The sequence below is a fragment of the Papio anubis genome, chromosome 7, assembly GCF_008728515.1.
Source record: "Papio anubis isolate 15944 chromosome 7, Panubis1.0, whole genome shotgun sequence".
NCBI classification, from domain to species: domain Eukaryota; kingdom Metazoa; phylum Chordata; class Mammalia; order Primates; family Cercopithecidae; genus Papio; species Papio anubis.
The window spans coordinates 135,149,322-135,221,410 of record NC_044982.1 but is presented as its reverse complement, the minus strand read 5'-3'; the positions used below and the strand labels follow the sequence as shown (position 1 = coordinate 135,221,410).

Here is a 72,089-nt window from a genome sequence, read left to right as displayed (position 1 = left end):
TGAGATATGCGCCTGTTCTCTCTGGAGAATGGGCGTCCAGCGGGAATGACAGGCCTGGGCGACTCGTGCACTCACACTAGCCCAAGCGAAAAGGAAGTCTGGGCCTAGAGAAGGCCTGACCTTTGACCCTTGGCCCGACAGCTCCGGGGCGCTAGAGTCTGCAGAGGGAGGCGGGTTGGGAGACAAGGCTAGAGAGGGTCCCGCAGGGCAATAGGAAAGGCTGGGTTTCTTCCCCGGGAAGCTAGTGGAGGAATCTACCTTGACACAGAAAGGAGCTGGAGCTGCCCCACAGCAGGGGCCACCCGACGCCCGACCCTCGGGCTGCCTTCACCATCCTAGAGGCGGCCAGGTCAGGCCTGTCTGTTGGAACCCACGCTCCCTTGCCGCCTCCCTTCCAGCATCTGGGGAAAAGGCGCCCTGACTCAAGGGCGTTCTGTCCCGCACGACAAGGGCGAAGAGAGACAAAAGTCGAACCCAACAGCAGGCGGCGGCTGAGCTGGCGGGTCTTGGGCCACTGCTAGTCCAGCGTTGGCGTGCAGCGGGGCCTGTCACATTTACAAGTAACAAGGGACCATGTCCGCTTCTCCTTAAGCCCTGGACCCCAAGAAGAGGCCAGGACGACCTTGCAGGAGCCATGCCCCCTGGGGATTCTATGGAGGAGATGGTTCGGTTGGGTTTCATTTGCACCAATACCAGGAGATGAACCCTCTCGGTTTGGTTTCAGAACAAATGGAGGACCAATTAACGCCTGTACAAATTAGTCCCTGGCGTGTGCAACCCGCCGAACAACACCAGTTCCAAATCCGAAGGCTCATTTAGGGGCTCTCAGGGACCCGGCTTGGTGGTTATTTTTCCAGTGGTGCTGTTAAGTGTGAGTGAAGCTATTTGCACTCTCGCGGGCCTCGCTCCGAGACCCCTGGCGCAATGGGGAGCCACTTTGTTCCGGAGGAAGGCAGCGGATGAATGGGAGCCCTGGCTGCGCACGCTGTACCGTAATCCAAGAGCAGCAGCAGCAGCGTCGGAAAGACGCGGGTAGTCTGATCCGGCCTGGGGAGGGGAAGGGGAGTGTAAAATGAGATACACACTGGATTTTTTTAGTTTTTCCTTTTTTGTTTTTAACGTAGATAAATAACCCCATCGTCCGTGTAATCAGCCCGTTCCCAATGAAGTCGTTTTCCTCGAATGCACTCTCTGCTTGCCACACTGGAGGAATCCAACCCACAGAGGTTTCGGAAACCCAGTTTGAGTGATTCCAGCCTAGACTGAAACCCTGCGAACCTCCCAGGAAAGAGAGCCCGGCCCGGGCCAAGCAGTCGGACACACACACACACACACACACACACACACACACACACACGGACGGCGTAGCTCTTCGCAGGATGGAAGGCTGGATGCGGATCTGGGAGGCTGTGGCTAAGCGAACCAGGAAGACTGTGAGGGAAACCAATACAGCAGTGTCATCTTGAAAGTTATTTGGAAGAACAGGACCTGGAGTCTGGGTTTGAATCAAAAAACTATGAGCAAGGGACAGATTACCCAGTATTTCTTTGGAGCCAGACAGAACTGAGACCTGCCCAGCTGAACCAGCTTGGTTTGGATTAGGAAATTATTCTCAGACACAGTAGCACACACATCCTCTGACAGCGAGCTCACTCCTGGGCAGTGGGCTTCTGGCTCTGCCACTGCTCTCCACAACCACCCTACAGGCCTCCTCCAGGTTTTGCCAGGCAAATGAAAGGAGCGGAACTCGATAGTAAATTATTTTGTTCAGCTTTCTCTCTTTTTATGAAAATAAAAGGCAACACTTTGTCATTTTTAATCACATAAGCAGACAATAAATCTAATTTTGATATTGATTATTTTCCAGAATCCAGTGATTTTTTGTAGTGGCTGTTGTGTTTCCTTTCTGAAGAACGGCTGTTTTCTTGTAGACAGTGTGGCAATGGGGCTGCCTCTATGCAGGCTGGTGCTTATCTGAAACACGTTGTGGACTTTGAAGCCAGATAGCTGACAAGGGATTCTTCCTGAGTGGCAGGAAGTTTGGATTTTGTCTGAGACAGTGATTTGAATGGGCCGCCCCGGTGCCCTAGACTAGATGTAAGGCTTTGACGGTGCCTTTAGGGGTTACAGCATTTGAGATTGACAGGTTTAAGTTTTTCTCGAAATAAAATCAAGTAAATAAAAATAAAAACAACCCCCAAATCTTGCTGATGTCAGGGGCCCAGATGGCACCACGGGAATATTACTTAGCAAGAGGAATGCATCCTCCACGGATGTCAGAAATGTACCAGGCTCAGGAAAGGGACAGGACCCTGCACGGGGTAAGGACTAAAGCCTAGCTGAGAAACATTAGGAAAGGCCAGTTACTGCCAGAAGGTCCCAGGAGCTTAGGTACCGCCTCTGCATCCTGAGGCTTACCTGGCACTCTCCTTTCTTTCTCCTTTTCTTCAGAAACAGGATTAGTTTGTTGTGTCAAATGGACTGGCACCTTTCATATGAAAGTCTGGAGGTGCAGAGACCTGCACGAGGCTCCCCGGTAGAGAAGGAGGGAGGGGATGAGAGAAGAAAGCTAGGGAGAAGGAAAGAATAAGATAGGGGTGGAGAAAAAGAAAGAAAAAAGGAGGGAGAGGGGAAAGGGAGAAGAAAATAAGAAAGGAGTGGTAGAGAAGGAAGAAAGGAATGGAGGGAGGGAACCAAGGAGAGAGAAAGGAAGGGAGGTAGGAAAAGGAAGAGAGAAAGGAAGACTGGAGGGAGAGAAGGAAGAAAAACAGATCTTAAAAGACCTAATAAAAAAACACAAAATTATCCGGTCTTTTCTAGGAAATTGTAATTGCCCTGGTGGACCACCTGGGCCTTTGCGTGCAGTACTAGAGGGCCTCTCCTCCCTTCTGAGGCACAGAACAAATGACAGTCCGGGCGTAAATTAAAAGCCCCTCAACTTCCCACACCAATCCGAAAGACTGAACTCAGGGTACCCCGGACCGTACCGCCAGGCCGGGACACCACCGGCTACCCTAGCATTGCCGCACCGCCCCCATCCCACCGCGGCCAAGAGTCGCCCCGCTCCCTCACCCAGCTTCACCTCCAAGGACCCAGGACCCTAGCTCGGGGGAGGGGACCTGGCGGCTCTACCCCCAGCAGTGGGGGATGGGACCTCGGGCCTGAGATTGACCCTCGGGCTCGACCTTTCCCGCGGTCCTCCGGATTTAACCTTTCTCTCCCCCACCCCCTCCGTTTCTCCTCCTCCCTCTCAGTGGCCCTCAACTAGGGGAAAACGGAGAGTGGGTCGATATTTGGGGCCAGCGTGTAAGTGGGGGCGGCGCCTGTGCGGAATTACAGGAGAACTGGGCCCAGACCTGAGCGCTCACTCTCCTCTAGCCCGGGAACAGCTAGCCTGGAATGTCCTGCGCTTGCTGGGAGCCTTATGCCAAGGCCCAATTAAATCCTGGGCCTGGTAAAGAACCCACGGAGGCACGGGGGACGGGGGAGGAGGGTGAGCGCCTTTTCCAGTTTTCCTACCGTGTTTAGAACGGTTTCTCTTCATATAAAGCCTTTCCTCTCCTGCTCAGGCACCAGGCACCTTTTGCATTTGGGGGATCCCGAAAGCCTTGGCCAGATGGGCAGGAGGCCACAGTGCAGAGTCCGACCTGGGCCCCCGACGAGGCCACAGCATTCGAGCAGGTGCCAAGAGAACCCGTGAAGAAAACGAACCCAAATCCCAGACCGCTGGTCACCACTAACCAGGCTTTCTGTCCCCGCCTGGACAGCAGGGACCAACCCTGTCCCTACCCCATTCCACCAACTTCCCAAAGCTTCTGCGACCAGCGCCCCAGAGGGCTCTTCCGGCGGGGACGGAGGAAGAGGGGCGGCAAGCCGGAGGCTGCATAGGCAAGCGGAGCGCCCCCCGCCCCCCAGCTGTCCATGGCTTGGGGTTTTCGCGGTCTCCCCAGCTGGAGCCGGGGCCGCCAGGAGCCGAGAGCGTTAGGTTCAAATGCATCAAGGCTCTGAAGTCATTTATCCGGTTTCATAAATAATTTTCTTATTACACTTAAGCCCGATTCCTGCCCCCTTCCCGTTTTTATTGCGGGGTTTCAGCGGCTAAAAAGTTTCTAAGTCGGGTAGGCCGTTGTTTTCCTTTTTCCATCATTAACATCATTAATATAAGCTATCAATAACCCTGTCGTTGGGAGCCGAGTTTCACGGTATTGATCCACGCAGCTATTCATCTCTGCCATGCAAGACACGGAATAATTTTCGCATTACAGTAGCTTGGATTTGCTTTTAATTCATATTTAAAGCTGCAACCGGCTCAGTGGAGCGCTCTGCGAAAGACTAGAGGCGCCTAATTAATAATAAGTTAGAAACGAAGGAAGGCACCAGCGAATAAATAATTAATACAGACATCTATGTCTCTTTGAATATTGCTCCTTTAAAAATTTAGACTTACCAGGACCATACTATAAGTCTGCAATTTATATTGTGGGGATGATTTAAGAAAGCTATATTTTTTTCCTTGAAATACAATACTAAATTATTCACAGTGTTTTGCAAACCTAAGTTCCTTCATTAGCCAGCCCTTCCGGTCTGTTCCTTCCAGGTGGAAAACACCAATTTTTTAAAATAATCAAAATCAGAATCATAAACTTTCAACAATAACTGCCAGCTGAGATTAGCTGCAGGTGGCAGCTACGTGAGAGCAGAGTGTGGGGTCTCCTGCCCTAGGGAGGTGCTGGTGGCTGTCACACAGGGGAGATTGTTAGGGAAGGAAAACAAAAGCCTAAGTCATTGGCCAGTGACTTTGGGCATTCGCTGGTGCTGGAAGGGACGAAGTTTGAGGTAAACTCGAGGTCTTCAAATGGCCCAAGAGAAAGGAGGATGGCATTTTGAATGTCCCAGATTCCACTCATGGCTGAAAAAAAATAAAATGAAAGAAAGAAAGAAAAAGAAAAAAAAAAATCGGGAGTTTTAGAGAAGGGCTGTTGACAGCCAGCCAGGATTGGATTCCAGACTAGCCAGGGGCTGCCAGTAGACTAAAGGTGAATAACAAAATTCAAGGGGGTAGGAGTGACTGAAAATCGGAGGAGGTTTTTGTGTGAGGATTTGTTTGCAATGTTGTTAGCAATATTGATTTTTTTTGTTACTCAGATTAATGTATGTTAAACAGGAAAATACAGGCATTAGTCAAATACATTATAATCATCTATTGTTGAGAGCGAAGTTTCTCAGGTGGGTGATGGAGACCAGGGACTGTGAGGCAGTTCTGGGGGTGCATAAACATTCCAGGCTCAATTTGGGGCAACCAGAGCCCCAAATGTGGAAAGGAAGATGTAGTTTTACCTCCAGCACACTCCCCCTCACCCCCTTTTAGAATTACAGCCTCTTATTTAACCAAGGCACTACCCAGGTGCATCAGCCTCCAACCTCGTTCTCCCTGCTGAGCTAAATGATTACCGGAATTAAGGAGTGGAGATGTTCTTGGCCACTGGGGTGGCCCAAACTTCCGCAGTCCACCTCCAGGTCTCTTGGCCCTGGTAAACATCCTTCCAACCCTGTGGAGCCTCGATTCAGGGCTGGGGGGCTCCTGCAGCCCAGTCGTGGTGGCCTGAGGACCAGGCATGGCGCACAACCAGACTGTCTACACATACGCAGGCGTCCACACCTGTTAGGCCTGAAAAAGACACCGGGTGAGGAGGGAGGCGCAGGAGCAGCTATTCAGAAGCACCTGGAGAACCTCCTAGCTGCAACCCCTGGACCTTGGAAGCTAACCTGGCCCAGAGAAGCATGCATCAGCGAGTGCAGTCACCACAAAACAGTCAGCTGGGAAGCCCCCCAAGAATTCTCCCCCACAACGTCCTCCCTCCCGCCCTTAGACCCAATTCCCTCGCGCCCCACAAACGGGTTTTAGGGACCAAGGCTATACTCTCAGCTTTTCCTCTCAACCCCCATCCTGCACCCTGGGTCACTGCATTTACGGGGAGAGACTCAGGCAGACCCCGCCGGCAGGTAAAGGTATTTTCCAAGCTCCACAGAAGCTGAAGAGCTCGCATAGGATCCCCTCGGGTCTTGGGCTGGTTCAGGAAGGGGTAAGAGAGTGAGAGTCCAGGGAAAAGACAACTGGGCGCTTGGCGACTCCCTAATTCTACGCCCAGATGGCTCTTAGTCCAAAAGGCAGGTGCGCTCGCCCAGAGTCCTGGGTGTCCGACAATCAGAAGCCGGTTCTCGTGCCAGCCACGGGGGTAAAGAACTGGGGGATGAGGAGACCGAGACTCGGAAGGCCGACAGGGCCCGAAGGGCGAGAAAACAAGGTAAAGTGTGGAAAAGTATGAAGGGGAAGGAGGACTGAAGAGGGAGGCAAAGAGGAGGTTAGGCCTGGAGAAAGCAAGAGCCCCGACCCGGCCTAGCAGGCCCCGGAGGGAGTCTAAGGCAAGGGGTTGGGAGCCCGGAACACCGGCGTTTCATTTTTAAATCTTCTGGGTGTCTGCGGGTCAAATAAAGACAAGGGCAGTAACGATTATTCTGTTAAATCTACGGTACTTGACTGCGCAAACACTAATTGATTAGACACCAAAATGATTTGTTTAAAGAGTTTTCCTTCCCAAGTGCAGCTGCTGCTCTTGGGCCGGGGCCGGCATTACCCGGCATTAGCTAAGTGGGCGGCAAGTTCGGCCTCCCAGTCCTCAGTCGCCGTAGGGTGGGGTGGCTGATCCAAGTCCCGTGGATCTGAGGCTCCCGGATGGCCAGCGACCCTCGGCTTCCGCCCTTCCCTGGAGCCAGCTCCAGGACTAGAGAATGCTGCGCCTGAAGATCGTCCTGGGCCGACTTTGCCCTCCGTCCCCCCGTTTTCGGGTCGCTTGGAACGACATCAGTCAGTGCAAGAGTCCTCTCGTCCTTCCCCTTGTCCTCTCCAGCCCCTAAACTTGGCACTCTCTACCCTAGCGCGTGGCTAATGGAACTCAGAGCCCCAGCGGGGAAGGCACCAGAAGAGGAGCATGAACCGCCACCCCAAATCCGGACAATTCAACGCCCTCGTGGCCTGAGCTGGTGTCCTTGGTAGACTGTTTCAATTATATGAAGCTATGACCAAGAAAGAAAACCTACTGCACTGTTGGCTGGACGAGGCCAGCTCCTCCGGAACTGGGCTGGCCGCGGCCAGCGCGGGGTCCTGCTGCGGGAGAACACCCCAGGAGCCTGGAACCCCTCCCTCAGCCCTACGGCGTCAGTATATCCTTTCTCCCTTCAGCGCCCTTGGCTTGAAGCCGTGAAAAAGCCCTCGCAGAAGTAGGCGACCGCCAAAACGGATTCCAACCCAGAAGAAGCCGCCTCTAGTTTACCGGAGGACCCAGGAGAGCAAGCGTTTTTTTCCCTCAGCGCAGGAAGTAAGCAGAGATACGAGCGGAGTGGTCTGGTGTCCTTGGACGGCCGCCCAGGCAGCCCTCGGCAACTTCCAGAACCTGGAGTCGGTTGCGGATGGCATGAGCTGACAGCCCTTTGCCAGAGCATCTTCTCTTTGGGATATGGAAGGGCAAGAAGTAGATAAAACAGAGTAAAGTGCAAAAAAAAAAAAAAAAAATACCCAATTTAAAATATTTTCTTGGACAAAAACTATAACTTGAGAAAGAAAAATGGTACCGAACGTATGAATAAAATAAGCTAAACAGAGTATCAAACATTGAAGCAAGGGGCCAGCATAATTAGTTACCACTTCCGTGGTCTCCAGAGAGTGGAGAGAAGACATTGAGTGATTTTTTAAAATGGTTTTCAATAGTGAATCACCAGGCCACCCCATTCTGAATTTCTTGGTTTTCTACTCTAAGCCTACAGCAATTTTCTGAATAACATTTCTGTAGAAGTGGAACCGGAGAGCTTGCCAGGAAGCACCCAGGACCAAATCCTTCACTTTCCAGTTATCTAGTGCTCTACTGTAGCCAGACACCAAAGAAATGGTTCCTTCCCAAGAGTTTAAAGTTAGACTAGCTACAGGCATCAGAAATGCTAGTGAGCATGTCCTGGGGTTCTAGCCAAGGAGTCAGCCTCCCCCTGGATCCCTGGGTAGAAGAATTTGCCCTGACACCCAGGATCTCGCTCTTTGTGGGTCCAAAAAATGGGAAGTAGACATTTCATGGTTCGGAGGAGCTAGAAACATTTCTTTGGAATGGTCCTGAGAACTGGGACTGGGCCATATGTTACATCTCTACTACTCACAAAAATAATTAAAGCATTAATTCTGAAACCGATGGAAGGTTTTCAGAGAAGCTCATGTGGCCAGCATTTGGAGGAATGGTTTTATTCTCTTTGCACTTTTTCTTTGCTAAACCTGATAGGGCTGCCTGGTAAGCTCTAGCCTACCCAGCATAAGAAGGATTGCCCCTGTCCATCCCATATCCCAGGTTCTCCTCCTGACGTTTACAAAATAAACATCCTCAATTCCTTGTTTTCACGCTGAAAATATTGTCAGCAACAAGCATCCAGTCATAGTCTTATTTCCTTTTTTCTTACATATATACATGTATGTAATTTTCTGCTAGTGGTTGACACTATTTTTTCTTTAAATTTCCTGCAGCTACTCAAAATCTAAGCAGCTAAAAACAAGTTCCCCCCCTCAATCACACACATTGACCTACACCTACCAAGTTTCCAGGGACTCCTCTGTGGGCTCTAATTCCTTCAATCCCCGTGGTGTACCTAATGGGTGCCAGGCTTTGTTCTGGTCACCGGAAGGGGGAAAGAAGGAAAGGGACAAAATGACAAAAGGAAGTCCCAGCCTTCCAGCAGTTAACAATCTCTCTGGTGCCCCTCCTCCCTCCATACATACAAACTCACCTTAACTAGGCCTAAGAAGAGCATTCTTCCTACCCATCACATTCTTGGTAAGAAGAAAACTTTTGAGAGGTCAAATAAGAATACAGTAATGTGTTGTTTCTGACTGAGAAACCACTGTAACTCAGTCAATTAGGGAAGAACAATGGTTAGATAAACGGTGTGAATAGCCAAGAAAGATTAGGGAGATTTGCAAACCAAAGCAAATCCTGCACATACAATTTTTTTAATGTTTTAGAAAAAAATCAAAAATTACTGAGCAAGCCCAACACATATGGTGCTTCTTCAGGTCTTTTCCTTGGCTCCTTCTTTAGGGACCAACACAGAGCCAGCCCCCCTTTCATAAATGCCCTTGGGGGAGGGGGAAAGTTGAGCTCACCTGATGCCAGCCTTCTTCAGGTGGACTCCAGAGGCTCAGCTGAGTGCCTCATGTAAAGGAGGGTTTCCAAGATCAAGTTCCTAATTAGCTACACAAAGAGAAAACCATGAACAATTTGTGCACTTGGTGGTATTTACTTCTTTCTTTCTTTTAACAAACTGCCTTTTGGGAAGAGAGTTGTCATAAGGGCAAATCAATCATTTCAGTGGGATTAAAATATTGGGGGGCGGGAGACAACTGTTTAGGTGAAAGACTGCCTGCTACTTTAACCCATTGTTTGGTCTCTTATGCTGTGGGAAATGAGAATAGAAACAATTAAAAACCAAAGATGCAGCTTTCCACCAACATAATGTAATCTACTAGGCAGGAAATATATGTTTTGTGCTTGTGTGTACGCATGTATGAATAGGTAGATATAGATACAAGTTTAAAGAGTTAATTGTGTTTTCTGAGTTTCTTTACATCGGTGTATTTTACCCAAAATATATTTTCTTCTGTGGGAGTTCCTAAATTCCAAAATGTTCTTTATGCAAGTAGACATGAAATCCATTGAGTTGAATTATTTGCAGGGCCTCCATATGCAGTTTGGACAGGATGGGAGTGTCTCTGGTGATAAAACTAGCCAGATTAACCAGTCCCAAGACATGGCGCTTTCAAGGAAGTCATGTTGACTGTATCCACTGAACTTGACCTACCTGGATTAGGATGTTGCCCTAGTGGTAGCAAGGACCTGGGCAAAGAGATAGGCCTACTCATTCCTGAGCCGGTGAGGACTTTTCCCAAAGGGTTGGCCAGTCCAAACTTTTGCCTTGGGAACCCAACTACCACCACTGCCACAGCCTTGGCCTCTCTGAGGGCTTAGGAGCATTTGCAGTGGAAACACCACGGGTGGGCTGCAATTTGGAGCCCCAGCAAGCAAACCTACAGTCTGAGTCTGGCCCAGCACAGGCTACACACACTTTATTCCATATCTGAGTCCAGATACTCCGGCTCTGAGAGGCTATTCTCATTGTAACCACCGCTTGCCTGGGGCTGAGGCTCGGCGCTGACCCGGCCATAACTGCCACGGGCTGGACAATGGGCACATCTGTCCTTTCTCCGAGGGATGAAAGCACCTAAGCGGACACGGCTCTGCCTTTTGTTGCGGATTTTTTTTTTCTTTCTTTTGTAAATGAAAGAAAGCCGCGGCATGTGGCGGCCGGGTGTACGTCTCAAACTGGAGGCCTACGCAAGCGTCCCCACCAGGCCCAAAGACCAGGTTCGATTCCGGATTGGAGTGTGACTGTGGGAAGGGCGAAATTACTCCCGAAGCTGAATTGATTTTCAAATCTGGAGGCTTCTCTCGGGGACGCCGGGAAAAGGGCGTCCCTACGAGCCAAGCGGAGACCCGCGCGCCGGCGTCCACCCTGCCTGCGTCAGTACTTCTGGAAAGCAACCGCCTCTGGGTGCTTTAGGAGGAGGGCCTTGGGAGTAACCGGAGGAACCGCCTGAGCCTCCACTGCCCCACCAGCACCCGGAAGTTAACACGAGTACCCACCAGGGCACTCCCTCAGCTCTCCCTCGCCCCCCTCCACAGGCCGAGTCATTGGCGAAGCGGACGCACAGCCTTAATTATGAGCTGAGCTGGAGAAGGAGCCAGGCGGCGGGGGACAGTGAGGTATGGTCCTAACTGGGACTCTAGGCACTGAGTGCTCCTCTCCCCAGGGCATGGATGAGAAAGGGTGGGCAAATATGTATCTGGGAGAACGAAGGGTGCTGGGTCAACGGCCGCCAAACGTACCCAGCTCTTTAAGCAATTTGCACCCCACCCCACCCCAAGCCCCACCCCTCCCAATAGGCCGTGTATTCAGGGGTGGGAAAACGCACTCCCAGCAGCCCCCCGGGAAATAAAGCTTAGTGGGCCAGAGCCGACGGGGTGATAACACAGTCCCCAGCTCCCAGGGCGACCTGCACCGGGAAGCAGCAACTGGAGAGAGAGGGGCGATGTCTCCCCAAGCATAGCACACCAGCCGCTAGGAGCCGGACAGGAGCGTCCCGGGGCTGGGAGGAGAGAGCCCACCCAAGCAAGGGAGGCGAGCCAGCCAGGCGCGAGTCTCCTGGGATTGCAGCGGCGGCCCCAGGTCGCGCTCTGCGCCAATCTTTCGAACGTGCGCGCAGCTCCCTGGCCATCCGGCGCCGCTGGGAAGGCGCTGCGCCCCCCTCCTTCATTTGTACGGGATGTCAAGGGCTGGGCTTGCGGGGACTGAGGGGGCGGGGCCTGGCCTTGCGCATGCGCGCTGCGCCTGGCGGGCGTGAGGGCGGGCCGCGGCGGCGGCTGCAGCGGCGGCTACCGAACCGCGGCCACAGAGTCTGCAACAGTAACAGAGCCATGGCTCAAGCTGGCCAGCGGCGCTGGCAGGCAGCAGCCGCGGCAGGCGCGCGGGCCGCGGCAGGGGAGCCGGGGGCCTCAGAATTTTAAGAAAGAGAGGGGCGAGAGGTGGCCGGGGCGGGCGGGCTGGAGCACTGCGCTCTCCCAACGGCGCGGATCCTTTTTGGAAATTAATATTAAAAAAAAAAAAAAAAAAGCCGAGGACGCAGAGGGGAAGGTGGGGGGTAAGAGGGAAGGAGACACACACACACGCGCGCGCACACACAGACACACACACACGGAGAGAGAGAGACAGAGACAGAGCCCCACAGTGAGAGGAAGGAAGGCAACAGTCGCCAGCAGCCGATGTGAAGACCGGACTCCGTGCGCCCCTCGCCGCCTCTGCCTGGCCACATCGATGTTGTGTCCGCCGCCTGCTCGCCCGGATCACGATGAACGCGCAGCTGACCATGGAAGCGATCGGCGAGCTGCACGGGGTGAGCCATGAGCCGGTGCCCGCCCCTGCTGACCTGCTGGGCGGCAGCCCCCACGCGCGCAGCTCCGTGGCGCACCGCGGCAGCCACCTGCCCCCCGCGCACCCGCGCTCCATGGGCATGGCGTCCCTGCTGGACGGCGGCAGCGGCGGCAGCGATTACCACCACCACCACCGGGCCCCCGAGCACAGCCTGGCCGGTCCCCTGCACCCCACCATGACCATGGCCTGCGAGACTCCCCCAGGTATGAGCATGCCCACCACCTACACCACCTTGACCCCTCTGCAACCGCTGCCGCCCATCTCCACAGTATCGGACAAGTTCCCCCACCATCACCACCACCACCATCACCACCACCACCCGCACCACCACCAGCGCCTGGCGGGCAACGTGAGCGGTAGCTTCACGCTCATGAGGGATGAGCGCGGGCTGGCCTCCATGAATAACCTCTATACCCCCTACCACAAGGACGTGGCCGGCATGGGCCAGAGCCTCTCGCCCCTCTCCAGCTCCGGTCTGGGCGGCATCCACAACTCCCAGCAAGGGCTCCCCCACTATGCCCACCCGGGGGCCGCCATGCCCACCGACAAGATGCTCACCCCCAACGGCTTCGAAGCCCACCACCCGGCCATGCTCGGCCGCCACGGGGAGCAGCACCTCACGCCCACCTCGGCCGGCATGGTGCCCATCAACGGCCTTCCTCCGCACCATCCCCACGCCCACCTGAACACCCAGGGCCACGGGCAGCTCCTGGGCACAGCCCGGGAGCCCAACCCTTCGGTGACCGGCGCGCAGGTCAGCAATGGAAGTAATTCAGGGCAGATGGAAGAGATCAATACCAAAGAGGTGGCGCAGCGTATCACCACCGAGCTCAAGCGCTACAGCATCCCACAGGCCATCTTCGCGCAGAGGGTGCTCTGCCGCTCCCAGGGGACCCTCTCGGACCTGCTGCGCAACCCCAAACCCTGGAGCAAACTCAAATCCGGCCGGGAGACCTTCCGGAGGATGTGGAAGTGGCTGCAGGAGCCGGAGTTCCAGCGCATGTCCGCGCTCCGCTTAGCAGGTGAGCCGGCTGAGGAGCTGGGCGCGCGGGAGATAAGGTACACGAAAGCCGAAGGGACCAAAGGAGGGAGGGTAGGAGAGAGGGCTGGGTGCGCTTCATTCCTCCCACCCCTACCCCCAGAAGGGGTACTCCCTGTGCCTGGAAGGGCCAGCACAGGGCTGTGGGAGCAAATTTCCTACTCTAGGGCTCAGTGTGTTGGGCTGTGGAAGGCTCCGAGAGCTAAGCGGCGGGCCCTCGGCGACTGAAGAGGCGCATTTGCGCTCAGGTACAGCGAGGGAAGCTCGTACGGCCTGAGGCGGAGAGAAATCCCCGCACCTGGTGAGACACTCTGCGCCACCTCTCAGTTCAGCGATCCGGGTTTGGGAAGAGGGAGGCAACGCGTGCGTGGAATCGCACGCAAATGTTCCTCGCAGGTACCTCTGACACATCCCAGGCGCTGGGCTGGAGCGTGCCGGAGCTGCGTTGAGGTTTAGCTGAACTGGCTGCTGTGATCCCCTCCCGCGCTCATTCTTTTGGCGCTGGCTGGAGTGATCTCAATCTAAGAGTATGGGCAAAAAGTTTCAAAGCCACTGGGCGATGGGTATGTAGCACAGACGAGGTGTAAGGGTTAGGACGCTCTCTGCGCATGGAATTGGCTGTGGAAAGGAGAGGGAGGCTGACCGTCCCAAGGTCCCAGTGAGAGTTGCAAAGCAATAGCCAAGTCCGGGGACCGCCTTCGCTGCCGACTCCCTGAGGACTTTGCATTTTGTTTTTTGATTCCTCTTCGCGATTTTAGTCTGAATCCCCGTGCGGGAGGGGGATTTGGGGGTGGGAGTGTGTAAATGACCCCCAAGTCTGCGAGCAGAGGTCTCCTGCCCAAAACCCCAAACCCCGGGTGTTTCTGAGTTCAGCGGGAAGGTCTCCTTGGCGCCGCGCAGACACCGCGCCTGGCTCCCCTAGACCGCGGATAGGCGGAGAAGACGGCTGAGCCCAGCCCGAACCCCACCGGGGATTTCAGGAGGATTCGGCGACCCTTGAGGGCGGAGAACATGAGGGGAGGTAGAGCTAAGGACAGCGGAGGGTGGCTAGGGTTTGATGAGATCCGGGCGGCGGTTGCCAAGTTGATTGACTCCTGGTTCATGCCCCCTTCCCCCCGCCCCAACTCCCTAACCCCCACCTCCTTCTCAGCCCGGCGCCGGGGCCTGAGCCTTGGCGAAGAGAAAAGGTAAAAGCCGGAATGAGGGTTTGTTAATTAACTGATCGTTCTCCATTAATTCGTCCCTGGAGAACGAGAGACAGTCAATCCGCTCTGAGCCGGGGGCACTGAGCCGTTTCACAGTCTAAAATCAAAGCGTGAGGCCAAAGCCCCCTCCCCCAACTCGTGCCTGCCAATGAGAAGCTAGGGGGTGGCAGGTGCCGACCGGCCTGTGATTCGTGCCCCGAAGCGACCCAAAGCGTTCTTTGGGTTTGGGCCCTCCAGGCCTCCGGTCCCAAAGCGCCGCGCTGGCTGAGACTCTGCCCTGCCAGGTTTTCCAGCCCAGCCCTGCCTTCGTTCGCCCCAGGCAAAGTCCTCATGCAGGTTCCTGCTGGGCGCCCCAGCGAATCGCAGGCTCCTGGGTTTCCACTCTCTAGCCCTTGTGCTAGAGAGTGAAATATCTCCATATATCCACCCGTGGGCTGTCCGCAAGCAGCTGAGGTTCCGGAGGGAGTGGGCGAAGGGGCTGCTCCTCGCCTTGACAGCTTCGTCTCTCCAGAGCCCAAGGTAGTGCCTTTTCACACACCCACACCACCCCAGAGCCGGGCTTCAGGGCCTCTTACCCAGGCAGTGCCCGCTGAAGCCAACGAGTGGGGCAAGGGAATGTGAGAAGAAGATAGAAATGGAGAAGGCTACCCCTCCAGGAAAACTCGGTCCCCATCCCCCACCCCCGCCCCCTGGAGGCTCTTGCTCTGGACTTCAATGTCCCTCCTCCCCCCACTGCCTGCTGTCGCCCCCTGGAAGGACAGACGGACACGTTCTGTTCAGAGACGACCTCTGAGCCATGGAAACCTGGCCGCAGGAGCGCCCTCTGACCTCCAAGCGTGGAGAGCTACAGAGCCGAGCTCAGGGGACGGCACTGTGGAGGGGGAGTGAGCCTGAGGGCTGGGACCCGCACGCTGGAGGCGCAAACCTAGTGCCTGGCAGGTGTTGCTGGCATCCAGGAGGCTATCGAAGGAGCGCCTGCCTGGGCACCCAGCAACCTGTGGAGAACCATGCAGCCCTCGGCCCCAGACCCATGACCTTTTCCTCGAAAAAGTGAAACATTGGAGACTCCAGCAGGGCAGACATTTGGCACCAAACACCCAGCCCACTGTGTCCTGAGACCCTGAGGAAGCATGTCTATTACATTTTTGTTTCCTTAACTTAAAAGTGATGGTGGAAAGGGCTAGGATTGAGGGCGCTGTGTTGGTCCAGGAGGGCCTCCTGCAAGGAACCAGGAACAGTCTCTTCACAATCTATTTTTAAGTTACTGAAGAACGAGCCTTCTCATTAACATTTCCATATTGTAAAAAGAGTGGGGTTATTTTCTGAACTTTCCAAATGATCTCTAGCGGGCCGAGTGCAAGAACCTTAAAACGAATTGCAGAGCGCCTTGGCCGTTCCTACAGGACATTAGTGCGTGCCCCCCACTACCAGCTCCCATGTGGGGAGGAGCCCCTGGCAGCTTTCCTTGCTGTTGCGCTCAGAGACCCTCCCCCAGTCTCTTTCCAACCACCTTGCGAGGTCAGGGCTCACTGAGCCAGGTTCCTTCGCTCCGCAGCGGGAGAGCAGTGGCTTCTCCACGCCCCTCTGGCCTCCAGGTGCCAGCCGCCTGTTGCAGAGGGTCAAAACCCTCTGCTCGTGGCGCTGTGTTTGAGAAGGCGCCTTCCGGTCACGAAATAACAGCGGCTGGTAGAAGAAGGGCGACAGGAGAAAATTCCCACCAAATTAACTACCTTTTAAAAATCAATATATGTTCCCTCCATGTACTACTTGCTGCTGCCCCATTAAAGAGCAGAGCGACAGGGTTCTCGCCGCGTCTCCTCCTGGATGAGGCGGGCGGGTGGGTGGGTGGCGCGCCTCTGACGTGGGCGCCTATCAAGACGCAAGATTAGTTTCCAATTAAAGATTCCAGAGAGCTTCGGCCACACGGCGGGGGCTGCCGGCTCAGAAAGAGACTGCGACACACAACCACCAGCAAGCGCAGCACCGCGGACCCAGAAGAAGGCCGGGCGCAGGCCCGAGGTTCGGGCGGGGGTGGGTGTTGGGCACTCCGATCCTGTCCGACTTGGAGGGGAGGAAACCTCCAAACCCCGCGGGGGCGTTGGCGGGGCCTCCAGCACCCGGACTGCGCCCCCTTCCCGTCCGGTGTTTGCCCCAGAAAGACCTGAAGGAGGACCTGAGCCAGGGGGGAGGGGTTCGGTCGGGAGGCGGCCATGAGAAAGTCTCGCCCAGCCCAACCTGGGCTGTGTTTGCCCTGAGTGGCCTTGCGGCCTGGTTGATTGATAACTGGCCCCCGCACAAGTCCATTTGCTTTTTTGTTAATATTTATCCCAGGGGTGACATTTCAAATGTCCCCCCGCTTTTCTGGGCCTTGGGAGCCAGGCAGGAATGCGGGGCCCTAGGCAGCGCCCTTCAATCCTTGAAGACTACTGGGCCGGGAGAGAAGCCAGGACTGGGCATGTGGGACGCAGGAGCTGGAAGGGTTTCTGGGCCCAAGAGTTGGGGGAGAAGGCGTCAAGCGCAGCGATTTCCTCACGCTTCGCGTCTTGGCCCTGCGGGTCTGGTGCCGCGCAGCTGCTCCCAGCCCGCTGCGGCGCGAACAAAGGGCCGGCAGGGCGCGACCGACCGTGTCCGCCTAGGAGCCCGGGGCGAGGGGCGCCGCTAGCGGGGAGCGCCTCCTCCGAAGGCCTGGGATGGCCTGCTGCGGAGACCAAGGAGTCCCAGAGCCTGCCAGGCCGAAAAGTGGCAGTGCGTCCCAGTAGTCGGCTGGGGATCTTCACACACACACACACACACCAGCAGATTGTAAAACCAAAAGGTCTTGCTCTTGCGGACAGTCACCAGAAGGCTCTGCGTGGTGCCTGTCTCACGGCCGGTGTCTGTCCCCCCGAGGGTGTGGGACCATAGTTCCCTCTATGTAATTCTCTCAGTGTAACGGGCATAAACCGGGCTGAGGAGAGGGGGGTGCCCTTGGAGATAAGAAGTGGGCTCGTGGCAACGACTGAAGCAGGGGAAACCTACTTCTGGGGCTTGAGAGGGGCTGATGGCTGTTGTGTGGCGACCTTGGTGTCAGCGCAGCTAGGATGCCTGCCAGAGACAAACTCCACTACCTGTTCGGAGGTATGTGGCTATCCCGTCTGGGGGTGCAGCCCCTATAGCCTTGGAAGCATCCGGAGAGGGATCCCGGTAGTTGGGCGACCCGCCTGACCCAGGGCACAGGGGTTGCTAGAGACCCAGCCCCGACATCTCCGCTTACAACCGACACTTGGGTCGGACAGTGCCAACAATAGCACGGTTGTGTTGTAGCAGCAGAGGACTCAAATCCCAGGATGTGCCTCTCCTTATCTGCAAGCCTCGAGCCCTCCGCGCTCCCTGCTTCCCTCCATTCGGCTCCCTTTCTTGGGGTAGCCGGGCTGTGCTAGGGGAGCGGCGCGCGCCCCCTGCGGGCAGTCGGGGCCGGGCGCCCCGCGAGCGTCAGTGGTTCAGCCCGCGGCGGAGAGAAAAGGGATGCTTGCTGCGTCTTTGTTTTTAGAACGTCGTTGTCCTAGTGAATTTCAAAACAATAACTATTTTGATAGAAAGAAAGTGTGAAGGAGGAAGAGAAGGCTATCTAGAGGGTATGTCGAGGTCCCCAACAATGCCTGGGTGTTACCCAATTCATGAAAACAAAATTTTCATCCCCCGAAGTACACCCCAGCTCTAACCTCCCCAAACAAGATGAGTACTTGGATTTTGTATCCAAAGTATGCTTTTGTTGGCATGTTTTCATTTAAGAAAAGCGGAGTCAGAGTAGAGAAGGTGACCCTGGCGGTCCGAAGTCGGAGGTTGGAGCTGAGGGATATAATACCCGGCAGATTGGCGGTTCCTTTGTTTTGTTGTTTCCTCTCCCTGCAAACTGGCCCGAGTCAGGAGGCAGCCTTGAGGCCTTGAGCTGGGAAGTCTTTGTTTCCTCTCGTGTGGGGTGGGTGAAAGGGCCTTCGGAGGCCGACTGGCCTGGAGCCCTGACGCGGCGTCAGGACCCTGGACAGGGTCCCACCGCCCTGTCGCCTGGTCCCATTTCTCTTTGCCCCTGGTAGGCGGATAGAATGTCTTTCGGAAGCCATAGTAAGAAAACAAAAATTAACAGCTAAAGTTCCGAAGTTTATAATGGCGTAGGGCCCAGTCAGGAATATACACTGGCACAGTGAGGTAATCGAAAAGATCAAACCTATCCTCGTCGATCGGGTGGTTGATCTTTTTGTCCCTCCACGCGGCTTTGTGTGAGTATCTGAGGGCACGTGCACACCTGCTTATAAAATCGGAATTCGCGTCCCTGTGGGTGTGACAGGGGTTGGATCATTAAGCTAAAACGTTCAATTCAGTCCCTTTGATCCGCGCTGGGGAAAATCTATAGTCATCTCTAATCTACGAGGTCTTTAAGGAGGTTGTTACTCGAGCTGTTTTGATGTCATTATTTCCACATTCATGGTAAATTCAGCTAATCAAACAAATGCTGCTACCCCAAGTTATCAGAAGAAATCGTTCTTACAGAGCATACCAATAAAATTTATTTCTGATTTTCTTGTAAGACAGAAAATCCTCAAGTCTAATAAAAGTGGGTAATTAAGAAGGAGGTTCTCCAGTATCCTGCTCCTCAGCTTGAGGCCTTGTTCCTCAAGTGACATTGCTCGTGCTCTTTGTAAAGTCCATATATTGGAATATTTAAACACTGACTTAATATTTTAAATCAATCTAGGAGTCTTGATGGGTTGAATGAAAAATGACTAGTTTCATTTCAGTCCCCATTAAAACAGCAGAATTTCCACACTCTTGGTAAAATTGAATGGCCCCCAACCTAAGGTAGCAACAGAAGGAAGGTGTTACTGAAGTTGTGGTTGTTAGAGGGTGCATTTCTTATAATGCTGGAGAAAACATTTAACAAATATTTATTAAATAATATTCTCATTGTGTCTCTATTTAAATAAGATGGATAAGCATCTTTGGGAGAAGCAAGCCACATTATTTCTACATGAAAAATGTCAGTCTCATAGAGTCCAGTAAAAGGAAAAAAAAGTATTTCCTATGTGAATGGATTTAGTGCACAATCATATCCTACCTTCTATCAATAGGTTTGTATAGGTTCTTATTTTAGCATAAGTATGTTAATACTAATGAAGCTTAATTTCCTCCTGAGATAATAAGATTGGGCTAGGCAACTAGACCAATCACAAGACAGTCTGATTATTTTGATACAAACATAAAAATTATTTATCACAGGGTCTTGCTATAGAAGCATCCACATTTGTCTCTTCCAAGAGATATTACAGTGTCATAAAATTGGAACAAATTAACTTCCAGAAATTTTCTTCTCTTAATAGCTAATGGATGCTGGGCTTAGTACCAAGATGATGGGTTGATCTGTGCAGTAAACCACCATGGCACATGTTTATCTATGTAACAAACCTGCACATCCTGTGCATGTACCTTGGAACTCAAAATAAAAGTTGAAGAAAAAAAAGAAATATTCTTCTCTTTTAGATGAGGCAATTTAATAAGACAACAGCTGGACAGAACTAGACCCTAAAGTACAACCCATCTCATTTGTCATAGTAACTGATAAGGAAGAAGCTTAAGTTTTTTGTGCACATTCTATTTGTTGGGCACTGTGATAGGAACATAGATGTTCTCATTGAAGACTCACCATTTATACCAGTGGTTCCCAAATCTTACTATACATTGGAATCACTTACAGACCTTTAAAAAACTGATGCCTGGCTGCAGCTTCAGATATTTGTATGTAATTGGTATAGGACGTGACATGGGCTTTGGGATTTTTATAAACTCCCAGGCGATTTTGGTATGCAGCCAAGTTTGGGAACCATTAGTCTATGTGGTAGTTACCACTTTTTTCCCCTGTTGGTCTCTCCAGTGAAGCTAAATAATTTACTTGTGATAACACCTCTGAAAAACAGTGATGCCCTGAGCTCAGCTTTCCCAGTTCAAAGCCCAGAACCTTTTATCCTCCATCCCATGCTTCTGTTGCCAGGACAGATGCACCAGGTTAGTGGAGCAAGAATGTGGAAATAACTGATTCGAAAGTCTCTACATAATAAAGCTCTTGAAAATAGAGAAAGTGCGTCTTTCATTTCGGACTCTCAAAGAGAGTCACTTAAGAAAACTTGTTTCTTTTATACTCAAGACTTGTAAAAGAGATTTTTTATTATTCTTTTTTTGAAGAAGCAGCCAGAAAATGCAAGGAAGTGCCAGAGGTAGATGTGGAATCCCAGTCTCCCCATCCATTTGTTCACTTAACAATTATTGATGGACAAGACCCATCTCATTAGATGTGCCTGTAGGTGGAACTGGTCCATTTTGTCCCTTGCCTTGGAAGGGGGCCCAAGGGCCCAGATCTTCCCATACCTTCAGGCATTGGCATTCTGATCTGCACTTGGACAGCAATTACACTTCTTGGCTCCACGTCAGTGCCTGCCTTGCTATTTCAAAGCTTGTCCGTAACTCGTATTTTAGGGCTCCGCACTAAAAAGTAATAAATTGACCAAAACTCAGTATATAGGCTGGCAGTTGTCTAGAGGGCATCTTGCAATATCTGTCAAACACTGCGTGTTTCCAGTCTCCATGTGTTTCTCATCTTCCTTTGCATATGCCGCCGTGGGATACTCAGAATCGACGGTTTCTGAAATCACTGCTTTCGTTTTCACATCTGGTGATGATCTCATAGTCCCAAAGAGAGGTTATCGAAGGAACGCAATAAACTATATGCTTTTTGCTTTCTTTCCTGTTGTCTTCTAAAACGGATCAATGGGGAAAATTAAATAAACAAACGAGCGAAGCGCGCCACCTAGTGACCTCTGCGTTCGCTGCAGCTTCTACGACTGAAGTGCGTGAGAGGAGTGGCTAACGCGATTCGAGTATTGATGGAGTCACAAAAATCGTTCATTAAGGCAATTTAATCTTTGCTATTAAATGTCTTTTCAATTCATTTGGGGTAATTAAGATGCAGTTAAAGTGATTAAATTCAAATTACTTATGCTAGACAAAGACATATTTGTCACACTAATGCGGTTAACTAAGGACTCAGAAAGAAAGTTAACGTTTACTTCAAATGATGCAACTGGAAAAATCAGTTCCTCTTTTCATCATTAATCCAGTGAGCTGGGTGATTATGTAATGGCACTACCAGCTCATTAAAAGGGGAAGTGCTGATTAAAATGACTGCTCGGAGGAAAACTGGAACCAGAAGTACCTCAGTACTGTTTGGTCAGCATTCCTGCACAAAATTGCTTGGTGTTCTTTCCCTCCAAGCCCCCTACCCCAGAGTAATAAACAGCTCCTGAGTTTCATCCTGACATTAAAAAAGGGCTGCCTCACAGAAAGCTTTTAGCATCTGCCTGCAGACGTTGTTAAACCAAAAGATATGTTTAAATGGTAAAAGGCGACTTGGTGTAGAGAGGACCAGGCAGATGGGAAGGGATAGGGAGGAAGAGAATTCCTGAAGGACACAGCTCCAGAAGGAAAATTTCCACTACAGGCTTCGAAAGCCCCCTTTGTTCACACCAACACCCACCCTGTTAGGAGGGACTCCTTCGCCTCCCCAGCTCCACATTCACTGTCAGATGGATGGAGACACATGCCTCTGCCCTGGACTTATACCACACACGGTTATTATGCACACTCCAAAGAGCGCTAAGTACCTCTGCTGCAGATTGCTCTCTTTTCAGCATTTTCCCACATTCACATGTGGATTAGAAACCATCAAGTCACTGAAGCTATTTTGCAATAATCTCCATAGGTCATTCCCAGAATCTTAGTATAGCCTAATTATGAGTGCTCCTAAGGGGAAGATGATTTTAAACTAAATGAATTTAAAGTTTTCCTTACTCACAAAAATGGCTTTTTAAGGAAGTGCCTAGTCTTTGCCTGGTGGTTATGGGGAATGATCCAAGGACAAGAATGATCAATCAGATAATTGGGGACTGTTTTTCCCCCAGGAGACCAGTATCTCTTAGTATAGTTAAATTTGTATATTGAAGCTGTAATTGTGATTTATTTATCCCATCGAATAATATCACCCCTGTTTATAACCAAAGAAATGAAAGTTATCAAATTTACATCACTTAAGTTAAACAAGTATTTTCTTTTTAAATAAACTGGTCGGCTGGGCACAGTGGCTCATGCCTGTAATCCCAGCACTTTGGGAGGCTGAGGTGGGCAGATCACGAGGTCATGAGATTGAGACCATCCTGGTCAACAGGGTGAAGCCCTGTCTGTACTAAAATACAAGAAAAAAAAAAAGTAACCCAGGTGTGGTGGCCTGCGCCTGTAGTCCCAGCTACTCAGCAGGCTGAGGCAGGGAAATCACTTGAACCTGGGAGGCAGAGGTTGTAGTGAGCCAAGATCGCACCACTGCACTCCAGCCTAGGCGACAGAGTGAGACTCCATCGCAAAATAAATAAATAAATAAATAAAATAAACTGGTCAGTTATTTGAATATTTACAGAGTCATTGTTAATGTAATGGATCATATTATACCATCTTCAATTACAAAAAAAAAAAAAAACCCTCTCTGGATTAAGAATCAAGTGCCCAGGAGAAAGATTCCTGTAGTAATTAGCTCTTAGATTTTGTCAAGTAATTTAACCTTTCTGGGCCTCAGTCTCAATAAATGTGGAATGAAGGATTTGGCTTTAGGGTCCCTTCCAGGTGTCACATTCTATGATTGATTGCCTTCTATGTTGACTGTGTATCCATGGGGGAAGCTTAGTTGGGACCCTGGTCTCTTCTAAGTTTAGTGCCGTGTCTGCAGTTTCAGGACTCAACAACATGTAAGGCTCAGGGGACCAGTCCCTTGTCAGGTGGTCAGGAGTAAATTAACCTATCCAGGCAGGAGCTCTGCCTTCTGGCTCCAAAGTGCTGCAGCTTGAGATTCCATTGCTTGTGTTCTAGTAAGACAAATGTGTTGGCAAGGATATGGGTCATTAGGAACTCTTAACCACTGCTGGTGGAAAGGAAAGTAAATTGGCACCTTGACTACAAAAAAAAATAGTGTCAATAACTTGGCATCATCTTCTCAACCTGCACCGACGTATATCTAGCAATTCTACCCTTTGGCATATTTTATAGGTAAATTGATAAATGCTCTTAGAGACACGCAAAGACTGTTCATGTCAGCATTGTTCCTAAGAGCAGAAAAACAGAAAAAGTCTAAACGTTCACTGACAAGGAATGCATAAATAAATCATGATATAGAAAAACTATTTTTTAAAAAAAATGAGTAATAAACATAAATTTAAAGGAGTAGTTACCTCTGATAGGGGAAGGCAGGAAGATAAGGGGCAAGAACACCAAGTAGCTTCACAAGGCAACTAATGTTCTAGTTCTTTTGTTGAGTGGTGGGCTCATAGCTGCTCATTTTGTTACTGTGCTTCATATCTTACATATATGATACGTATTGTTTGGTAGGCAGTGATTATTATTTGTTTTTAACATTGGGGAGGTGAAAACATTGTTTTTGTCTGATTCCCCAACCCAAGCAATTCAGACCAAGCAAACCTCAAGACATACTCTATTGTCATTTAAGCAGGTTCTAGCTCCATACTAAATGTCAGCTCTCATAGGAATTATATTCAGCCAACGTTGGACAGGAGGATAAAATAAGTAAAAGAGAGAATTTCGTTAAATATGGAAAGAAGAGTTAATTTTTTCACTCATTTGAGCTCCTGCTGTAGCAAGTTCCGTGCTCAGGACTGGGAATGGAATGTATAACACGCTTTTTCTTTGGAACTCACAGTCTAGCAGGGAAGAGAACAAATAGCTGTTTACATGTTTCGTGTGTGTGTGTGTGTGTGTGTGTGTTTTCCAGGAAAGACAAGTTTAAGGTGTGATGAAGGGACAGTTTTGAAGATCTGGAGGATGAGTAGGACTTGGGACAGAAATGGAGGAAGAGGTTTCCAGGCAGAGGGAACAACAGCATGCGTGGGGGCCCTGGCTAAACGCCTTTTGCAGAAGAGTTCTTAGGTTGGAATTACTATGAAGCTAAAAGCTTGTTTCTTCCCCAGCACAGCTGAGTGACACAAAACATTGCCATCAATTACAAAAGCATTCTCCAAAGCTGTGGTTTTCAGTGGTGGGAAGCCATGGACTGAGGGTTTCACATTCCTCTAGAAGAGCAAATCAGATTGGAGGGGGAGAAAGGGGGAGAATATGTGCCGCTTAAAAAGTTTCCCAGGTGATTCTAATATAAATTCAAGTGGTGAATTAGAATAATGGCATTGAGAATTTAAGGGCAGACGACTCTTACTTTTACTCCCTTTTCTTATTTATTTCTGGAATAACCTATAGCTCCGTAGCTTACTCTGTGTATAACTGTGTGTTTGTGTGTGTTTATAAAATCTTTTACTTCTTTTGATCTTTTTGAAATCAAAAGTTCACTCAAACCTCAAATCCTTAGAGAAATAATTGATTCAACTTGCTCCTCCATCTAAAAAAGTTATTAACGTTCTATAGGTCCTCACTACTCAAAGTGTGGCTCCCTGAACAGCAGCATCGACCTCACGTGGGAACTTGTAAGAACTGTAGACCCTCAGGTTCCACCCTAGACCTACTGAACCTGAATCTGCATTTCAACAAGACCCCCAGGAAATTCTTGTGTCCATTAAAGTCTGAGAAGCACCACTCATGGCCATGTTATGTCACTCAAAAGGTCTATTTTCCTTCATTCACCCAAACACTGATCGGGTGCCTTCTATGTGCCAGGCACTAGGCTGAGTACGGGGGCACAAAAGAGGAATGAGGTATCTATTGTATCCTGGAGGAGCTCACAGGGAGGAAGCATGCAGGAAAATAAATACTGACAACGTCTCTGATCTGGGTAGGAATAAAGTTCTATGGGAGCAGGCAGGAAAACTGGAAAGAAGACTGAAAGGAGATGACAAAGGACCTGGTGTGTTTGTACAGCCCAAAGGAAGTTGTGACCTGTCGTGGAGTGAAATGATCAGATTTGTGTTTTTGAAAGCATGCTGGAGATGGAGATAATGGGAAGAAAAGTCGCAGGGGACTAACTAGAAGTAGCAATAGATTCTGAGGGTCTGATTATATGTCATTGTCAGCAAAGGTGGAGAAACTGGGTGGCAAAATTTGAAAGCTATTTCTAAAGTCAAGTAGACATGGTGGAGAGTGAAAATGGAAATGGAACAGTCTCCTTGCTTCTGGCATAGGAAGCTGGGTGCTTGGATATACCTTTCACTGCAGAGTGGCTATGTGGATGTCAATATAAAGATGGAATGTTTCAGAATAGCCCACCCTCTCAAACACATTGCTACGATAGGCAGGCTGTCTGGCTTCTGTACAGATTTGAGGTATCCAATCAGTTAGATTGTTTCTGTCTCACCGGAACCTGTTACTTACTGGGAGAGACATGATGTGAGCACGATGCTAATGAGGTGAAGACTGTGGGTCCTTTGGGTCCAGTTTTCACTTCCTGGTGTAGGTGGGCAATGGTAGTTATTCGCATTCCAGCCAGCCACCTCCCTGGGTACAAGGAGCCCTGAAGAACCAGTGGAAGGAGTTAGCCCAAATCCATCCCTGCTGTTAGAGAAACAAAAGTAACTCCCCAGTAATGGTAGCTCAAGAGCTGTCTATCTATAAACAAAGAACACAGCAGAGTAGACAGAAGCATAGACATGTGGGTGGGGCAGACAAATGTTGGAAAGTCCTGGTTTGAGTCACTTACAAATCTGACTGTGATGGAAACTAATCAGTTTAAAGGCAAGCATATTTTCATATGAAAACACATTTTGCTTTCCTCCAATCTAGTTATTTTCACAGCTGTTCCATGAACAACAGATTTTTTAAAAGAATTGTTTTTAATTAATAAATATTTTGAACATATACTATATGCATATCACTTTTTTAAAAGTTGGACAGCATGAAAATGTATACGGAAAAAAACAAGTTTTCCTCCCAACCGTGTTCCCTAAGTCCCCAAGTCCCCCTCCCTTAGAAGAAACCCCTGTTACCAGTTTCTTGTATATTCTTAAGATAGTCTATGGCTTTTTAAGTGTGTGTGTGTGTGTGTTTGTGTGTGTGTGTGTTCCTCTTTAAAAATAATCAAGGGCCTCTCCCATCTCCCAAAAGATAACTTTCTAGGGAAAGTACTAAATGGCTCTTACTTCTTTTAATTATTTTGCCAGAAAATTGCCTCCCTAGAATATGCTGCCCAGTGCAATTATCTGAGTAATGAAATTAAAAGAGAAGTAGCACAGGGTGACTACCCCTCTAGGTAGGTTGAAAATGCTCCCAAGTGCTTCAATGGTGGTCCCCTTATTCTAGCTCTATTTTTCTTTTTGAGACAGTCTTGCTCTGTCACCCAGGCTGGAGTGCAGTGGCGCAATCTCGGCTCACTACAACCTCCGCCTCCTGGGTTCAAATGATTCTCTTGCCTCAGTCTCCAGAGTAACTGGGATTATAGGTGAATACCACTGCACCCAGCTATGTTTTGTATTTTTAGTAGAGACAGGGTTTCGCCATGTTGGCCAGCCTAGTCTGGAACTCCTGACCTCAGGTGATCTGCCCACCTCAACCTCTTATTCTAGCTCTTTTATGAAAGACAATTCAATGTGTGAAAGATGTTCAAAATGCAAGCTTATAAAACATTCAATCTACCATACAGTTTCCTCTTTTAAAGTAATAACTACACTCAGACGCAACTACAATATCATTTTAGAGCACTACCTTCAATACAAGGGTGGAGATTTTTTCCAAAAAGTTAATTATTGTACCATTTATATGTATTTCTTTGAAGTCTGCTTTTGTCATGACATAGCCTTAGTAAATTTTTTTAACATTCGTTTGATACTTACCATGTTCAAGCACCTTGTATCTTATTTCTTAATTTATTTTTTAATTCCAATGCTTTTTTAAAAAGTAACTTCTGGCCAGGTGAGGGTGGCTCATGCCTGTAATCCCAGCACTTTGGGAGGCCCAGGTGGGTGGATCACCTGAGGTCAGGATTTCAAGACCAGCCTGAGCAACATGGTGAAACCCCGTCCCTACTAAAAATACAAAATTAGCTGAGCATGGTGGCGTTTGCCTATAGTCCAAGCTATTTGGGAGGCTGAGGCAGGAGACTCATTTGAACCCTGGAGGGGGAGATTGCAATGAGCCAAGATCGTGCCATTGCACTCCAGCCTGGGCAACAAGAGAGAAACTCTGTCTCAAAAAAATAAAATAATAAAATAAATAAGTAACTTCATTTCTTGTTGTAAAAGTATTAGTATTATATACATCCTTTGAGCTGGAGCTGCAGGGTAAAATACTAATAAAGAAAAAAAAAAACAAGAATCACCCACAGCACCCCATACAGATAACCCTGTGTGTGTGTGTGTGTGTGTGTGTGTGTGTGTGTGTGTGTGTATCCTTCTAATCTTTTCCCTGTGGGATGGTACATACTACTATTTTGCAACTTTTTAAATTAAAAAATCCTGTTATTAAATTTATGGTAGAGTATTTGAAAATACATAAAAGAATAATGGAGACAATAAAAAAAAAACTTTGGTAATTCCATCATCCCTGTCCTTTCCCAAATACATCATGAATAGCATTCATTTATTCAACATATAGATAGAGAGAGAGGATATTTGCAAGGTAGCAGAGGAAGAGGCAAAAGCTATCCCTTTGTTCCTGGAGCAGTCTATATTAGAAAATATTCTACAAATCTTCTATTTCAGAGCTATGCTATGCTATAATTTATTTAACCATTCCCCTATGTTTAGGCACTTGGTCCATAAATTGGTTGGGAATCAAATTGTTTTGATTTTATAATATTTTAGAAATATCTTCATTTACATAGTCTTTCCAACAACCTTTCCTATCATTGGATGTTTCAGGTGTTTTCCAGGGTTTTTCATTTTGTTTTGTTTTTGCCTTTATTAACTAATGGCACAGCAGTCAGCAAAAGCATACATGAAACTCTATCGAATAGTTTTTTTCCTCTTTCAAAAATAATTTTTCTTAAGCTATCATTTGAGAAATTATTTCTCACATTATTAAAGGAATACATTGTCCATGTAGAAGCTTTGGAAAATATGAAACATTACAAACAATAAAACAGAATCAAAACACCCATAATCCCACAACCGAGAGATAATAGCTACTTATATATTGGTTTGTTTCCTTCTAGCTTTTTAAAAGTACACGTACAAAATACATCTAAAACTTTTATTTTTCACAAAATTGAAAAAACTGAATTTACAATTTAACTCAATGTCATTAAACATTCAAAAACATGATATTTAACATTTTTATTTGGAAATTATTTCAAATTTATAAATAGTTGCAAAATTAAAATCCTACAGAAAACATCGGTATACTCTTTACCCCATTAACATTGAGCAATTGACCAATTGTTAACATTTTATCCCATTTGCTTTATTATTGGCATGTGTGCTCTTGCCTTCATTCTCTCATGCACAGCCTTTCTTCACTGAGCCATTTGAGGGTAAGTTGCATATGTCATGGCCCCTTACCCCTAAATACTTGAATATATTTCCTAAGAATAGGGATATTCTCTTAGATGGCCACAGTTCAGTTTTGTGAATTGACCCAGTCGTGTCCTTTCTAGCATTGTTTTCCTCCAATGCAGGATTCAGTCTTGAGGTTAGTAGTCACATCTCTTTTGCTGCTTTTAATATGAAGCATTTCCACTATCTTTGCCTTTTACAATATTGACATGCTCTTTTAAAATAAGATTGTTCTCTTTTCATGTTTACCTGATGTTTCCTCATGATTAGTTCGAGGTTGTGCTTTCTTACCCAGAAAGCTGCATAGATGACAGTGTCGTTTTTTCGGGGGATCACATCTGAAAGCCCACAGTGTCTGTCTGTCCCTCACTTAATTGGTGAGTTAATTTTGATCACTCAATCAAGGTGATCAAGGTATTGTCTGATTTCTCTACTGTATAATCACTGTTTTATTTCCTTCCTTACAACTTATAAGCAGGCTATGGGGAAATGCTTAAAGATCATGCAAATGTCCTACCCTTCATCAAAATTCCCCATAGATTTAGCTGCTATTGATTCTTGCCTGATCTAATCTTTGTCATCATGGTTTTAAAATGATTTTCCCTCTCTAGGACTCCTGCCATGTTTAACGGTCAGCCTTTAGCTTTCTACAGTAAACAAGAGCCTTCCTTCTCTCTCATTATCCATTTATTATTGGAGTGGACTCAGGCGTTCCTTTTTTTTCCAGTTTACAATTCATTACTGTATTTAACTCTTTTGGTGCTAAATTGTCCCAGATTTGACTGATGAGAGCCCTTTCATTCTGACTCCTGTGTCCCTGTGACATGCTCACATTTTCTTTTTAACTTTCTGGCATCATAAGATGTTCCAAGCTCATTTGGTACATATTCTGCCCCAATCCTAGAATGTACCACTTCTTTGATGAGCCCTGGTTTATCCTGGTAGGGAACAATGTTAGAGTCCAAGATGGCCTGGGCGCTAAGTGTGCTCATGGCTATTAGGGTAACTTTGGTTTTCTACCCTTTCAGACAAAGCCAGGAAACGGATACATATACATTTATTTACACACACATACAAATATACGTATACACATTCATACATACATAATATCCATGTACACATAAACATGCTTATATATATGCTCATGTACGTACTTCTAAACTCATTAGTTCATACTAGTACCTCCACCTCCAATTGCAATATACCCTCAGAGGATTTTTTCCTGCCTTCCCCCATTCCCTATTTACATGTCTTTTCCTGCACAGTGAGGACTGTGGTACCCAGTAACCTACCTCTCTCCCTCTCTCTTTCTCTCTCTCTGTCTCTCTCTCACACACATTTACTCATTTGCGCAATCCTGTAATACATCTAAAATCATTTCAAAATTGCTTTGCCCATACCCATAAACTAAACAAACCTGTTTAAAACTGCTTTAGTTAAGATTCTTTTGCAGTTCTCTCTCCCCACCCCATCCGCCATATCCACACCCCAGCATCACTTGGGAGCTTGTTAGAAATCCTATGGAATCAGAAACTGGCTGGAAACTCTGGCTTGTTACGTTTTAACAAGCCCTGGAAGTGATTCTAATGCATGTTACAGTTTGATAAGCACACTCCAAAATATGCAGTTTGGGTTTGTTTTATGTGTATGTGTGTGTGCACTCCTGCCACGTGTTATTATGTAAAATAACACTTTAAACATGCTCTAAATGTAACAACCCTAAAACAAGCCCAGTACAAACTAATAGGGGTCCTGTCACAGCATGGGTGTGGAGGTGCAGAAATTAAAACAAAAACAACAAAAAACCTCCAGTTCTTTAGTTCATCTCTTGGTGCCAGCCCGGTGGATAAGAAGGGGTGGCACAGAAACCTTGTTCTTCCTCTTTCTGGGCATGAGATACCCTTACTTGCCCACAGGGATGCCCTTCAGTCCCACAGCTCCCTCCCTCCCATGTTAGGCACTTGGCAGTAAATTCGGACAAGTCAAGATGAAGGAGGCCCTGTCAATTAGTGCTAAAAACTCACAGTCATTACTGTGATCTTTTCCTCCATTCTCACCCAACTTCCTCTTTCATCATAATCACAGAACAAAACCCTCTGCCTCCAGCAATGAACTCCATGGACACTTCACACACATCTCGCTTTTTTTTTCCTCTGCCAGACTGTCTATGACAATCAATGCAGCTGGGTTTGACAAGCACAATTTCACTGTGGGGAGAGAGGATGGTTACCTGGGCCTTGCCCAATCCCACAGAAAGACCCCACAAAGCAGGCTTTCCTGGACCTGAAATCACAGGAATTACCTGGTATACTTCTCAAAGCACAGATTCCCAGGCCACTCCTAAAATTCTGATTTAGTCAGCCTGCGTTTTTGCCAAAGTATGGAGCAATTCCTTTGATCTTGGAAAGGTCTAAAATACAGTCCTAGGAGCAAGTGGCTCTCCAATTTATTGGGCATTCAAATTACTGGGAAGCTTGTTTAAAATATCTGCTTGTGATGGATGCACCAAACTCTCACAAATCACCACTAAGGAACTTACTCATGTAACCAAACACCACCTGTACCTCAATAACCTATGGAACAAAATTTTTTTTTTTAATTGTGATTATCAAAATTACATCTATTAATACCTGCTCAGTGTAAAAAAAAATCCAGACGTTACTTAACAGCATAAATAAGAATGCAAACAACATCTATAATCTCACCATTTAGGAAGAATCACAATTTATATTTTGGTATATATTCTTCTAAACTTTTTTCCATAGATACACACACACACACACACACACACACACACACTTGCTTTTTATGCAAAAATGAGATGATTCTATCTATGCAGTTTTGTCGTCTGCTTGTCCTTTTTGTAAGATAGGATGAATAGTTTTCCACTGCAATAAATATATATCTACATCATTATTCTTAATGGCTATAGAATTTTCTACTATATTTATTTGTTCATTTATTCAATAAACGTTCATATATAGACCAAGCACTGAACTAGATTCTGGGGATGTAGTCATAGGTAAGCAAGTCTTTGCAAACACAAATTTACCATAATTCATGAATTAACTCCCTATAGTTTTTACCACTATAAAAGGATCTATGATGAATGTGTACGTATATTTTTGAGCACTTGCCTGAAGATAGCCTTAGAATAAATTCCTAGAATTGTTAATTACTTGACCAAAAGTAAATATATTTTAATATTGATGTAAATGTAGATTGTCTTTCAGAACAGTTGTTCCAACTAATGTTCCCATCAAAAGTGCCTATTGCTCTTTATTCTTGTCAGCATTGAGGATTACTAAGGTTTTAAATCTTTGCCAATCTGATAGACGAAAAATCAAAATAAATGTTCTCTCTCATAAACTGACAGAGAGTTCATATCCTTTGCCGTGGATGTTCTTTTATTTCTGAGTGATTTGTATAAATAAATTATTGTGTATTTTACAACTGCTTCTCAATTTTTGTCTTTGGATTTGGTTTGTGGTATTTTTAAGCCATATTAAAGTTCATTTTTTTCCACGTTAAAAAATTAATTAGAAAACAAAATATCTGCTTGCGAACCTCACTCTCAGAGACAGTAGGTATAGGATGAGGTTCCAAAATGTGCATTGTGAACAAGCCACCCCTTTGTGCTCCCAGGCGATGGTGATATATTTGGGCCACACCTTTAATGGAGTTCACGCTCGGGACTCTCAGCCCTTGTTACTCAGAGTGCGGTCCTGGACCAGCAGCTAGACATCACCTGGGAGCTTGTTAGATGGTCAGAATCTCAGGGCCTACCCTGGCCTGCCGAATCACAATCTTCCTCTTAACAAGATGTCCAGGTGATTTAAGTTTGAGAAGACTGATTTAGAGGAGTGGTTCTTAGCCTTGGCTAAGTATTAGAATCACCTAGGGAGCTTTCAAAAATCCCAGGCTTAGGCCTCTGCGAGACTGAATAAATCAGTATCTCTGGAGAAGGATCCCAGGCACAAGTGCTTTTAAAGTTTCTCAGTGGTTCCCATTTACAGAGAAGACTAAAAACTTCTGAGGGTCCTTCCAGTCTCTCCCATTGCAGAATGCAGGCCAGCCCTGAAGCCCAGGAGAAAGAAATGATGTCCTAACCCATGGATCCAGGGCTCTATAATAGCCAGAGGTCCTACTCAAAAAGCCCAGTGGCTTGGCAGTTGCCAGAAGAAAAAGAAACAAAATGGGATAGCATTTCACCTTATTTACAAAACATTCTTTGAGTCTTTCATCCCTTGAATTTGAACTTCTTCAAGACTATTCTGCTGGGGTCATCTCATGAATTTATTGTTAAGGTTTCTACCACACAGACTCTCTGGATATTTGCTGACATTATCCATAAATCTGATCCTTATCTCCTCTCTATTTAAGGCAGATATGGACCAGTCACCACCCAGACTTAGCAAAGACGGACACAGACAGTACACCTCTGCCCTCTGGTACTCAGTGGCCCCACCTGAGCACCTAACCTTGGGAAAGGGGGGCTGATTACTTACTCCCAGCTAATTTCAATGTCCCACTCCAAATTAATTTCCTCTGCACCTTCTGCTCCTCCAGCTCTGTTGCTCCAGCCTGCTCCTTACCTGTCCCTGAGCTCCCTTCAGACCCAGTCATAGGAGTGGTGGCAATACCAAGGACTCAGCCAACCTTCACTGACTTCCCAGTCAGTGACATTTCAGATATATCCCCATATATACCCCATATATATCCCATATATTTCTGATATAACATTTCAGAAATATCCCCATGGTGCCATTAAACTACTGCAAAAATCACTATCCAGTAAAGGTATTAAGGCTGTCTCATGGAACTTCATTCTATGTACACATTTTCAAAACTTAAAAGACTTGTGTCTTTTGCATGTCTATTTTCTATGGAGCCACATCCAACTTGCTTTTCCAACAAGGGTGCTGAGTATGCCGAGGAAATAATCCATGGTCTAGTGTTACGGACTGTGTGAGAGAGATGGGTAGGTAACTGATTATATTGTGGGGAAGGTGCTCTGTGGGCACAAAAGACAACAACTCTCCGTAGAAGGGAGAGGGGATGGAGCAGGCTTAGCAGAAAAGAAGATGCTCGAGGTTGGCCTTCATTGCATAGGGAGTTTTTGTATGGAAAAGAGAAAAGGAAGGACTTTCTGGATGCAGGAAACATCTTGGGCAAAGCAGTGGGTGTGTGGAGGTTCGTACCTAGGAATGACTTCTGAGCAGTGTGGCAGGAGTGATTGATATTGAGTGGGCAGTAGTAGGAGGTGACATGGGAAACGTGGTTGAGGCCAGAGTGTCAAGGTCCTTGAATATCATGGGAGATCAGCCGCCAAGGGCTTTCATCTTGGGCTTTTGGGAGACCCCTGTGAAACTAATTGTACAAAATGCGTGTCATGGGAAGAATAGCATTTACAGTTTGATTCTACGGACAACTTTCCAGAAAAGCAAACTAGGAAAACTTCACTCATTGGAAATTAATTAGAGAAAATGTCTGATGACTTAGTGAAAACTCAAGATTGTAGGTTTTTAAAAGAAATTCTGTTTTATAACTCTCAATTACTGTAAATACTATAAAGTAGCATATACATCTATTAATTAGAAAAACGAGGTCGATAAGCTAAGACTTACAATTCACAATAGGCATAGATGAGGTAAAAATAAGCAGGTAATTCATCAGGTATGCTTTTCGTTTTGACTGTTTTGTGGAATCACCATTATAACTAGAGCATCCATATCACAGATTTCCAATTATTGGAGGCAAACTATTGAGAGTCTTTTTTAAGTGAGGGGTACTGATGTAATAAAACTCCAACTGATCAGCCATTACCAGAAGTTTAGGAATTTAGAACTCTTAAAGAATTTAGAAAAATCCTTCTTTAGTTTTAATTTTTAGTTATGGATGCATAATAGTTGTATATATTTATGGGGTACATGTGATATTTTGATACAAGCATACAATCTGTAATGATAAAATCAGGGTAACTAGGGTATCCATCACTTCAAGCATTTATCATTTTTTCATGTTCGGAACATTCCAATTCAACTCTTTTAGCGGTTTTGAAATACACAATAAATTATAATTAACTGTAGTTGCCCTATAGCGCCACCTAACACTAGATCTTATGCATTCTATATAACTGTATTTTTGTACCCATTAAGCATCCCCTCTTTATCCCCCACTCCCCACTACCCTTCCCAGCCTCTGGTAACCATCATTCTACTCTCCATCTCCATGAGTTCAGGGTTTTTTTGTAGCTCCTACCTGTGAGTGAGAACATGCAATATTTACCTTTCTGTGCCTGGCTTATTTCACTGAACGTAATACCCTCCAGTTCCATCCGTGTTGCTGCAAATGACAAGATTTCATCCTTTTTATGGCTGAATAATATGTATATATGTATATGTACCACATTTTCTTTATCCATTCACCTGTTGATGGACACTTACATTGATGCCACATCTTGCCTATTGTGAATAGTGCTGCAATAAACATGGCAGTGCAGATATCCCTTCAATATACGGATAGAAATCAAAATTCTTGAGCCAAACTTGCAGAAAAGAGCCATATTGCCCTTTGCTACAGACCAAACTAGCAGGTGCAAGGCTGCAGCTTCTCACTCCCCACCAGTTCCTTTGAAGCTGCAGTGCAGGGGGAGAGCTTCATGGAGGGAAGGGTCAGGTTGATGGGTGTCTCTTCCTGTGAGTATGAAAACTGATGAGCCTGTGCTCAGGAAAATGTGTGCACGTGAGCGTGAATGGCCAGCAAGAGGACGATGCCAGTGTCATTGGGTACTAAATGCATTCTTTCGACGAGAATTCTCAGCTACTATTCTAATTCAGGTTTAGCCTCTATCACAGGGAAAACAGAACAAGGGATGGAAGACAATGTTTGTGGAGAGAAGAACTGAGATAGTCTAGAGTCACACCAAAATAGCTGTTTGCAGGGTCAGAGAAAGCGAAAGCTGGTATGGTTCTGTTTCCCCGCAGTCTGTGCCTGAGGAGGAGCGGGGCCACACTTCCCGATGTCCTCCAGTGCTGTCATGGGGGCCTGCGCTGGCTGAAATCCCAGCTGTACCATTTTGCTGTTGGGGTGATGTGGGCCAGTCCCTTAACCTCGCCGAGCTTCAGGCTGCTCATTCGTCGACTAGCGAGAATAACAGCATCTCCCTCGTGCCCTTATTGTGAGGTCTGGTAAGGTGATTCATGAATGGGGCTTAGCTCAGGAGATGCTGTCCACCCCTCCCAGGCCCAGGCAACCTTGTCCAGGGTTCCCATCTCTCCTGGGATGCAGCTGTGAAGCTTCACCTGGAGAAGACAGGTCCATCACCACATTTGATTCACTGACTCAGGAAGGACTCCAGGCAGCAGACTATGGGATGACAGGATTCTGTCCTGGACACCTCCGCTAGGGAAGCAGACCAGGGGCAGGGAGAGGCTGCAGTGACTTCCCTGGCCTGGCTTTTGCCAAGGCCCTCTGCTCCCGCTCTTTCCTTTTCCATTGGCTGAGCTGCTTCCTTCAGCTTCTTCTCAAAGCTGATACACACAAGGAAACAGCCATCCCATGCTCCCCTGCACCCTTCCTGACATGAGGCTACTCCAGCCCCTCTCCCAGGCCAGCATGGGTGTGCTGTCTGCTATGCTACCAGAACTCCCTTTGTCTCAACTTCCATCCAGCCCACTTTCCTGGAAGGCCAAACCGCAGTCCTTTCAGCCACAGCAAGACAGGTCTGGCTGACAACTGACAACTGCTTGGCTGACCACCTGCTGCTGCTCTGTTCACCTTGGGTGCAAGTCCTCTGAGCTCCACTTCACCCGCTGCTTCAGGTTCTGCCCCCGTTTCACCATCCTGGAGAAAGTTTCCATGATGTGTTCACTGTTGCTGCCCTCTGCTTCCAGGGTCCAGTGAAGCTGGAGGCCCAAGTCCCCTGCTAACCAGCCCACAGGCAACTTGCCTAACCTCTCTGACAGGGTTTCACCTACAAAAAAAAGAAAGAATACCCATTTCTACCTAACCTGAGTTTTGTGGGGATCACATGGTAAGGTTTTATGGGGGTGTTTTAACCACTGTAAAGCAAGACACAAGGGTGAGTTACGGTGATTATTCCCCACTGGGAATGTCTACTCTTTGCATGTTCTTGTTAGGCCTTCCATGTGCGTGACCAGAAGAGTTTCCATAGTTGCTCTGGCTACCCACAGAGACAGCAAACACAGCTCATGTCCAGCGGGTTGTTTGGGCTCCACTTCCCTCTGCTGGCCGTCAGTTTCCAGACAATCTGTGCGGGGCTTTGCTGCCCATGCAAAGGCTGTCCTTGCCCATATCAGTTAGAGCTCACTGGTGTTGCTTTGCGAATGGCACATTGGGCTGTGCCCTCTGAATTTGCCACTTAAGAGCTCCTTTATCCCCCAAACAACTGGGGATGCAGCTTATAAAAACATACACAGCACAGTAAGATCACTCAAGGCAAGGCAGATAACATTCTGACCTAGGACTCCTGGAGTCTGAGCTCTAATCCTGACTGTCTCAGTCAATCCAATGGCTCTTTCATCTCCACAGTGTAGGTACTGGCCTGGAATACAGGCTCAGGAACAGTCCTGCCACGTTTACTTGCATAGCTCCCCCTTCATGTGTCTCTCCCCACCCCCATTGCATTTTACTGAAATCTGTTTATTTGTGTGCTCACTTGTCCACATATATTGTCTCTAAGAGTTTACTTTGAAAAACAGCTTCAGCTGACAAGAGAGGGTCTTCGGGGCTGAATGCACATGAACTACCTCTTGTCCTTTGCCACAGCCCAGAAAACGGTCTCTCTCAGTGGCAGGTAGGGGTGAGAGCAGAGGGCTCACCCCGTGTGCATGCCTGGCTGTCGCTGCTCTTACAACTTAATAGAGATGTAATTCACATACCATAGAATTCACCCATTTAAAATTATCCAGTCAGTCACAGAACTTTTCAACCACAGTCAATTTTAGAACATTTTCATCAGCCCCCAAAAAAGAAGCACCTTACCTATTAGTCACTCCCATTTCCCACCACCACCCCTTTAGCCATAAGCAACCACCAGACTGCTTTCTATCCCTATGAATGTTCACATTCTGGCCCACATGCTTTTTGATATTTTTGTTCCCTACCCCTGAAGCCCCAAGCTCTCCTGAGCAGGGTTGGCAGGGATGTCATGGCCAAGCCCATCAGGAATCTGGGTAGCAGCCCTGGGCTGGCTCTTGAGAACTTCAAGATGTGTCTTGCCTTACCAGCACACCCCCATCTGACCCAGAGGCACTGGAGCAGCAAAGGGGCTGAGGGCCGCCTGGACCTTTCTCTTCTAAATCCAGGCCAGACCCCCCTTGCGTGACTCAGACATCACAGGCTTACCTGTGCAAGAACAGTTGGTCCTGCAGGCTGCTGAGGGGTTGCGGTTTTCAGCATCTACATCAGCCTTTAGGGTGAAGATGCTGCATCTCCAGCAGGCCCTTATGAAAATGCCAAGTTGTCTTTAGATGTCAAGGCAGTTTCATGGTGTCCTGGACATCTCAGCCCTTCCCCTTTACTGCTTTCTAGCCCACTTTCTCTGCGATGATGTTAGGACAACATACTCTAGGGCAGCTATTTCGAGGGAGAAAATACTTGGCTAGAGTCCAAGGACTCACAGAGAGCAAGCCACAGATGAGTGGATAAGCTGCCGGCACACAGCTCAAGCCCAGCTCTGTGGCCACTGATAGTTGTGTGATCTTGACCAAGTCCCTCACCTTCTTTGAGCTTAGTGTCCCCAGCTGCAAAATGGAATATGATGGCTTCTCTCACCTCACAAAATGGTACTAGGAATTAGTAAGATAATATCTTTTATGGTTTGAATGTGTCCCCCAAATTTCCTGTGTTGGAAACATAATCCCCAAATTCATAAAGTTGGTAGTATTTGCAGGTGCATATCCACGGAGCTGGGCCAGAGCTTGCATCTTCTGAGTCCAGGCTCATTTAAGAAGTTGTATCATAAGTTCATCTGGCTTTATTAATGCCTCCCAGGCCAAAATGTCTGTGCCCACATATTCCCAGACAAATTCTTGGCAGACTTTTGCATAATTCAATCAGCACTTTATACGTTGTAAAGTCCTTTGTATTGTTAAGTCAGGAAAATGGATATAAGTTGGTATACAAATGCTTGAGTGACAACTGATCCTAAGATGTTACTACATACTATGTTTTATAAAGTGTGTTCTAAGACAGGGCTTCTTAAACTCTAGGTAGTGAAGGACTAGTTTGCTGGTTTGTTTCTAACTTCCATCTGTCCTGAATGAATAATTTTGATAATACAATAAAAAATATATTACTAGAAAAATAATCACACATTTGAATGTTGCAGCAATGTCAAACTGCCATAAACATTTCTAATTGCTTATTCTCAATTTTTTGTACTGACCTTGTTGCAGGTCAGTAATGGTTCACAGACCAGCACAGGTCTGCCAATCCTGTGGCACACAAAGTCATGCTCTGACTTTTACCATCTTTCAGGCCTACTTCTACCTCCTCCATAGTACTCACTTCCGGTGACCTCACCCATAAACATCAAAGTCTGATACGAGCCCCTGCTGCCCTTTGCCAGTGCATCCTATAGATCTGTCTGCTTGCCCACCCCCATGGAGGTGACTCAAAATGGGTCTTCATCATCAGTACTATCTTTCACCAACAAGGGCCATCTCCTTCCACTTAATCCAGTTCACTGACAAGTATTTCTCTATTTTTAATGGAAACCGTACCCCTACATAAAAAATATTATATTCACATAAACATGTGTGTTGCTGTTCCCCAAGCAGCACTACTTCTTGTCATACTCCTTCTCTCTCTCTCTCTCTCTCTATAGATATATATATAGATATATATATATAGATATATATAGATATATATATAGATATATATATAGATATATATAGATATAGATATATATATATAGATATATATATAGATATATATAGATATATATATACACACACTATATATACTCACATGGACTCTCATAACCTCCAATTGGGAGTTTCCTACCTTACGATGGTAAGGTAGGAATTACGATGGGTAATCTCTACTCTGAAATCAACTCCGTGGAAATTTCAGCTCTCACAGCTATGGTCTGGTGAAAGCTTCTAGAAGTATGACTTGTTTCTACAGGTTGCTCCTCCTAGCCTCCTCTGGTCATTCAGTGACTCTCAATAAGCTTTAGTCTACTCTCCATTTTACTGATATCTCTGCTTTCTTTTTCAGCACCTCCAACTTTGGCAGCATTTCCTCCAGATCTAATCACATCCACTTATTCGCAGACATACCTCTGTCCCATACCCACATGGATACTGATCTGCCCTTACAACCAGGCCCTAGGCCAGGGTGTCCTGGAGATACAGAGTGAGTCAGCCAGGGTCCCTGCTCCAAGAGAACCTCACTCCCCAGGTTCTGGTATTGTAACGTCTACGGTACTTGAGGTCCCGGGGCAGGAACTTCCAAACTGCATTTCCCCAACATTAATATTGTATAAGACATTAATTGACAGTCTCCACCAAAAAGGGTTCTGGGGTCAAACAAATTTGAGAAACAGAATTAGGTGTGCTTACATATATTATGAATCCTGAGGAAGAGGCAATATATAATAGATTTTTTTTAAATGTCCTTGATCTGCAAACCATCTTTTCAAGGAACCCGTGTTTGAGAGAGTATCATTCTTCTGATGCCATTTGGGAAATGCTGGCTCAGGGGTAGCTTCAGCAGACAGTCCTGCCAAATGCCAAGGACCAGACTGAAGTCATTCAAACATATAATCTGGCTAGATGGAAGATGAATATCTCTTTCTGATTTCCCTTAGCTCTGCCTTTTGAATGATAAATAAGTCAAGTCTGCACCCAGTGCTCTGTTATTTACTTTCCCGTGGGTGTGTGTTCTGTGTAATTTACCATCTAGAGACCTAATGACTTCCAAGTCTATATTTCTAGCCCAGACCTCTTCCCTGAACTCCAGATCCCATACATCCTGCTGTCTGCTGGACAACCACCTATTGGAGATCTTTAACAGAATGTCCAGCAAACACATCCAATGCAATTTGTTCCATATAGAAGTGGTTACTACCCTCATAAAACTCATTCTCCCTCTGTATTTCCTAATGGCCCCATTGCTATCATCCAACCAGAAACCCGGCAGGTGTTCCAGACTACACCTTCTTAGCCAAGTACTCAGTAAGTCTTCTTGATTTGACCTCCCAAGAAGTTCTTCTCCATTCTCAACTGCCATCGTCTAATTATGGGTCCTCATTACAGTGGTTTTCTTTTCTTTTTTGGAGATGGAGTCTCGCTCTATCACCCAGGCTGGGGTGCAGTGGTGCAATATCAGCTGACTGCAACCTCCGCCTCCCAGGTTCAAGCAATTGTCCTGCCTCAGCCTCCCGAGTACCTGGGATTACAGGCGCCCACAACCACGCCCTGCTAATTTTTGTATTTTTAGTAGAGACAGGGTTTCACCGTGTTGGCCAGGTTGGTCTCGAACTCCTGACCTCAAGTAATCTGCCTGCCCCGGCCTCCCAAAGTGCTGGGATTACAGGCATGAGCAACTGTGCCTGGCCCTACGGTGGTTTTCTGACTTCTATTTTAGGTCTGTTTCTCTGCAAAACAGACTCTGAGTTTCTGAGATGCGCAAGCAGAAAGGTTTTTGGAGCATGTTAAGGAGAATAACTCCCCTGGGGGTGGTGAAGGAAGTAAGATTGGGCAGAAGGAGGAGTTGAACAGCAATGTAGGTGCAAAAATACCCTCAACCAATTATATGGAGTGCTCTTGAACCAGATGACTCTTTAGAGTTGTCTCACTTGATGCAAGGGGTTGGGTTGAAGGTCCTTAAACCAACTCATTTCCACTCTCCTAGACCACCACCTTCCATAACCCCATCTCCTACACCCCCCCACCCACCTCCACTAGATATGGGCAAACCCCCACCCCACCCCAGGGTGGCATAACCTTTGGCCAAGGGCGATTCCAAGAATGGACCTCACCTGAGAGCCACCTGTCACCAAACCCTTCCAGCAGCTGGAGGAACGAGTGCCTCAGTCCTGAAGGGGGATCTGGGTGGTAGACCACAGCACCGACTGTAGCATTCTTGTTCCTAATCTTGCTGCTTTCCAGTTCTCCCTCCACAACGCCACCAGAGGGGTTTTTCTAAGCCCAAATGTAATCACACTACACCCTTACTCATACCTCTCCATACCTCCTCCTTACTTACGAGATGATTCATATCTGATCTCTGTCTAAGCACGAAGCCATCTCCCACAGCCTTTCCTTCTTGTGTGCCCTCTTGCCTCACAAATACCAATCTACTAATACTTATCAATCCTTCACAGTGCTGCTCCCTCTGCAGGGAACGAGCTTTCCCACTCTTCCCACTCCTCTCACTAGCAAGCCTCCATTTATCCTTTAGGGCCCATCTGAAGCACCTTCTCTATAATGCCTTCCTGAATATCTTCAAGCATTAGACTCTGTACACTCTTTTTACACTCTTGTAGTTAATTGCTTATATGCAGTTATTTGCTTAAATCTGGCATCCTTAAGAGCAAAACCTGCGTTGTAGTCTTTTTATTTATTTATTATTTATTTTATTTTATTTTTATTTTTTTTTTTTCAGATGGAGTCTCGCTCTGTCGCCCAGGCTGGAGTGCAGAGGCACGATCTCAGCTCACTGCAAGCTCCACCTCCCGGATTCACACCATTCTCCTGCCTCAGCCTCCCGAGTAACTGGGACTACAGGCGCCCGCCACTGCGCCCAGCTAATTTTCTGTATTTTTAGTAGAGACGGAGTTTCACCATGTTAGCCAGGATAGTCTTGATCTCCTGACCTCATGATCAGCCCTCCTCAGCCTCCCAAGTGCTGGGATTACAGGCGTGAGCCACCGCGCCTGGCCTTGTATTCATTTTTAAGTCAATGAATCAGCCATCGGCATCAGTATTGTATGAGGCTGTGTCTACAGGGGCTGACTCAAACTAACTAGAGTTGACTTTAGTCATTTTTTTCTGGGACTTAATCTGGGTGCCCAGTGAGGGCTGTAGGCCCCTGTGAGGAGGAACTCTATTTGGAGACTCTCACCTGGCTCAGGATGTATATAACGCGAGACTCTGAGGGAGTTGGGCATTTAATAACCCTGCCCATTAGGTTGATGCCGCCCCCCATGGTGGGCAAGAAGCATAGCAAGTGACCTACAGGACATGTTACAAAAGGCCATAAGGCCTGCCTTGCCTACAAATCTCTCTTTCATGACTGAGCCCTCCCTTCATGTTCATTCTGAAATTCTCACTCCTATATTTACTAATAGTTGGATCAGTGGCCCCGTAAGTGGGGTGAATACACTCCGGAGCCTGGGCAAGCAGATGCATCTCTAGAAGAGAATTTCATGTCTATTTTTATTTTATCCCTTTAAAAATTTTAATATTGTGGGCTGTGGGCAGTGGCTCACACCTCTAATGGGAGGCCCAGGTGGGCAGATTGCTTGAGCCCAGGAGCTCAAGACCAGCCTGGGCAACATGGTGAAACCCCATCTCTATAAAAAATACAAAAAAAAATAGCCGGGTGTGGCAGCACGCACCTGTAGTGCCATCTACTCCAGAGGCTGAGGTGAGAGGATCGCTTGAGCCCAGGGAGGCAGAGGTTGCAGTGCACTGAGATTGCACCACTGCACTCCAGCCCGGGCAACAGGGTGAGATCCTGTCTCAAAAAAAAAAATGTTTTTGTATTGTGTATGTTTTATAATGTGCACAATACAGTAGTCTACTAACACATGTATATGATTTATAAATAAATAATATAAGGGAATATATACTCAGAACTTTTTTTTTACTAAGTGGCACATTGTTTTAAAAAATTGGAGCCCTCTGGATTGGACTGTAAAGCCTTGAGCCCTCTCCAGCCTTCACTTATGAGCTCTGCAGCTGATCTGTTGCTGAGCTAATTTCTACCAATGGGCACCTAAAGTTTTACAGGAACTCTGAAGTCCAGAATCTACCCAGCTGGGAATGAAAGGGAGGGGGAGGCTGAGGAGAGCACAGAGGCTGAATCTAGCCAGAGCTGGTGAACCATCAGGTAAGGAATTGAGAACCTGGAATACACAGAGGCATGTGGTGAAGCAGAGGGCAGCAACAGGCAGGACAGCAATGGGAGGGATGCGATATGGAAGAGTGGCAATCCCTCCCTCCACCACAAAGCATGCCCCACCCATCTTCCACTATGGTGGGGATGAGAGATACAATCAGCCAGATATAAAGGTGGCAGTGGCAGCTCTAGAACACCTACATACGGGGCTAGGAGGCAGCAATCTGATGGCAGTGAGGGCATAGGAGCCTTGTCTTAAGGCTGCATACGCATATCAGAGCACCTGGGTTATGTGGTTATTTGTGGATGGTTGTGGGGATTGATTGATGGTGGAGATTGGGCGGAGGGGCGGTGTGCATTATTACCAGTGCAGCCCTGAGAGTCCTTTAGCAGGTGGAAACTAGTGAGCCGCATTAGGATGGAAAGAGAATTATGGCATCTAAAATCAGGAGAGACCCTGATCTGGCGCCAAACCCTGGGGCCTGAGGGCTGCATTGGGATGATATGTTAGAATAGCTCTAGCAGCCAAAAAGCATCTTGGTAATACAGGACCAAACATGCATGGGTAGGGAATGGGCCCCTCAGTGGGAGACCAGGTAAGGGATGAGGGGGACTCCAAGAGCATGGCTTGCAAAAAGGAGGCACAGAGAGAACCCAGAGATGAACATGGCTAACTTGGCAGGTTTAGTCTCAATGTCGAGGAAGAGTGGTTCACACCTCCACAGTTCCCGGTTCCACTAGAAAATCAGTAGAAGACTGATGGCCATGATAAAAAACTATATACTGAACTTTCTTATATACAGATTTTCCTGGAAAATAAAAAAGATCAGAAGGGAAACAAATGCAATTCCTTTCTACTATGTTTTCAGACTCTGATTAGGCTCTTAATATTCTACGGGCAGCAGACTATAAACCCTTTGAGGGCTATAACTGCTTCTTGCTGACAAGGCATTGCATTTGTAAAGTTAGCATAAACTTTTACGTACACTATTTCATACCACAACACAGCAAGGTGGGTATTCTTGTATGCATTTTGCAGATAAAGAAACAAAAGTTCAAAGTGACAAGTTCATTTAGCCAGAAACTTACATTCTACAGGTGAGGAATCTGAGGCCCAGATGGAGTTAACTGACTCACCCAGGACAAAGAGCAAATACTCATCAAAGCCACAACCCACGCCCAGGCCTCACAGAACTTCACCTATATCCCAATTCTCCATTCTCTTATTACACTTTCCTCCCAGCCCCCCATGGTGCTTAAAGCAGAGGTCAGCAAACAGAAAGCAGGCCATGAGGAATGGCTAACAAATTTTTATGAGCTCTGTCTTTCTTCCTCTTGATTCTCCCCTAGATCATTTGTTCTAACATCTTCTGTGTTTCTTCACAGCATGTAAAAGGAAAGAACAAGAACATGGGAAGGATAGAGGCAACACACCCAAAAAGCCCAGGTTGGTCTTCACAGATGTCCAGCGTCGAACTCTACATGCAATATTCAAGGAAAATAAGCGTCCATCCAAAGAATTGCAAATCACCATTTCCCAGCAGCTGGGGTTGGAGTTGAGCACTGTCAGCAACTTCTTCATGAACGCAAGGAGGAGGAGTCTGGACAAGTGGCAGGATGAGGGCAGCTCCAATTCAGGCAACTCATCTTCTTCATCAAGCACTTGTACCAAAGCATGAAGGAAGAACCACAAACTAAAACCTCGGTGGAAAAGCTTTAAATTTAAAAAAAATTTTTAAAAGACCAGGACCTCAAGATAGCAGGTTTATACTTAGAAATATTTGAAGAAAAAAAAAGTGTTATTTATAGTCCAAAGAAACCAAAGACTTAGCCCACCTGCATTCTGACTTTGTTTGGAGACACACACTTCAGCGGGGCGGCGACTTGGCAAGACAAATGATGAGCAGGAAAACACCACTGGATCTCACACCTTCAATCCATGACCATCCTCGCTGTGCTTGGCTGTTTAGTGGTTTGGAGCATAGTGATTTTGAGCCATTGAGCGGACATCTTTTAAGATCGAACTTTCTCATCTGTTCTACCATGCCACGAAGGTGTATGATGTCTCAGTACTGTGTGTGGGTGTGTGTGCATGTGTGTGTGCGTGCACGTACACACACACGCACACACACACACAACCACCACCACCAGTGGTTAGAGACTTAGGCAGAGCTGGTTGGTCTTCAGAAGTGGTTGTGCTATAGGAGTGCAACCAACATGGTATGGGGTTGTCTGAGTTCATTGGATTAGTGATTTTGCTCGTCTAGCCTAGCGTTTGAACCTGCCAGGCCCGCAACCTAAATGCAGATTCAAACCCAGCAAAGAAAATTTGAATGACACCTAAACCAGTGCATTCTCTTTGTTTGTTAAGGAATGTTCAGATATTTTTTAAGAAATGAAACAAGAGTCCATCCATTTAAAAAATCACCTAGGTACCAAAGAACACACTTAATATTATAGTGCAGGTATTTTATTGCAATGATTTTAATAACCAAAGCTATTTTTACACAAGATACTATGTAAAGTTATACGTATGAACTGATCTAGCTGTAATACACATGCCACATAGAATCATGACTATTATTTATGACTCTTGAAGCATTTGAAATATGAGTTTTCAGAACTGGCAAGAAAGAATGTAGCTTCAGGGAAGCAATTAATATCATGGCAGAGAGGTCGATGCAGTACACGTGTACATCCAGATGGCACACTCCTTTTCAGGATCCATAAATGTCACTAAAGTAGAGAGATAGACATGATTCCATAATCTGTTCCTAGCTGAGAAAACCTGAGGATCTTTCCAAAGTAGGACCCCATTTTTACACTAGAAAACTAAGTTTAACAGGGAAAGTAACTAAATTAGAAAATTCGTTCAAAGTAATGCTTTTTATAAAAGGTCACTAAATGAAGAACTATCCTTAGATTAATTGACTTATATTTGCTTTATGCATTTGGCACCAAAAACCTCTTTTAAATACTTTACAAATACAAATAAAGTAAAAAAAAAAAAAAATTATTATTCAAATGAACTATTCAGTACTTATAAGTATCCTAAAAAGTAATCAAACTAACTTATTGCCAATTCCAGAAATTTTATCACTTGGACATCAGTAAAACAGCAGAAATGGTAGAATTGGTGGAACTGCATAGAAAAAGCCAGTGTTCTGGTGGATGACAAGACTTTTGATCTATTGGTATTAATCAATTTATTGAACTAAGAATAGCCTCCAAAGCATTCTGCATTCTTTCTTGCTACTGCATTAAGCTGGAAATTTTATAATATAGATTTTGCTCTCTAACAGGGACAGATTAAAAACTAGACCTGAGCTTACAAATACAAAATTTTAAATCTCTATTTTTCCAAATCACTTAACCAGAACTGTAGAAATCAAAGCCAAAAAAAAAAAAAAAAGAAGAAGTTGTATTAGTGGTACCCCAGCGAATCACTAGATTCCCAGAAAAATTCTCTCTGAATTCAGTTGGACTGTAACTTATGTAAGTGGATGCCTATTATGCCATTAGGTAAAGAATTGGATACTCTTAGTTAATTACCACCCCTACTTAGAACTATAAAATTAAATGTTATCCTAATGATAAGTTGTTTTATTGAGATTCATTAAAAATGCCAAAGAATAAAACTGAACCATCTTGACACAAAACATAACTCCTTAGCATCAAATCTCAGCACCTTGTCTAGGTCTGTAACAGGCAGGCAACTAGAGAGGTGAAGCAAAACGAACAAGCCATCTATCTGTGTCTCCTTCATGTCTGCTGCCGAATGAGAAGAGGAAACCAACATATACTTCTCTTTTGATGAAATACTGCATTTGCCTTGACATGTTTTGTCTTTTTTAAAAAATTTCACCCACAATTCCAGCTTAAAAATTTCCCTTCTAAATATGGCACAATTATAGTTCAGCTATTGAAAGAGACCGTTTAAATGGCCACCCTTCAAGATTTACTAAAAAATAGAATCTTGTCAATGACGTAAACAAAAAGGAAAAAACTGATTAACATTTTCTCTCTCTCCAGGAATGGAGGGAGCCGGGGATACAGCTACATAATGTATTTATAATTTAGGAGGGAGGAAAGCCTTGTTTATCTAAAACGTGATAATTCTAAATGCAGGGAAATTCAAGCTGTGTCTACACACAATCTTACCAAATTCAATACTCCAAGAAAAGAAAAGCAGAATTCAGACAACCATGTTTTTTATTTGTTGTTACTATGTGTTAATCCCAAAATCAATCCAACACGCATGTTACCTTTTTTTTTTTTTTTTTTTTTTTTTTGAGACAGAGTTTCACTCCGTCACCCAGGCTGGAGTGCAGTGGCGTGATCTCAGCTCACTGCAAACTCTACCTCCCGGGTTCAAATGATTCTCCTGCCTCAGCCTCCCAAGCAGTTGCAATTACAGGTGCCACCACGCCCTGCTAATTTTTGTATTTTTAGTAGAGACAGGGTTTCACCATGTTGGCCAGGCTGCTCTTGAACTCCTGACCTCTGGTAATCCACCCGCCTCGGCCTCCCAAATTGCTGGGATTACAGGCATGAGCCACTGCACCTGGCCCATGTTGCATTTTTGACCAATTATTTTGGTACTGTGTAGGCACAGTCTCATAGAATATTGCTTCATTTTCAGTATCCCACCATAATGGTTTTTTAAGAAACTCACCAGTTATCCTGTTTGCTAACACCAAAGATAACTTTCATACCAGCATTGAATTTGCACCCATTATGCAATTTCAGGGCTTAGAGATATATTTTCTCATAAACAGATGCACAAATCAGAGCCTGAAAAGCAATTTTTTTACTCGACTGTTTAAGCATACTCTCATCGTTTGCTTTTTAGAAATCGTGATGGACAAAACTCAGCTTCTCACAAGCAATACACTTATTACATCATGTATAACCGATTCTTTACTTGCTCCTGAACTGGCATATAGAAAAAAAACACAATGCTTCCATTCCTATTGAGTGTAACATTAATTTCTGGCTTGAGTTTTTTAATCTACATTCCACAGAGCCAATCATGTGCCATTTGTTCACCCATCATTTCTCAATTCTTTTGCAAAATTCACCAGAAAAAGGTATCTATCTTACTGTTTTATTTGTATGTGTGTTTATTCCAAAACTGCACTTAAAGTAATCCTTTTTTTTTTTTTTTTTTTTTTTTTTGGTAGAATGGAAGTTAGTCTGTTTCTGGCCATAAGTCATTCAGGTCCTGTCATCACTGGAAGCTTTCCTGCAGAGGGCAGGGAGGTGTGACATCTGGACACCCCAAAACCCCAGACGTCAATAAATGTTCAGGTAAAAGAGCTCTGGATGTCAGGAATTGAGTATTCCAGTCCCCGGATGCAGCTGGAATAGACTCCAAAGACCAAAGAAAATGTGTGGGAAATCCAGAAGTTCTAAATGAACATGTCACTCACTGTGCCCCCGCAAAAAAAAAAAGCGAAATTATTTTTCCAGGAAAATATAAAAGCACTACACTACTTTTGGATTCATTCCACTCCCATTGCTACCCCAGGTGAATGACCGTAGTTGCAGGTTAAATGCAAACTTTGCTATACCAAAGAGTCCTAGGACATTTTCACATGAGCTGTAAAGGCATTTTCCCTAAGAAAGGTCCTCCCTTCTTTGTACATAAAGGATGAAAACTATGCATTTAGCAAACAAAGAGAAAGCACTTCTCCTTTTTCTATCTAGTTGTTTAGGGTGCATTCAAACACCAGAGGCTGTTTTGAGACGTGTTTGGCCTTCTGGGTTATTACTGTGGTGTGGTTAGCTTTACAGTACATTTGGTAACTACTTCCTAAATAGTAAGGACAAAGAAGCAGAAGGTAAAAAAATAGCTACTTCCACGTGTAAAAAAAAAAACAAAAAAACAAACAAACAAAAAAAAACAAAAAAAAGAAAAAAAGAAAAAAAAGTGTAAAGATCTACTATTTATAGTGTGAACCAAAGACGCTACCTCACTCAATTTCCATTGGTGATTTTAATCACATTGATGATACCAAAGAATACCAAAGATATTTTCATGCACGGTCTCAGTCTGCAGAGGGAACTCCGCCCCTTCCCTTCCCCCACCACCCTTCCTCACTCTTCACTCAGTGTGTAAACTTGTCTTCATTCTTAATAATAATACAATAATGACAACAACAACATTAGGAAATACTACTCTTATTACTGCTAGTTCTACTTGTAAATCTCTAGGCAAACATGTTGCAAACTTTGTAAACTCCTAGGACGAGTGCCTTGCTTGAACCAAAGTGTTAAACCGCTGTTGACCTCTTTCACCTTATACTCTTTGAATACCTCAGCCTCTTAGAAAGGCCACTAATGAAAAAAAAAAAAAAAAGGAATAATTATTCACCGTGGTGCTTTTTCCGTGCAACCATGCAATGAAACTTTCTTTGATACCAAAGGATGACTTTTTTTTCCCAATTTCTTGCTGATAAACCAAAGCTCCTCCTCCTCGTTCCCTCTCAAGTTCCCCCCACCTGACTTCACCTGTCCCTCCACCAGGCAGGCCGTGCGTAACTTTTACCAATTCCTCCAAATACCTCATAGTAATAACGTTTTAGGGTTATGTTGTATAGAGAGTCTATGTGATAAGGCAGAACTTACTAGTTTGATAATTGTTAAGGTTACTTTAAAAAAAAAAACTTTATAATTCTTATTTATTTTGTAGTTTGTATGTTTGGGATGTCCCCCCTCCCCTTTGGTTTGGGGTTTATTTTCTTGGCAGAACTGCTCTGTTGCTCAAGGAAGACTTAATTTCTGGAAAAGTTCCCCCCAGTGAGTTAAGGGTTGTGTAAAAAAGCAAGAATGGAATAAGAAATGATTTTTGTTTTGATGGTTACTTATGAAGTTTTTGTGTTCCGTAGAAAATTTGTTTCCACAGGGTAAAAAAAAAAAATACATATATATATATATATATATATAAAATCTCTTTTTTGTGAAGCTGGTTCCTATTTTTCTCTATAACGTGCTGTGATTTTTTTTAATTTAATTACATTTTATATGAGCTTATTTAATCATTGCTTTAATTTATGACTGTGTAGTTTTTAAAATGTATATAGTAGAATCGAAATGGCCAAAGCTTTATGTTACAATCTTTTTGTTCTCGATGCTAAGATAAGCTGAAGGCAAGAGCTTCTCTTAACTGCAGGGTGTATCTTTAGCTTTTTCTTAGTAGGTATTTCAATGTGTGCTGTAAACACTGCCAGGTCCCCCCTCAGAAACTTGTACATGCCAAAGTGAGTGTTTCAAGATAGTCCTTTTTGTCATTTAGAAAGAAAGGCATTATTCATGTTCTTCCTTTAATTTATTAATTTTTTTAGAAAAGATTACTTTGCAGGTAAGACCTGAAATTCCAAAGAATTTAAGACTTTTTAAATATTTCAAAGCACCGGCATTTGTGAGATACTTTGCTACTTTTTTTTTTTTTTTTTTTTTAACCATTCGCACGGGTATGAGAAGTAGAGTGTAAAAACTCAAAAAGACAAGCTAACTTGAATTTGGAAATCCTCTAGGTTTTCCCAAGTTTCTGAATTGCTTCAAGGCAGGGGGCAGGGCATGGAGACACAGTTCCTTTTGCAAAGCTGAGAGGAGAGTGTAATGGCCTCATGCCCTTAGACAGAAAGTCAAGGCTGGGGAGCAGCTTGACCCAGCCCCTTCCCCTCTGGCCAGTCCACAGTAGATGCAAAACACGATTGCTTGGCCTCAATTATCAATAGAATTTAAGGGAAAAATCAAAGTTACACATCCCTCTCCACATCAGTTTCTTGGAATCTGCTACTCACGACTGCCCCTCCTCTCCCCACACATCCCTACCAAAGTCACAGGAGTCATCCTCAAATGTCAGGGTCCTGGGGTGAATGTACTCCATGCCTCTCTGAGTTTGTCTCCACTCACTCTTCATCTTCCGACTGGTTTCTTTTCTGCACTAGAGATGATCCCTGCCCTCAGCTCCCTTCATGGAGGCAGTTCAGATACTTGGCCCTACTTGTGATGAGCACACACACGGAATTCTCAACTGACAGTGGCATCCTCAGAAGAGTCGGTGCCCACTATTTTGTTTTATTTTGCTGAAAGAAGTTGCTCTGACTACACGTCATAAACCCATAGATGTAAATACTTTCCCTCTCAACATACAAATTTTGCCTTTTTTTTTTTTTTTTTTTTTCCCCTCCACAGGGGTGTTTGTGATAGGGAAGGAAAGAGAGGGCTTAGACTTCAGGTCAAATGTTACATTTTCTTAGGAACATTTTTATACTCATTATGTGTTTTAATAGGGCAATAAATCTGCTTTGGGTTGCAGGATCACTCAGTGTGCTGTTGGAAAACATTGACCAATTATTTGTTTTTAATACCAATGCTGTGCGATGAGTTATGGAAACCTAGGACAATTGTTGAGCAGTGAAGCGCTGAGCGGCGTTGTATTCACAAGGTCACATCCGTTTCCATGTTAGTCTCGATTTGTTGTGGTATGTTCTGCATTTATTACATAATCATTGTGGGCTCATTTTAGATTTGCTATCTGAACCAAGTGACAAGTATTTTTCAATACAATAAAGTTGAAAACCTTGTCTTCCACTTGCTTTGGTAGTTGTCTTCATATCTCCCTGTGCTTATTGTCCTGTCTGAATCAGCCTATCTGTCACTCACTTAGACCTATCCCTTCCCCCTTTTTCTATTTTCACTACACTTTTGACCTTAGCTATTGTTTGAGTGTGACTCAGTTTCCCTGTTCAAGTTAGCTTGATGGTTTATTACGTAAGGAGGGTGCCTAAGACAATCATCAGGTAAAAATAAAATAAAATAAAAAAGATCAGTAGAGTAGAAAATCTTCCAAGAGCAGAGGGAGTTCTTCCTTAACAATGAAAAAAAAGACAAAAAAAAAAAAAAAAAAAGGGTAAATACATAATTAAATAATTAATTAAAACCCTAACCATGAGGGGCTTAGAAGATTTTTTGATAAAAGACAAATGTTGCTGTCATTTTCTTTGTCAATTAGAAAACAGTGGTAGTTTCTACGTTGCATCTACATTTCAGACTAAATGATTATTGTACCCAGTTATGGTTGTTTGCTAATATTTTGTCTCTCTCTCTTTCTCTCTGTCCAATGCTTCTTCTGTATTTTTGTGTGTAGCAACAAAAACATGTAATGCATTAGGCATTATTCTGGTTTGTTTCTGAGTATCTCCTGTACTGCATTAAGGTTTCTTTCAATTTTTTTAAGCTTCGCTACTGTTCTCACTTTATGCCGTGCAATATCATCTGCTGTGTTTGCTAAGCAAAAAAGAAAAAAAGAAAAAAAAGCAAGTGATGATGCCATCATGCTTTTCAGTGTTAAAATGTTTCAGCATTTATGTAGTCACCAAAATGTAGTAAATAAAATGTTGGATTTTCCAGCACTTTAAATTTAGACAATTCTTGCCTTCTTTTGTTTTTATTCTACCTGAAATTCTAAGCAAGTAGCTCATCGATTTTCTTTGGAGGAAGGGTGAAACGGAGAGGACAACACACTTGAAAACAAAAGCCAGTGCCATGGTCAAAGAAAGTTTAATTCAGGGAAAATAAAGAGATGTTGTCTAGTGGAGCAAAATAATGCTTTTAAATGAAAGTGGAACATTCTATTTCTAGAGATTAACCATTTATATTAACCTGATTGACTCTCAGAAGAAGTAAAAATTATAATTAGAGAGGATCGTCCTTAAAAGGCCTCTCCAGTAAAATAACTTGTGTGGGTATTTGTGTGTCTCAGAAGCTGGGGGGCGGGGCAGGGAAATTAAGGTCCTTTTTAGTAGAATGTAGTAACCGATCAAGAGGCCTGGCTCAGGCAACAGGGAAACCAGGTTTGGCTTTCCTGCTGTGCTGATTACTAACTGCAAGACCTTGGACAAATTACTTAACTTCCCTCAGTCTGTTTCTTCATCTGTAAAATGGGCATAAATATCTACATTACAGGGTGGTTGTGAGGATTAGACACTAGAAATAGGTAAAGCTTAGCCCAGTGTCTGGTATATAAATCCTCAATAAATCTTAGCTATATTCATTATCAGCAAATTAGATAGATGATTGATAGATGGATGGATGGATAGATAGATAGATAGATAGATAGATAGATAGATAGATAGATGATAGATTTAGAGACAGGGTCTTGCCCTGTTACCCAAGCTAGCATCAAACTCCTAGGTTCAAGTGATCCTCCTGGGCTTCAGCCTCCCTAACAGCTGGGATTACAGGCTCAGCAAATATCTTAAAATGCAGATTTTTTCCAGTTAAAAGAACTATTTATGGCCGGGCGCAGTGGCTCATGCCTGTAATCCCAGCACTTTGGGAGGCCGAGGCAGGCAGATCACGAGGTCAAGAGATCAAGACCATCCTGGTCAACATGGTGAAACCCCGTCTTTACTAAAAATACAAAAAAATTAGCCAGGTGTGGTGGCGCATGCCTGTAGTCCCAGCTACTCAGGAGATCGAGGCAGCAGAATCGCTTGAACCCAAGAGGCGAAGGTTGCAGTGAGCCGAGATCCTGTCACTGTACTCCAGCCTGACGACAGAGGGAGACTCCGTCTCAAAACAAACAAGCAGACGAACAAAAAAACCATTTTCTAAGGTGTTTCATTTTTTAAATACAGGAGTAGGACTGTTTTCCCTTTTTAAATTATTTATTTATTTTGAGATAGGGTCTCCTTTTGTCACCCAGGCTGGAGTGCAGCAGCGTGATTACCACTCACTGCAACCTGGACCTCCTGGGCTAACGTGATCCTCCTGCCTCAGTCTTCCAAGTAGCTGCAACTACAGGCACATGCCACCATACCCCACGTGTGTGTGTGTGTGTGTGTGTGTGTGTGTTTTGTTTTTTGTTTTTTGTTTTTTGTTTTTGTTTTTGTTTTTGTAGAGACAGGTTCTTGCCATGTTGCCCAGGCTGTTCTTGAACTCCTGGCCTCCCAAAGAGCTGGGGTTATAAGCATGAGCCACGGTACCCAGCCTTGGCTACTTTTAATGAAGGTGATATTAATGTTCTTCTACAAAGCTTTTTGTGGACATTTTCTAAAAAGTTTTATTTTGAAATAATTTCAAACTTACAGAAAAGTCGTAAGGATGCATAAAGAATTCCTGTGTACGTACTAGCCAGATTTAACAATGCTTTATATTTTGTCACATTTGCTTTATCATTCTCTGTGTATATGTTTACATAATTATTTTCCTGGAACCTTTGGAGAATAGGTTGCATATATCATGCCCATTTATCTCTCAGTACTTTCACACGTAGAGTCATGAATGGGCTTTGGGGCATACCAGTGGGATGGTGGGAGGTATGCTGAGCTCTGCCCCAAGGATGATTAATACCGATTTCAATGCTATATAAACATTTTGTTTATAATGTTCCTATATAGCTCTGTTCCTATATGGCTCTGTTCTGTCTTGTGATGATCAGTTTTATGTGTCAACTTGACTAGTCTCTGGTCCCCAGTTACTCAATCAAACACTAGGTGTTGCCATGAAGGTATTTGGTGGATGTGATTGCTGTTCATAATCAGTTGACTTTAAATAAAGGAGAATATGTCACACAGGTGTGCAGAGCAGTCCAGATTCTCAGGAACATATTGCAACTTTCCAAAGCCCTCAATGGGGTAAAGCAAAAAGTATATCTGAGACAGGTCTCGATCAATTTAGACGTTAATTTGGCCAAGTTTAAGGACATTCCTGGAAGAAAAAAACACAGAATCACAGAAGCAGTCTGTGGTCTGTGCCTTTCTCCAAAGACGAATTTGAGCACTTCAATGTTTAAAGGGGCAAAGTGGACTGGAGGGGAAAGAGGGAAGGCATGGTCATCCACACGTTGTAAGAGAAAAGGAACGGTAGGGGAAGAGTCAATTATATATTCCTCTCACTCTCAGTAAATCAGCACATCATATAAGGTAACGTGAACATAGAGTAGCTACCTGTAAAGATATTTAACCTTTTATCTGTAGCTATCTGGTTAGGAACCAAAGAAAAGGCAGCTTCTTGCATGACTCAGCTTTCAGATTAATTTTTTCCTTTTGGCTGAGTGAAGTGGGGTCCCAAGTTTTTACTTCCCTTTCACATTTCTTATCTCATTCCCCAAATTTTCCTTTAAGATTTTTGGTCAGCTTTTGAGTTGGTCTCAACTGTTGTCCCTGGCTCCGGCAACTGCAATATTAAACAATCATCCTTGATTGTTTTTGTTGTTTGGTTTTTTGGTGGGGACAGAGGCTTGCCATATTGCCCAGGCTGGTCTCAAATTCCTGGATTCAAGCAATCCTCCTACCTTGGCTTCCCAAAGGGTTGGGATTACAGGCATGAGCCACCACACCAAGCCCCCTGATTGTTTTTGACAAATGCCTCAGGAATTGATGGAAACTGAGTTGAGACAGGAATAATACAGGGTGGTCACAAGAGAACAGAATATTCCAGGCAGTAGTTTCACATGACTAAGCAAAAGGAAACTATCAGAATAGCTGCAGAAGTTAGGGACTGAGCCAGGGTGTGAACCAAGCTGGCTAAGACTGACTGGACCCAACATGGCACCGGATTTGACCTAGGTTTCTCCTAGGAATTCATTATATGCTCATTAACATACTCAATCACATGCCCACCAGTACCATGACAGTTCTGGGAACACCTGTATTTGGTGTAAAAATGACTGGCACCAGAGTTCCAAGAAATCTGTACCTTTTTCCAGGAATCTTCATGAATATTCCACCCCTTTGGTGAAAGAAACCCATGAAGATAGAAACCGCAAACCCCACTGTAAGACTCTCTTGTGTATGCACACTCTCCCCCTTTTTTTTTTTTTAGTTTTCCCTTTACAATAAATCTCCACACTTTCCTTGTTTTCTGACTCATCCTTGAATTCCTTCTCACGATGATGTCAACATCCTGCACACTGGCTGGGGTCAACGTGCCACCTGCTTTTGGGGGCCTCCCTCAGCCTACTGGCATCAGAACCAGGTTAAATGTTTAAAAGCCCTGTGAATGGAGGTTCCCAGAGAACTTCCTGATAAGTCAAAGAATGGCGATGATCTGAGAATGGTGTTTTGAGAGAGCATCAAACCCCTTCTGCCCTCCTATTCCCCCTCCAGAGGTGGCAGGGCTGTTAGTTGTTAAGGAGACTGCAAAGCTGGGGAAGAGGGTGTATGAGTCCATCCTCACACTGTTATAAAGATAATACCCGAGTAATTTATAAAGGAAGCAAGTTTAATTAACTCACAGTTCCACATGGCTAAGGAAGCCTCAGGAAACACAATCATGGCAGAAGGGGAAGCAAGAAAGCAGGCACCTTCTTCACATGGTGGCAGGCAAGAGACAGAGGAGTGAAGGGGGAAGAGCCCCTTGTGAAACCATCAGATTTTGTGAGGACTCACTCACTATCATGAGAACCGCATGGGAGAACATCCCCCATGATCCGGTCACCTCCCACCAGCTCTCTCCCTAGACACGTGGGGAATATGGCGATTACAATTCAAGATAATATTTGGGTGGGGACACAGCCAAACTGTTGAAACAGCTCCATTGTCTGGAGTAAATACCTGGAGTTCATTGTCTCACGCCAAGAAAAGTAAGGACGCAGTCACACACAAGGAGTGGGTTTAGGACTGCAAAGTCTAATAGACACAGAAGAGGAAAGGGAGAGAAAGCTTTCTCATGTTGAGAGAGCAGGTCTGATCGATTTTGTAGAGAGGCTCCAGGAGGCAGTGATCGTTTTACATAGGGCCCGGGGGATTGGGTTGACCAGGTGTGTCATTTACATAACCTGTGAAGAAACTGGCCTTCCCAGCCTAATTGTTTATTATGCAAATGTGACTTCTACCTGGCTGTTGCCATGACACCTGCACACGTGGCTTTACCTGGCTGCTGCCATGAAAGTGGCACATATGGTGACAAGGAAAAGGAGCGGGAATCACCATATTGAATGTACCTGGCTTCCAGTTACACCCGCTGTCATTTACATATGCAAGCATCTAGCTTGCATATCTATGCTTGCAGCTTGATTTTTCAGGATACTTTCTGCTAGTGAAGAAGTGGTTAGGGGGATGCTTTTTATTCAAGGAAAATTCCACTGAGAACTCTTTCACCTGCTCTAACTGACTAAAATAATTTCTTGGTAACTCCTGTATTACCATATCAGGGGTTGTAGGAATAGCCCAAGTTAAAATGTCACGAACCTGGTTGTTCTTACTGAGATTCAGGCTGTTTTTCTTAAACATTCCTCCAACTGTTGCAAGCCTTTGGATAATTTCCAGAGTTCTGAAAAAGTTGATTTTGACCATTTTTGCCAGTGTTCTCGTCGCCTTTGTAGAGGAGATGCTTTTCAGACTTCCTTCTCTGTCATTCCTCTCTGCCCAAGGATGAAAGCACCAAGCTGATGTTCACATGCCCTCTCAGGAAGGAAGCCAGCAGCCATACATGTTAGTGGTTCAGAAAGCTTCAGAACTCAAAGATTCTTTTTTTGAAACAGAGCCTCATTCTGTCACCTCAGGGTGGAGTGCAGTGGCACCATCTCAGCTCACTGCAAGCTCCGCCTCCTGGGCTCAAGCAATTCTCCTGCCTCAGCCTCCTGAGTAGCTGGGACTACAGGCGTGCACCACCACGCTCAGCTAATTTTTGTATTTTTAGTAGAGACGGGGGTTCGCTATATTGGCCAGGCTGGCCTCTAACTCCTAACCGCAAGTGATTCACCTACCTTGGCCTCCTGAAGTGCGGGGATTACAGGCATGAGCCACCGCACCCACTCTTTTTTTAAAACTTTTGTAACTTCTTCATAATTGCTACTTTTGTCATGCCAAGTCTATTTCTCCACAGGGTAAAATGCCAAGGTCCTGAGGTCCTGGGTTGGATACTTCTGATAATTGGGTAGTAATTGAGTAATTGTGCTCAGGAAAGGCGATTTCACATGCCCTTTTCTGAGTTCACACATTGAGAATAACATGGTGTGGTCTGTGAGGTTCCTGAGAAAGCTGATATATATACACACACACACACACACACACACATACACACACACACATATATATATATTGTTATACAGTGTAAATTAGCACAATTTGTACTTGTCAATTATACCTCCAGAAAGCTGTTTTTTAAAAATTATGGGGCATGTCAAAGGGCACAGAAGCTAGCTTGAAAGAGCTCCCAAAGCCTAAGCTTGGATAATTTGAACAACAAAATAAATAATGATAATATTGGATTATAGTCCACGGAATAAAATATGCATGAGTCCATACTGAGTTAAATATATAATTGAATAGATAAATAAATGGGGGAAAGGGACAGCTCTTCCTTAGAGTAGAATTCCTGTTTTAAAATGTAGGAGAGATGAAAATAGGTAATCACAACTATGCAAATGAATACCACATTAATTATTGCTGCAGGCAAGAACCATCCAGGAATTCTAAAGTCAATAGGTAAAGCATGGTAAGAAATAGGATATTTGCATTATCTCAAAGCATTTTCCTGCAATACTTATTAATTACAAAGGAAAAATAGCAACTTTAAACAGGAGGAACTTGACAGTCCCCCGCTTAACCAAGAGATGAAAGTTAGCAACACTACTCATAAATCAGATGTATCAACATCATGCATCCCCTTATATGATGCACTAAGAACATGGTAGTATTCTCCCCAAGGACAGATTACCTCAACCTAACCATGAGAAAATAGCGGAAAAACTGAGGGACATTTCACAAGACAACTGACCATTACTCTTCAAAGTGTGAAGGTCGTCAGGTGCAGTGGCTCACGTCTGTAATCCTGTAATCCCAGCACTTTGAGAGGCCGAGGCAGGCAGATGGCTTGAGTCCAGGAGTTCAAGACCAGCCTGGGCAATGTAAAAAAATACTCTGTCTCCACTATATATATTATATTATACATAATAATATTATATATTATATATAGTAGGGACAGGGTTTTATATATTATATATAATATATACTTTATACATTATGTATTGTAATATATATTATAATTATATATTATATTATATATATTATACATATATATTAGCCGGGTGTATTAGTCCATTCACACACTGCTATAAAGATAGTACCTGAGACTGAGTAATTTATAAACAAAGGAGGTTTAATTGACTCACAGTTCCCCCAATGCTAGGGAGGCCTCGGGAAACTTACAATCATGGCAGAACGGGAAGCAAACACATCTTACATGGCGGCAGGCAGGGGAGAGCCAGCAAGGGAAAACTGCCTTAGAAAACCATCAGATCTTGTAAGAACTCACTCACCATCCCGAGAACAGCATCGGGGAGACCACCCCTGTGATCCAATCACCTCCCACCCGGTCCCTCTCTCAAGACATGGGGATTATGGGGATTACAATTTGAGACTAGATTTGCGTGGGGACACAGAGCGAAACCATATCACCAGGTGTGGTGGCATGCACCTGTGGTCCCAGCTACTCGCGAGGCTGAGGTGGGAGGAGCTCCTGAGCCCAGGAGGTCGAGGCTGCAGTGAGCCCTGATGATCGTGCCACTGCACTCCAGCCTAGGTGACCCTGTCTCAAAATAAAAAAAAAAAGTGTGAAGGTCAAGAAAGATGGAGGAGCCGTCATAGATTAGAGGAGTCCAGGAGACAAGACAACTAAATATAATAGAACATAATGAATCATTGGATCCTGGATAAGAAAAAGAGCATTAGTGAGAAAGCTGGCAAACTTAAAATTATGTCTGTGGAGTAGTTAACAGTATTGTACAAATGTCCAATTCCTGCTTTCAATTATTGTCCTGCAGTTACTCTTAGGAATGTTAATATTAGGGAACACTGAGCAAAGGCCAAGCAGAACTACTTGTACCATTTGTGCAACTTTTCTGTAAATCTAAAACTATTTCAACATAAAAAGTTTTAACATTCATTAAACAACTGTGTCAAAATTCGTTTTTCCCTGAAAGCTCAGTTGTGAACTCTTTCTTTGCCAGATAGGTTGCTAACAAAATTATGTGAAAAGCAGCAATCCAGTCGTTTGTAACACAGGCACCTCGGTCCTTAACCTTTTCCAAACCACAGCTCTTTAGTAATATACAGGTTGACCAGTAGGTGGCAGCACTTGACCAGTTTACCATCAGCAAAACCCAGGGAGAAAGGGAGCAGAGAGAGGGAGGTAAAACAATGAGATACCCGGAACACAGGAGCAGAAGGTGACAAAGTCATGATTTGATGGACAGTCACTATAGGGAGATGCCATTTTTATGGGGATTTACATGATGAGGCAGATTGGAATGAACTTGTAAACAGTGATGTAAGGTTTGGAGGTAAAACTACCAGCCCACATGCCATCCCCACTCTATCCCCTACCCTGTCTATCCCCTAGCCTGGGGCATCAGGAAGGAGCCCTAAGCATTATCTCTGGGTAATCACTGGGTGATTAATACCACACTGGTGAAAGAACAATAAAGGGCGACTTGCAAATGTTTAACACTTTCAAAAAATGAATTACAAAGAAATTATAAATCATATGCTAGTATAGGAAGTTCCATCATTTAAAATATATTTTAAAAATAAAACTACAACCAAATTATATATTTGTGTATATATCTATGTATGTATACTGGAGACAATCTTGCTCTATCACCCATGCTGAAATGCAGTGGTGTGATCACAGCTCTCTGCAACCTCAAACTACTGAGCACAAACGATCCTCCTGCCTCAGCCTCCCAGGTAGCTAGGACTACAGGTGTGTGCCACCATGCCCAGCCTCCAAATTTATAATTTTTTGTTGTGGGCCTGGAAGGAGCTTCACTCAATTCTCTTCTGTCTTCTCTCACAAGCCCCAGATCTGCTCACCATGTACAGTTTCCCGAGCCTGTACCTGACCACAGTTATCTCAGTTATCTGTTAGTTGCTGAGCCCCAGGGAGGCCAAGAAACTTGTTTTTGTTGTTTTTTTCTGTTTGTTTGTTTGTTTATTTTGTCACCCAGGCTGGAGTGCAGTGGTGTGATCATAGCTCACTGCAACCTTGACCTTCTGGACTCAAGCTATCCTCTCCAGTAGCTAGGACTACAGGTATGCACCACCACACAAAACTAGTTTTAAATTTTTTTGTAGAAATGGTCTCACTAAATTGCCCAGGCTGGTTCCAACTCCTGGGCTCAAGGGATCTCCCACCTTGGCCTCCTGAAGTGCGGGGATTACAAGCATAAGCCACAATGCCTGCCAAGAGACTTATTTAAAACACCAAGATTAACAAGTACCAGAGCTAGGACTTAAAGCCAAGATGTTGAGTAAGTCTATTCCCCCTTCCACAGTGCAGAAACACATTCCAAACTCATGTCTTTTGTCTGTGAAGGACAGGCTCAAAGGTGACAAGGATCTGAGTTGCATTTCAGCAGCAGATACCAAGGATTCCCTGATAAAGCTGAGTTTGCCAACTAGGCCGAACCCTCCCAGCCATGACTAAGACATATGAAATATTAATATGTATTTCAATAATGTTTCATATTCTGATTTTCCTAGGCTGGGAACTTCTGGTCCTCGTTTCTCTACCCCCCACCCCCCAACTAACCTTTTCTTTCCCCCAGTGGAAGGATAATGGTTGTGAAATGTAAAACCCGAAGTTTCTGACCAGAGCTTCCTGAAGCTTTTCCCAGAGTGACCTCAATCACTAGGCCTCAAAGCAAACAAACAAACAAACAAAGAAATCTATTTAAAGATATCCTTTCTACCACTCCTAATCCATAGCCTACGGCTAATGGAGAGATGGGCATGTGGTGCCTGCTCAGAGAGCTCCCCAGCGCTATCAGAATACTCAGTCAATGCTCACTGCCCAGCAGGCTGCACCTCCTCCCAGCCCACTCAGCAGAGCAGCCGTTTGGAAGGATGTGTAGGACACGGCCTTCTGAATCAGCCAGAATCCAGCAGGGATCCCTGGGGCCTCGGCTTGAGGGATATTAGGACAGACAGGAATGAGCTTAAAGAGGCAGTTCTAATGGGAGCTGTTTGTGACTCTCAGGTCCAGGCTCAGGTTGGGGGCCACTGAGGGCAGCTGTCTCTATAGGAACCTCAAGGTCTAGTCCAAATCTTCCAGCCCAGGAAGCTGGAGTGCCTGGATAATAGTTGGTTCTTCTCACTGGTTCCTCCTGAGGAAGGATTCTTAGAAAGGGGAGACTCAGACAGGATTCTGAGGTTTCTATGCTTGGAGGGCCCTGAAGCCCCAAGTGACTTACCTCTGCCTTCCCACCCAACAGGGAGTCTTTATTGTTCTCTTTAATTCATAATATACTGAGACCCAGAGTGCAGGTTGTAGTCCTGGGACACACTTTTTTTCTTTCTTTCTTTCTTTCTTTCTTTCTTTCTTTCTTTCTTTCTTTGGAACTTCTTGCTACATCTGCAGCTGAATGTGATAGGATCTGGGTAAGAGGGCTTGAATACTGTGATGCAAGAACCCTGGCTTTACATAACACATGTCCTGCCCTGCTGATGGTGCAAAACTTAATACAAGCACTCAATACCCACAAAGAGGTAACTCAAGAATGACAGCCGTGTATGGCTGCAAACATTTTGATTAGCTGTAATTTCCTCTCCACACACCCCATCCCGGTTGTTAATAATGACACTTGCTTCTGAGCAACCAACACAAAAAAGAAAACGTAGCACAGCCATGTTTATCCTGGTCTGGTAACCTTTATTTTAAGAACTCAAAGTTCAAGGGGAGGAAAAACACCATTTTTTTAACTTCAGGGTACATCTTTTGCAAATAAAACTTTTTTTAGAGTCAAAATAACATTTTTACATTTAGCCAAATGGTATGATTATAATCCTTTCTGCATAAGGATTTTCTGGGGAAGAATTAAATAAAATAATTATATTCTTTAATGTATAATTCCTAATTAAAACTCAAATTTCCCAAATTGTCCTGAAAATGTCCTTTATACTTGGTTTGTCTAAACTAAGATCCAATACAAGACGATACATTGCATCTGTTTTTTAATGTCCCTATAGTCTCTCAATCTCTAACAGTCTCTTTCTGTCATGCTGCTGACTGTTGACATGGCATCAGTTGACCTGCCAAATGCCAGGCCTCCTGGATGTGTCTAATGGTTTCTTAGTGATGTTATTTAGCTTTTTCTCTATTCTTTCATGTTTTTGCAACCTGGAAGTTAGATCTAAAAGTTTGAGATTCAGGTAAAAATTTCTAAACTGACAGAATTCTAAGTGTATCTTATAAACGGAGAAAGTGTCACACGGAAAAGCTGAGTGACATAAATGATAATTATACAAGTTATATAAAGTATCAAACATGTATGAAACTGGTACTGCTCAATTAGACCACATTTATCTTAATCTCATGAAACACAAAACCTACTTACTTATTCATTATATGGATGGAGTCTAGTTAACTCCAACCTTAGAATCAAGTAAGTCACAAACATGAAATGTTTTATATAGAAATCAGAATGCTTCAGGCTTCTACAGGAAACTCCCCTGTGTTCTCCTGGGAAATGGATTTGTCTGTCTTTATTTTTAACTTACACCCCTACCCTGATCTCACCCCTCGTTCTGGGCAAGGTCCAACCCCTTCTACTTTCACAACTGCTCTGCCTGGTCTCTACCTGCACCCTAAACCCATAAGGGTTTAGCAGCAACATATTCAGGTAGAAGAAGGCTGGCTGTGTGAAGATCTACCTCGCTCTCAAAGTTTATAAGCACTTCTCATGGCGAAACTTAACTTACTCCCAAAATATTTTACCAGGTTTCATTGAATAAAGACTGTTTTATGAGCTTACGTCTTACTAAAGCAAGCCACCTTAAGGTGACCTTGGCATTTGTTTGTTTGTTTGTTGAAGGAAATATTGAGCCTCTCGATCATCCTTGAGCCGGGTCAGCTTCTGCCCTCTGTTGTGGTGACCACGGAACACAGGGCAGCTGCTGAGAAGGATGAAATCCCTCTCCAAGTGCTAAGTTACCCTTGGAGCAAAAGCAAGGAGGCAAAAAGAGGGAGGGCTATAAAGGGGCATATATTATACATATGCCTGAAAATGTACAGAATATTTCAGGAAGCCCAGATAAGGCTGCTGAGTATGATTGCTGGGAGATGGGGGCTGGAGAGACGGGGAATAACTGGGGTACTGAGGGTACTGGGGAGGAAGAAGACTAATTTTAATGTATACTCTTTTTTTTTTTTTTTTTTTTAGAGACAGGGTCTAACTCCACGGTACAGGCTGGAGTACAGTGGTGGAGTCATAGGTCACTTCAGCCTCCTGAGTAGCTGGGACCATAGGCACGCGCCACCATGCTGAGCTAATTTTTGCTTTTTGTAGAGTCAGGGGTCTTGCTTTTTGCCCTGGTCTTGAACTCGTAGCTTCAAGTGACCCTCCTGCCTCAGCCTCCCAAAGTGCTGGGATTACAGGCATGAGTCACTGTGCCCAGCTATACACCCTTTTGTACTATTTGAATTTTGTTTTACTATATGCACATATGACTTTTTCAATAACCACAAGTTGTTTTGTTTCATACATTGATGGATAATGTTACCATTCTTGGGAGGATTACATTCGAACATGACTTCAGCTAAAGGAATCTGTCCCTGATAGAATTTCAGGTGGCTGGCCAAGTGGGGTGGCTCACATCTGTAATCCCAGGACTTTGGGAGGACTAGGCGGGAAGATCACTTGAAAGCAGGAGTTCAAGACCACCCTGGGCAATATAGCAAGACTCTGTCTCTTTTTTTTGTTTTTGTTTTTTTTAAGGAAAAGAATTTCAGGTGGCTGACTCTCTGACTATTAAGGCAGAGGAGGTAGTTTTTGCTAGAAGAAAGCCCTTCCCAACATTTCTGAAGTCATGATGACAGTTCAAGAAGGAACCAACCATGCTTCTGGGAGAAATTGTTTGGTGGGCTATACTTGTATTTGGGCAGGTCTCCAGCAAGAGAATGTCCTAGTCAAGCAAGTGTGGCTATGGCCTTTACTGTCCCTCTACAAGGTGAAGCCTACTCTCTCCCCTAGCCAGAGGAGAGAGAGGTATTTTTAACCTTGGTGTTGGCTTACACAGGGTTTCAGGTATTCTCCGGGGTGTACTATGAGACAAGAAAGCCACGATATAACACTTAGACTCATTGGCCCTATCTCAGTGTGCTGGTTTTATGCACCTTGGAGAATTGGACCACAAAAGCTGTAATAAGTGAAAACTATTTATTTTGCTTCTCCAGGCCGGGTGCAGTGGCTCAAGCCTGTAATCCCAGCACTTTGGGAGGCCGAGACGGGCAGATCACGAGGTCAGGAGATCGAGACCATCCTGGCTAACACGGTGAAACCCCGTCTCTACTAAAAAATACAAAAAACTAGCCGGGCGAGGTGGCGGGCGCCTGTAGTCCCAGCTACTTCGGAGGCTGAGGCAGGAGAATGGCTAAACCCGGGAGGCGGAGTTTGCAGTGAGCTGAGATCCGGCCACTGCACTCCAGGCCGGGTGACAGAGCGAGACTCCGTCTCAAAAAAAAATAAATTAAAAAATATATATATATTTTTTGCTTCTCCAGTAACCCTTTGGCTATTGTCTTTCTTTTGCTTCTGAAGCAGAAGTGCAGCGCAGCGGTGGGTCGCTAACCTTAGCCTCACATCCTTAGGGAAGGGGATAGAAAATTTACCTCCATAGCATTTGCCTTAACTAGACCAGGAAGAGAAACCAGATTTGGGTCTATTACAAAAGAACTAGAATTACAGGTAGGTTATTTAGGTTCTCTTCAGAAGGTGGCATGCGTTAGTCATAAGATCTAATGGCGCGTGCATGAGACAAACCAAGTCAACAGGAAATGGATCATGCCGTCTGTGAGGAGAGAACAAAAGTGGAAGCATGTGTGCTATGCAGAGCCTTTGTAGATTTGGGGAGGGTGGATTTTTCTCTCACCAAAAGAAGGAGTGGAGGGATGTTGATATGCAGAACTGATTCACAGAAGAGGATGCAGACACTTAAGTAAATATATCCCCACAAGCTACCAGCTGAGCAAGTGCCGGGCTAGAAAGTAACTTGAGTTTAGACCCATTTGGAGATAACTGTCCCTTCCATAAAGAGAAAAGAAGGCTAAACTTAAGCAGGTAGTGAGTTTGGTTAAAAAAGAAAGGCAACAGGAAGATACATCTACAGAAACCACCAGCATTCTGACTACAAGGCTATGCGATCCTTTCAGAAACTGGAGCCTGTTCAAGAATCTAAATCAAATTCAGTCTAAGTTTTTGGGGTTCAAACTGGTCTAAGAATAATCCTGACCTCCTAGCAGTCTCTCAGTCAATAAAGAATAGGCTTCTCTTATATCATGGATATAGAATACACCTAGTTGCAAGGCAGGGACAGGGGATACAGTTTATAGCTGTCCAGACTCCAAATGCTCGTTGGAACCCCTCAAGAAGCCCTTTGGGGCTGGGAGGGAGGAGGGCCACTTCCAGATTTCTGAGTCACCTCAAAAAAGTAGCCTTGGAAGCCGATACCTCTCTGCTGTGGTCTCTGCACTTTAAATCTCTATTCTCCTCTTTCTACCCCTTCAGCTTCCTAACTACTCATCGTCCCTCTTCTTCCTGACTGGGATTCATGTGTTAGTTTTTTAAAAATGAAACCCCAAGAATTGCTTGAACCTGGGAGGCGGAGGTTGCAGTGATCCGAGATCGCGCCACTGCACTCCAACTTGGCAACAGAGTGAGACTCCATCTCAAAAAGAAAAAAGAAAGAAACTGTAATATAATAAAATTGTTATGACCATGTGGCTATATGACCATTAAACATTTGTTTTGCACTTCATTCCTTTTTATTTCTTCAGCAAAATGAAACGACCCAATTAATTGCAGAACCCTGAAATCTCACTAATTTTTTAAATCAGAATTCATTTACAGACTCTGATCCCTTATTGTAAGTGACTTGATGTAGTTATGGTCTAATAACTATTACCAAACAGACTTAACTAAACAATCTTGGTTCTTCTGCCCTGCTTTTTAATTGGAAGAGGAATCCGGAAACCATTACCAAATAGAATGCAAATGAGTCCCAACAGGTGACTGTGTTTTCCTTTCCGGTTTGAGGCAGTGCAAGATAAATTTAGTTTCCATTATTTTTGCTGTTTCTCAGGCAGATCAGAACTTGCTAAATAAATGAGGATTACTGACCTGATGCCTTCAATTTTCATTTCCCTTCAGGGGTGTTTCTGACCAATAATGAAAGGTCTCTCATTAACTACCCAAAGGCTCCCTGTGAATCCGGCCTGAGATGTGATCTCTTTGTTGTTAAAACATGTTTGGGACCGGGCGCGGTGGCTCACGCCTGTAATCCTAGCACTTTGGGAGGCCGAGGCGGGTGGATCAGGAGGTCAGGAGATCCAGACCATCCTGACTAACGTGGTGAAACCCCGTCTCTACCAAAAATACAAAAAACTAGTCGGGCGTGGCGGCGGGCGCCTGTAGTCCCAGCTACTCGGGAGGCTGAGGCAGGAGAATGGCGTGAACCCGGGAGGCGGAGCTTGCAGTGAGCTGAGATCCGGCCACTGCACTCCAGCCTGGGCGACAGAGCGAGACTCCGTCTCAAAAAAAAAAAAAAAAAAAAAAGTTTGGACCACTTAACATCCACAATCAACTCTATGGTTCATGCAGTCTTTTTAATGTGATACTGACAGCGAACAGGTTTCTGACTCCTGGTTTTTTATTTTATATTCCCTCATTCCAGAAACATGAAATCAGCACGCACTGTGTCTAGGATTGTCCTATGAGCTGCATGAAGGAAGAGGTGTAAGAACTGACCTCTGTTTTCAAGGAAATAGTTGGTAACTAATTCTTTTTTTTTTTTTTTTTTTTTTTTGAGACGGAGTCTTGCTCTGTCTCCCAGGCTGCAGTGCAATGGCGTGATCTCAATTCACTGCAACCTCCCTCTCCAGGGTTCAAGCACTTCTTCCACCTCAGTTTCTCCAGTAGCTGGGATTACAGGCACCCGTCATCAGGGCTAATTTTTAATTTTTGTAGAGACGGTGTTTCACCGTGTTGGCCAGGCTGGTCTAGAACTTCTGACCTCAGGTAATCTGCCCACCTCGATCTCCCAAAGTGCTGGGATTACAGGTGTGAGCCACAGCGCCCAGCCGGTGACTAATTCTAAGGTAGCCTAAGTGACAATAAATAATGCATAAGGAAGTGCTAAGAGTTTAAGGAGGGAAGTACTCGCGTGGGAGAAGATTTCTCAGGAAGATATCACAGAAGAAAGAAGAGTAAAATCAGCACTTAAGGAAGCAGTGGACTCTAAGGCACTTCAGGCAGTGTGGCAGACCAGATACTCTGAATACATACCCCAACAGAACAACTAGACCTGCATGGAAACATACTTTTATTTGCATCCGTGAGCTTGTAGGAAGAAAGGGGAATTTCCCAGGGGGAGGGATGAAAATATGAGCTGAATCCAAATGAGGAATAGTAGGTATACAGGAAAGCTGCAGTTACCCTAAGGGCAAACCCTAACAAACTGCCCTATGGAGGCTGTATTAGTCTGCTTGGGTTGCCATAACAAAGTACCACAGACTGGGCGGCTTACACAATAGAAGTGTATTTTCTCACAGTTCTGGAGGCTAGCAGTGCAAAACCAAGGAGCTGATAGTGTTGGGTTCTTCTGAGGCTGCTCTCCTGGGTCTACAGATGGTGGCCCTCTTGCTGCCTCTTCCCAGGGTCATCCCCATGGGCACACCTCATTGGTGACTCTTCCTCTATAAAGACACCAGTCACATTGAATTACAGTCCCACCCCAAGGACCTCATTTTAAGTTAATCACTTCTTTAAAAACCTTATATTGGCCAGGCGCGGTGGCTCAAGCCTGTAATCCCAGCACTTTGGGAGGCCAAGATGGGCAGATCACGAGGTCAGGAGATCGAGACCATGCTGGCTAACATGGTGAAACCCCGTCTCTACTAAAAAATACAAAAAATTAGCCGGGCAAGGTGGCGGGCGCCTGTAGTCCCAGCTACTTGGGAGGCTGAGGCAGGAGAATGGCGTGAACCTGGGAGGCAGAGCTTGCAGTGAGCTGAGATCCGGCCACTGCACTCCAGCCTGGGCAACAGAGCGAGACTCCGTCTCAAAAAAAAAAAAAACCTTATATTAACTGAAAATGGTTGCATTCTTAGGCACTGGTGGTTGGGACTTTAATATATGAATTTGAGAAGGACATAATTCAGGCCATAACAGAGCCTAAGACTTGGGTCAGCAGCAAAGTGAAGGTGTGAACCCTAGACCTCAGAGTAAACCAAGGATGCTGGAAGACATCAAATGTTCCCAGGTGGGTAGTGCCTCCTGTGTGCAGATACAAATGAAAATTTCCTCTGAAAGAAAGCAATCTCAGTTTAGGCCCTGAGGTTTCCTACAGATTAAGATCAAACAAATGTACAGTCACTACCAAAGACCAACAGGGGGAAGAGGAGGCCGGATGCAGTGGCTCACACCTGTAATCCCAACACTTTGAGAGGCCAAGGTGGGAAGATAGCTTGAGCCCAGACTGGGCAACACAGGGTGACCTGGTCTCCACAAAAAATAAAAAATTAGCCAGGCATGGTGGCGCACACCTATAGTCCCAGCTACTCAGGAGGCTGAGGCAAGAGGATGGCTTGAGCCCAGGAGGTTGAGGCTACAGTGAGCTGTGATCAAGCCACTGTACTCCAGCCTGGGCCACAGAGCAAGACCCTGTCTCAAAACAAAACAAAAATAGGGGGAAGAGAAACCATGAGTGAGCATCAGCAAAAACAATAGAGTTAGAATCCTCCCAAAACTTTAAATACTAGAATTTTCAGATAAGAGTATAAAATAACACTGTATGAAATGTCTAAAGAAATAGAAGTTAGAATCACATACAAAGAAAAAAGAGACAATCAAAAATGATGGAGGTGGCCGGGCACGATGGCTCACACCTGTAATCCCAGCACTTTGGGAGGCCAGGGCAGGAGGATCACCTGAACCCAGGAATTTAAGACCAGCCTAGGCAACATAGTAAGACCCCATCTCTACAAAATAAAAAAAATTTTTTAAATGATAGAGCCAATTGAAAAAATATTCACACAGAACTTTAAAAATAAAAACATAAATATAGAAGCCACTGAATTAATACATTCTGAAGATGTCTACTATTTATATATATATATGAATTTTTAAAAATCTCAATGGAAGGATTAAATAGATTAGAAACAGTTGAAGCAAAAATTGGCTAACTGGAGGTGAGATCTTAAAATGTTTAGACATTAGAAAATGTTCAGCATATGTCTAACTAGAGTCTCAGAAGGAGAGATAAGAGAGACTGCAAGAGAGGTGGTATTTGAAGAGATCATTGCTGAGAACTTTCCAGAATGATGAAAGATGAGGATCCACAGATCCAGTAAGAGCAATCCCCAAAAAGAAAAATAAATTTCTTAAAAATGTAAACCTAGGTATATCACAGTAAAATTTGCAGAACACCAGAGACAAAGGGAGGATCTTTTCTCAGAGAGAAAAGACAGATCATCTATACAGGTGCATGGCAATAGACAGCAGAATTATACTTTCAAAGTTTGAGAAAAAAACACCTGACAATTTGGGACTGTATGTCTATCAAAACTATTTTCCAAGAACAAGAGTGAAATGTAAATGTTTCCAGATAAGCAAAATTTGAATTTACCACCAATGGACCTGCACTAAGGGAACTTACAAAGAATCTTGTTTTCATTTGGGTTTCCTCCAAAATATACTCTGATTTGAGGGCAAGTATTTTACTTGCGAGGTGATCTTAGGAAATAGTTATAGGCAAGTAGGAAAGTGAGAGAAGAAAAAGGAAAGGAAGCCAAAACAAGTTAATTATCAAGCAAGTCACCACCATTGGCAACCGGAGCTTAATCCTACTGAGGAAACCTGCGGCCAGGAAGGAGAATTCTCAGTTTTCCTGCCTAAAGGGCAAGAGAGCTGGTGTATTCAACAACTCCCTGCAGACTGTTGGGAACAGGCCCCCCAAAATCTGGCCATAAACTGGCCCCAAAACTGGCCATAAACAAAATCTCTGCAGCATTGTGACATGTTAATGATGGCCATAAAGCCCATGCTGGAAGGTTGTGGATTTACCGGAATGAGGGCAAGGAACTGGAAGGTTGTGGGTTTACCGGAATGAGGGCAAGGAACACCTGGCCCACCCAGGGCGGAAAACC

At 45.1% G+C, this 72,089-nt stretch overlaps 1 protein-coding gene across 1 annotated transcript; it reads left to right on the top strand.

The window, feature by feature from the left end:
* Positions 1–11,742: 11,742 nt before the first annotated feature.
* Positions 11,743–45,654, top strand: LOC116275831 (hepatocyte nuclear factor 6). Its single transcript, XM_031668665.1, has 2 exons — positions 11,743–13,100; positions 45,318–45,654. Exons 1-2 carry the CDS (start codon positions 11,996–11,998, stop codon positions 45,608–45,610), a joined length of 1,398 nt encoding a protein of 465 aa, XP_031524525.1. The 5' UTR covers positions 11,743–11,995; the 3' UTR covers positions 45,611–45,654.
* The last annotated feature ends 26,435 nt before the right edge of the window (positions 45,655–72,089 follow it).

Coding starts and splice junctions, on each gene's coding strand:
- LOC116275831 (XM_031668665.1), top strand. CDS start 11,996: ATGAACGCGCAGCTGACCATGGAAGCGATCGGCGAGCTGCACGGGGTG. Junction 13,101..45,317: donor GTCCGCGCTCCGCTTAGCAG/GTGAGCCGGCTG, acceptor GTTTCTTCACAG/CATGTAAAAGGAAAGAACAA.